Below are 69,737 nucleotides of genomic sequence, written 5' to 3'. Positions count from 1 at the left end.
TATATGGATATTAAGGAGATATTCTTAATTGTTCTTAATTTTTACAATGTTTTTTTTTTTCTCAATTTTTCAGCAGTGCAAGCTGAGATATTTTTTATTAAGATCTGAAATCAACATTCCATGTCAGTTTTCTGGAACTCCAGGGCCAACAGAACCTCTGCATTGTGCAGAACACTAACTGTGATACTTAAGATCATGCAGCATCTACAGCAATAAACACATTGTGTTTTAGTGTCTAAGCAAGAAAAAGTTTTGCCTTGGGCATTCAGAATCAAACATTTTGGGCTTTGCCTTTTGAGAAAAAAAAAGAAATTAAAGTGGTGGTGCAAAGATAATTTGATTCCAAAATGAACCGCAGGATTTTTAATTAAGTGCACTAAAGTTACATTTCACCTGACAGCAATGCCATTTGATTCTTGGCGTGCGGGCAGAAGTAGCATCTCTTCATATTTAGGGGATGTTTACCCTGACCGCACACATAACATTTTTACAAGAAATATGTATCATCATCACAGCTGATGAATTTAAATTTACATCACAGCTGTCTCTCACCTCAATCCGCTGCTCTGCCAACCTGTTACCAGAAATGCCAGTATTTCTGCTTGCAGGATGTTTGGGTAGCAACCAAGTAACAGCAGTGTCTTAGAGACTTTCCCTGTAGTTATGGTTTAACTACACCCTGGACTAACCCAAACATCAGTCATGGTTTAAAATAGTACTTTCCAAAATATAGCAGTCTCATCCTTTTTCTCCTTAAAACCAAGAGGATGTATGTAATTCACCAGTTAACAGAACAGAACAGAACATCACCACAGCAAAGTCAGTGTCATCTCTGCATGAGCAGCTCTGTGAAATGCTGTTCCTCATTCCTGCACATCATTTCAGAGAATCACGGAATGGTCTCGGCTGGGAGGAACCTAAAAGCCCATCTTGTTCCAATCCCCTCACCACCTGCAGGAACACCTTCCACTATCCCAGGCTGCTCCAAGCCCCATCCAACCTGGCCTTGGACACTTCCAGGGATGGAGCAGCCACACCTTCTCTGAGCAACCTGTGCCAGTGCCTCCGCACCCCGGTGTCATTTCCCATCAAACTAAATCATTCCCCCCACACCACCCACACCCCGCTGTCACCCAACCGCTTCCGCAGCTATCCCTCTCTCCTCACCCCCAAACTCCACCGCAACTCCACGCCGGACCAGCCCAGCATGGCCCCGGCCCTCACACCCTCCGCCTCCCCTCAGCCCCGGCTCCCTGCGCCCGCCCAGCCCGGGGCCGCGCTGCCCGCGCCCTTACGGGGCATCCTGGTGAGGACATTGCGCGGTGCCCGCCGCCGCCGCGTCGCCGTTCCGCCTTCAGCCCCCTCCTGCTCGGGGCCCGCGTTGACCATGAGGCTGCGGAGGCGCTGGATGCGCTCGGGGTCGGGGGCGGGCGGGCCCCGGCGGGACGCGCGGGCGGCGGGGGCACCGCGGCTGGCGGGGGCACCGCGGCGGCCGTGCGGGCGGCGCAGGCCGCGCTGGAAGCTCTCGTACTCGGCGAGGTTGTTGAAGCAGGGCGCGGCGGGGAAGGGCAGCGGCGTGCGCGGCGAGTAGAGCGCCAGCAGCGGGTCGAAGCGGCTGGAGCTCACATCCAGGCGGCCAGGGCTGGGCGAGCGGCGGCGGGAGCCCCGCGGCTCCGCGCTCGCCGCGCCCGCCTCGTCCTCCTCCATGCCGGGCTGCGGCCGGCCGCACCGCCCAGGGCCGGAGCCAGGGGGCGCTGCCGCTCAACGCCCTGGGCCTGAGGGCGGAGCGGCCGCCATGGGCGGGGGGAGCCGCGGGGAGCCGGGAGGGAGCCGCGGGGAGCACGGACACCTCCCTGCTGCGTCCGGCACCGGAGAGCGTCCAGCAAAGGCCGCAATGATGGGGAAGGGTCTGGAGCATCTCTCTTTTATAAGAGACACTGCGGGAGCTGGGCCTGCTTAGCCGAAAAAACTCAAAAGGCTGGTGCCAAACTCTTCACCGTGACAGGACGAGGAGCAGTGCACACAAACTAAAACACGAGAAATTTCACCTCAAAATGAGGAAGAAGTTCTTTGTGTTGAGGGTGACACAGCGCTGGAACAGCGTGGAGTCCCCCTCTGGAGACATCCCAGACCCACCTGAACACGTCCCTGGATAACCTGCTCCAGGTGTCCCCGCCCTGGCAGGGCGGTTGGGCTGGATGATCTTCAGAAGTCTCTTCCAATCCTAACAAACCTGTGGTTATTTGCAGTTACCTCCCAGTGGTGCAACCCCCCTCCCCCTGCAGCCCACTCTGGGGACCATCCCTGGATGGGGGACCAAACCCCCAGCCCCAGGCCATGAAATCCATCTGGGCAACTGGCGGCTGCAATGTAATTTGCACTTTAATGCATAAAAGGATACACAGGGCAGAGTAATGTCACTGTGGAACAGCAAGGAAAGGCTTTTTAATAGGTTTTACTTTAATGATCCACCATATTCTTTAATGTTTCATAACAGGTTCCCAAACCTTTAATGCTTCTTGTTATGGCAATACATCAGCCACAGGTTGTTCACCAACTCCAGAGAAATACTTCTTTCCTCACTGGGTCACAGTACAGGACTCCTGCAGCTACAGAAATACCCATGTGTTGTGTGTGCCACCAACACCAGGCTGCTGCTTGAGCCTTGGGAATAGTTATTTTCCCCTACAGCTGCAGAGTTATATAAATGCACATATTACACATGAGGATACCACATGGAGTTTCTTTCTCCAGCATTTATCTTAATACAAATTAAAGGCCATGGTTGTACAGATAATTCTGATCTTGGTTCCAAAGTTTGCATCCATATGTGAACAGCTATGTTGACTTATTACATATTATTGCAAGAATGAGTTAATTGGAAAACACTATGACCTAATACAAACCTGTTTTTTATATACATACACAATGTACATACATAAAGATATGGCAGGATGTATCAGGCAGCCACAATCTATAAAATAAAAAACCTATATAATACTTTCCAAACATAAATCATGGCTGCCAAATTATTTTTTTAATCTTTCATTTGTTACCAAGCTGAGTAAATCCAGCTGTTACCAGTTCTGGAACAGCTGCTTCATATGTTATGTCCAAAGTCAGGCACCAAGCACTAACATGGAATTTCAAAGTCAAGTAAATTGCATTTATGTTAGAAGATAAAAAAACAGCTAAGTTCTTAGGAGTAAATAACTGGTGAAATGATTCATTCTGAATCATTCTTACCATCAAGCCACATCCTCTTCCTAGGAATCATGCAGCCCATTCTGCAAACTAAAAACAAAATACATTCCCTCATTGCATGTACTTTATCAGTACAGAGAAGTAGGGGGGGGAAGTCCTGTGCTATTATAAACTCACAGACTCACCTAATCTAAGAAAGAACTCACAAAATTGAAGTTTACATCAGCACCTGGTCAGAGTTCTTTTTGAAAAAAAACCACCAAAACCACATTGCCTTAAATGTGTAAGTTATTTTGCTAGAAGGGGAAACAGAGCAGGCTGATAAGAAAATTCACAGGAATCTAACTCAGTACTGTGACCAGTACACACTTGATCCTTTCTTTCTATTTTTTATAGCTAGTTCCAACTGCTGACCATGTCTTTGTTAGCAACAACTGGCCCAGTTACTGTTCTGGATGTTTTTGCAACCAGCTTGGTTAGAAGCAGTAATAGCCATATAAACGCCTATCATTATAACTGTATTTCTACACTAAAATAGGTTATTTCCCTCAAATCCCAGTTACACTGGGACAAACCCCTATCCTTAGCAGAAATATTTCTGCTCTGAGATGTCAATTTTGACAAGGGGTCTTAAGTGACAGTTAAACCAGAACAGAACTGTGCATGGAGCAGGCAACACACACTCCTCCCCTCCCTCTTAACAAATGTGGATTGGCAGCACTGCTCTGTGTCATTCCCAGGGAGATCAGAAAGCAGCAGCACAAATTGTGCAAATTGTTGTTGACTCCCCCTTTGCAGGCACCTGGAATGTTCTGCTATGTTGTGCTGTATTTTTTTTTAAATATGCTGTGTTGTGCACAATAGGAGACATGTAAATTCCAAGGCCATGGAATATGAGGGAAGCTATCTATCTATGTCCTAACAGAATTCCAGCCTGTGCAGTACCTTTATTATTAACTTCACTGCTTGGAACTGTCACCACTTCCTTGTTCAAGTCCCAGGAATGAGAAAGGCCACATAATAAAACACAGCAGGGAAGGTACTATTATTTATATTTTTTAAAAGTATAAAAATCCTGTACATTTGACAAATACTTTTAAAATCAAGCATAGAAAACTGCTGGGCTACTCCATTAGATTTCAGTAAGAATCAGACAGCTAAACAGTTTGTCACTCATCTGACAAAACACACCAGCCTTGAAATTTAATACTAAATCCCAAATGTAGTATTCTGGTCCATCTCAGTTAAAAAAAAAAAAATCAAACTAATAATTTTCTGTTCAACTATTCGGGCTTTTTTATAGTTCAGCAGTACAATAAAATACCTCATTGTAAATGCTATAGAAATACAGGAAATTTCTACATACTGTTTTTACAAATACACATGTACAAGGCAGGAACAGTCTTAATTCATGATGAGTTCTTAACATTCAAAATATAGTATGATTTTAGCATTCCATATGGGCATATCCTTGTATGTCAGACAGCACCAGTGTCTTCTTTTTAGGCAGCAACAGTGCTAAACCCAATGCAGCTGCTGAAAAGGGTTCCAGGTCAAACTCTGCCAGCCACCATTCGTATTCCTCACCTGCCAACAACCCAAGCAGAGCAGAATGTAAACTACCAGTTATGCTCATCAGAGATATCAACTATCCTCAGCCAGAATCTCAGGATATTCCTCCCAGAACTGGTCCCCAATGATGTCACAGTGCAGGGGAACAACTTTAGTCTTAGTCCGGGTTACTTCCACTTCTTTTTCTTCTTCTTCCTTTGGCAGTTTTATTTTCTTAGTGACGACTTCGTTAATCTGAAAATACAGTTGACACATTAGCAGATATAAAAGGCTACAGAGTGGATTCAAAAATTCTGATAAAAAAGAATTTAAAAAAAAACCATAGGACAGGAATTTCTCCCACTAAATCAATGATGCAATCGTAGAGTAATGAACATTTCCAAGTTACCTTAAAGCAGAAAAGAACCGAGCCAACTATGAGCTGAGCCCCCTTATTGAACAGAGGTTTGTAATTCCTTTGCCATGGATATTCTTGGGACCTAATCCTGGGAGGGGCCTGGCCCCAGTGATACACACATTGTCATCTACTGATACATGTTTCATCTCAATGGTCATAATTTGTATCTAAGCCAGACTCCAGAGACTGGTTTTTATATTATGCTCAGAGAAACAGCTCTCAAAAACATCTCCAAAACAATGAGTCATCTTACACACCATTACATGGCAAATATAGTTAATTTTAAGATATACTTATTCCTAGACATACACTAGAGATACATGTGGTGCTCTAACAGTGCAGTCTGTCTGCCACAGTGTAACTATTTAAAATATCAGTCCAAAGCAAGTGGCAATAGGTTTTGTTTACCTTCTGCCATATTAGCACAGTTCCTTTTCTATACATCAAAGGTTCATTGTTGTAGTTGATGTTGAATTCAGAAAATAAGATTTCATTCTTATCTCCAGCCAAAGTGCCCTGAGAGGAAAGGAAAAGAAAAATACTCTTAGAGAAAACAGACCAGTTGTATCTCTAGGATAGAGGAGGGGGGAATACTGAAAGCAAGACAGACATTTGTAAAGGTTTTTCACCTTTAAGTCACAAGGTTGAATTCCTTCTCTTAACAGAGGAATTAATTCCAACTGCCAAATGATTATTAAAACTCAGAGTGTTTTTATTATATTTTCAAGACAAATGGAAGACAGTTAACAGATTCCAGGAAAAAACAGGAATAATCTGCTAAAGTCTGTACAAGACAAACACAAAAGAAGGGACTGCCAATGAACAGGACCTGAAATCTGCCACTGTTTCTCATGGGTTTGGATGCTGAACATTTTATGCCATTTCTAAAATTTCTAAAATTGCCAACTATGAACCTAAACCCTGCTAATACTTGGCCAAAATTATATTATTTGCTAGTGGTATTAATATCTGCACAACTGAAGAAGTTGTTGATTACACCCACAAAATTATTACAGTAAGAACAGACAAGCTAGGGCTGCTGGGCAGGCAAGACATTTTGCAAATCTTATTTAATTTTTTGCTGTAAAAACCCATGACTTCAGCAGACTCTTACCCGGAGCCTCTCCTGTGCTTGCACTGGTGTCAAACCACCTCTCTGCACAAGCATCCAGAACACTGTATTATAAAGGTTATTAATATGGCCTAGAGAAAACAGAGAAATGAGTGTGAGGACAGTTATTTACCAAACCTGAGTGACTACTTCGGAAAAACCAGCTTTACTTCCAGAGCTGTAGCCAAGAAATAGCCAAGAGTAATGGGGAATTAATATAATCAGTTTCTAAAGAAGATACAATGTTTATAATACATTTTTAAGGTACTGCATATCATGACTAGAAGACAGATTTCATAAATGAAAAAGGCACAGCAGAGGCCAAAGGTGTTTCTGTATAATGTAAATTATTTTCATTTGACAATAGGGACTAGGTACTGACAAAGGTCTAGAGAAAAATCCAGTGGTCTGTTCTAACATGGAATATTCAGCACTTTTGATTACTACCTGCTGTGAACTTGTGTAATATTATTGAAAACTACCACCCTACCTGCTGTTCTTTCACTGACAACTGTATATACAAATACACAGAAAAGACATTTCTGTTCAGAGAAATGAATTCAACTGCACAAATCTCTCTTTTCTAGGAACACTTACAATCTGCTTGCCTCCAACTGAGGTAGTCCTTCAAATTCTGGTTGCTGGGATACAACACAATCCGTCCATCAAATCCTGGTGGGTACAGAAGCTGCTGGTCCTTAAAGTAATCCTTCCAATAGAACACGTAACTTGAGGAAAACTGGGAGACCACATGAGTCATGAACTTACTTGCAAACACATAACAAGAGAAAAAAAGAAAGAAATACATGAGTGTGATTATATATTTGTGTTTATCTGAGGTAGCAGTAGTGATAACTCTAGTGGAAAGCAGCATTTCTTAAATAATGGCCAAACAGATGAGGAAGGGCACAGAAACTTTTGAACAACAGAGGTACTGAGAATTGTAACATTTTCTTAAAATAATGGCTGTTTATAATGTTTTGATAGTTTATATAACAATACAGAGCTTTTTTACAAGCTCTGTATTATTGAACATATTTTCCTGAAAGATCACATGTAAAGAATCAACATTAAAAACTTGAACTAACTGCAGTGTAAGCACCAGCCCTCCTCCTAACCTCTGTGTGTCAGGAAAGGCAAATCTGAAGAATTATAAACAGATATGAAAAACCAGTTCACTTCAGTATCAAAGCAGCTGTTACCTTGCTCTTCTTTTAAACCATCTGCTCTTCTTCTTGAAAACAAAACTATATTCGTCACTCTGTCCATAAGCAATAGCAATATCCTCCAGTTCTTGCATCACTGTCTGGGCACACTTGGTCATCAGGTGCAGCGCACGGTCATCATTTGGCTTTTTGAATTCATGCTGTTCACTAAACCTTCAAATCAAAAATGGCTGCATAAGAATCCCTTAAAAAGCTACTAAAAATGTGAACCTATTCATTTTCCTCATATTTGCTTTATATGAATATTGATTTCCAGTGTCCTGTCAATACTGACAAAATAATTCTCTCCAGGTCTGAAAAGTAAGAAAAAAAATCTTCATTATCCACTCTGGATAAGCCATTCTCTTTCCCACCAGTATCTGACCCTAACCAGTCTTTTAAAGCAGCTGGTTTAAGTATTTTAATTGGAAATAGACAACAAGTACTACTTTCTGTAAACTCCCCTTCTCACGGGGTGTCTTTAATATTCAGCCCAATAATGGCAACATTATCAATAAACTTGTTAAAACTCAAGAGTTTTATCAAAACCAGAGATAATATCCCAGCAAGAACCTGAGTTATCTACCAAGCGAGGGAACTACACCCCATTTATGCCGAGGGAAGACAAATGCCACACAGCCACTGACTCCAAACACCAGTACACATCCCTGGATAGCAGCTGCTGTCCCTCCCCAGCACACCTAAGGCACTGGAACCACTTCCCTACTCGGACCATTCCCTACCACCCGGCTCTGCAGCCGCCTGTGAAAACAAAACCCCGGTGGAATTCCGTGCCCTGGAGAAGCCGAGTGGGGGACACGAGCATCTCTAACCCGCACCTGCAGGACTCACACAGGCGGACAGGAACAGCGCCACCCGGACACCACGCAGGACGCTGCCCTCGGCACGGCGCTCTCAGCCCGCACCCGCGGGGTCCCCGCAGCCCCCGCCCGGCCCTGCCCGCACCTGTGGAAGTTGCGGCCGTCCAGCCGCACCACGATCCAGCAGTTGGGCAGGACCGTGTCGTCCGCCTCGAAGTCCCGCACGTACTCGAACTTGCTCTTGGCCATGGCGAGGCCGCGGCGGCCGCGCGGGGAGCCCGGAGCGCAGCCGGCAGCGATGGCCGCGGCCGCCCGGCAGCAGCGCAGCATGACCGGCGCGGAAGCGGAAAGAGCGGCGCCCAGCCCTTGTGGGCGGCCCGGAGCAGCGCTCGGCGGTGCCGGCGGAGGGCGGGGCGGCTCCGGCAACGGCGCCCATGGCGGCTGCGGGGCGCGGAGCCGGGGCCGGGGACCCGTGCGCCCCGGTCCGAGCGCGCCGAGCCACGAGCACGGGATGGGCGGTCGGGGCGGCCCCACCGGTGGGCGCGGGACGGGGGGACAGCGCGACCGAGCCGGCGGGGCTGGGGCTCGGTGCGCGCCCCGCGGTTGGTGCGGGATGCGGGTTCGGTGCGCGCCGGCGGCGCGGGGCCGCGGGGAGCGTTGGCGCAACGGTGGCGGCGGCCGAGGAGCGGCAGCGGAACGATGGAGCGCAGGGTCAGGCACTGCCGCTTCCGCGCCCGGGCGAGCCCCGCCTCGCCCCCCAGGCACAGGGAGGTCATGGGCCCCCTCGGAGGGCTGCGCGTCCAAGTGCAGGAGCACCAGAGCCGGCCCGGGCACAGCGAAGGAGCGGCGAAGAAGAGCAGGTGCATCACGGCTCCGGCGGCGGTTGAGAAAGAGGCCCGGGGTGCTATCAGGAGAGAAAGGGACCAGGAGAGGGGCAGCGGTGACCGCCAGAACGAGGAGAAGGTCCTGGAGCAAACTGGGAGTAAGTCCTGGAGAAGAGCTGCCGTCCAAACGGAGCGACCCAGCGTGACCTATGAGACCCGCCCAATGAAAGTGGAGAAGAACGATGCCCCGGCTGCTGCATCCCTGTGCGAGCTTGGGAACACTCCTCAAGATCAGAATATCCCGGTTTTGTTTCAGTCCTTACCTCCCAGGTCCCATGTACAGCTCCAAGGCCCTCTTTCCTCGCAGCTGATGCATGTGACTCCAGTGCCGGTAAAACAAATGCCAGTTCAATTGCAGCCTCTACTGCAGCGGCCAAAGATTGAAACAAAAAACGTTCCCCTCACAGTCCTGCCCTCGGATTCAGGTATTATAGTCAGAGAGCTTGCAGGGTGACTTGTTGTCAGGCAGGAGAACACGAGGGGAAAGGTCATGTTAGAAAACCATCCCTTTGCAAAGGCTGGGTTTAGCACAACTCTTGAACAGCGCAAGACGCAAAAGCACGGGAGCAGAGAGTTCTGTAGTGGTTTGTTACAATCAAGGCAGTTTTGTCACATTCCTCCCTGTCTGAGTGAAACCCCTTAGGGCAGCGTTCAGAATTACACTGAGTTGTGATTGCAGTTTTAAGGTCAGGAATCTGCTTGATTTTTAAAGCTATACAGTAGTCATATATCTCTGAAAAACTCTGGACCTGTTAAATGAAGAGCATTTTGAAACATCTATATTAGACGCTTTTTTAAAAATTATTATCTAGACATTCAAAATTAATTACTTAAGTAAGGTCTTAAAGACTTCTTCCCTTTATCAATGATGTGAAAGAGTTAATTTTTAAACCTTTTCCAGGAGGAAATTGCTTGCTCAGGGATCAGTTTTAAGGGGCCTGTGGATTCATCATCTTGCCAGCTCAATTTAAATGCTGCCTGTGTTTACAAAGAGCCAAAGGCAGGTATCATGTAACAATCATTTGGGAACACGCGTTCCTCCAACAAAATGAGTGTCCAAATCCAAAAAAAAGAGAAAAAAAATTAAAACAAAACCAAAAACCAAAACCCAAGCAGAAAATCAAACCAGTAACAACTGTGGTTGCGAAGGCAGGGACTGCACAGGTGTGGGACTAAGCAGCCTCCCCATCCTTAGTCCTAGTCCCTGCATCCTTAGGGCTTTGGTTACATAGTTCTGGTGGTGATAATAAATTGGTGGTGGTGTGGTCTGTGCTATACAACGATTAGTTTATAAATCCATAAGAAAACAAGCCAACTGAAATCCAACCTAGTGTGTTAGCAGGCACACTAGGTGTGTTTATTTCCTTTTTTAATTATACATAACAAAAGCCAGGTAACTGATTCCTTGTGCAGTGACTCAGCAAAGGGCAGTGGAGGATTTTGTAGGAACTGCTCTTCAAATATGCACTGAGTTTCATCTCTTGCAAAGCTCTGGTGATGCTGTTACCAAATACCCTGTGGGTGTGATATTGAGTGTGACCCGCTGTATCCCCTGGAAGGTGACAATCTTTCCCTCCCTTGTTGCACAGGGATGCCAGACACTCCCTTCAGCAAGACCAAAAGCGGCCGAGTGAAGCGTCCCATGAACGCATTCATGGTGTGGGCCCGCATCCACAGGGCTGCCGTGGCCAAAGCCAACCCCGGGGCCAACAACGCAGAGATCAGCGTCCAGCTCGGCCTGGAGTGGAGCAAACTCACTGAAGAGCAGAAGCAGCCCTATTATGAGGAAGCTAACAAAATAAAACTGAGGCACAGGGAGGAATTTCCTGGTAAACTTAGTTATTTACCTGAATGCTTTAGAAGTGCAGGGCTTTTTGGAAGATCGATCTCATGCATTATGGCAATCAACAGAGATAGGAAAAAAAATACAGATATTTCAAGTACATAATCCTTCTGTGTGCTTGAAACAATGAATTTTTTAAAGCATCCAAAATGCTGGTGCTTAGAGCACTGCAGCTAACAGCAGCTTTTTTGAATGCTTTAATAGTCTAATGGCCAGGGAGTGAGTTTGTGGCCTGCTGCATCAGTTTCCTTGCTCTAGAAACAGCTGCCCAGGTGGCCTGTGGTGACACATATGTCAATTTCTTAAAAGCAGGAAAGGGAAATGTCACAGGAAGCACAAACAGCATTGTATTTTCTGGTATTCTTCAACATGTAGACTTGAGTTTCCCACATAATGGTGTGGAAAATGTTTCACAGCCTTTTGTCAAGTGTTTAAGTTTGTACCCTTAACATTTCATTTATCCAGAAGATCAGAGAATGTAAAACACTTTTAAAAAGCTGTTGAGATACCAGGTGTTGTGATCCTTTCTCTCTCTGTTGTCATAATGCTGCTTGTTGATGATTCTGCCTAATCTGTCATAAACAAAGAAAAGAACATCACTCTCCCTCTCTCCTTGAATCTTTCAAAAAAAGAAGAAAAAAAAGTGTTTCTTTAAAGTTGCATTAAGAGTTAACCTGTGCAAGAAACCAAACAGCTCTGTAAATTCATGATATATTCTTATGTCTATTAGTGTTTGGTTAATATTGTCAGGCAAAGGCAAACCTGCTCTTCCACAGTGTATCCAGGGTTAGTTCCCAATGGATCATATTTCCTATTATGTCTTGCAACCTGCAGATATGTGCAGATATGTGTGAAAAGACCACATTTTGAGTAGCTGTGGTTTTCCTCCACACTGAATGCTCCTTAATGTGGTTTCCTCTGGGGCTGGGCCACATCTCTCCCCAGTGTTTGGTAGATTTTTGTCTTACAAGCAGTAACTACTTGGTAACTTCTAAACAATACCCAAATATTTCTATTTCATTTCCATCTCCAATAAAATCCCCCATTTCTAACTCAACAAAACAAGTGGAACATTGCCATTGCCTAAAGGTGCAGCTTTTGCACTTGTCTTATCAGATCCTTCAGATTTATAGCATAGCTTTAGATAAATAATGAAACCATCCAAAATAATGGATGTATGCATCTTTTTTTCATCTCTGACAGGTTGGGTTTATCAGCCAAACAAAAAGAAGTGTTCTCCACCACCTGGCTCTGCTGCATTTTCGAGCACTTCCCAGAGTACCATCACTACAAATCCAGCTGGCACCCTTCCCTTCTCATCACCTACTTACTCATTTGTCAACTCCAGTGTTAAGAACAGTATTGGACGTCCAGTCTGTGAGTTTTCAGTAGTGAATTATTTTAAAAATTGAGATTTTATCTGTTCCAGTAGTGACAGGGCAAGGGGAAATGGCTTCAAACCGGAAGAGAGTAGGCTTAGATTAGATATTGGGAAGAAACTTTGCTGTGAGTGTGGTGAGGCCCTGGCTCATGTTGCGCAGAGGAGGTGTGATAATTCACCAACATTTCTTTCTACTTAAGATGTTAAGCTACAGCTGCTGCTTTCCCTCATTAGGTCTCCACCTCACAGCCTGGAAGGATCCTTCTTTTTTACAAAAAGTCCACAATGGCAGTGAAATAGTGTGAGAGCCCCCAGAGCAGTGTAAGAGCTGATCTGCATATTCCTTAGAGAAAGAGCTCTGGCTCTGTCAGTGCATGGAAAGTGGATTTCAACAGCAAATAGCTCAGATCCAGGCAATGGCATTTTCCTCTAAATGTCCTGGAAAGGGCTGCTTTCTTTGCAATGAGACAGGAAAATGAAATGCCTGATTATGCTGTGTGGTAATACTTGGAGATATTAAAACAAAAAAATACTCAGCTTTGTTCTGATGAAGTTCTGAGTTAGTGATGTATGAAAATTGCTATGCAATGTGTTTTGAAATCTTTCCCTATAAAGGCAGCCCTGTTGATGAGGTGTGATTTGAAAGGTTTGTGCTCTGCAAAACATTTCAAAGTAAAATTGTCTAGTGTGTACATTCATTGATGAAATAAGGAAACATATTGGGGATTAGGGTGTTTTAGACTCCTCAGCACACAGATTTGTTATAAATTTGACTCACTTCACATCAGTAGATTTGTGAGGTCTTCTGAGCTGCAGGCACACTCCAACCCATTGTGGGGCCTTACTAGGAAAGACAGAGCCTTGCCAGAGCAATGGACCTGCATCAGCCAGTTCCTTCCTCCTGTGGGTTTCTGTACAATGACGTTTTAACGTGTGGGCTCCAAACCCATCTCTCAGAATGGTGTCACATTAGATCTTTGACATGAGTTGCTGGGAAATTTCAGGGGGAATTATTCTGACTGTACCCAGAAATACTGTGGTTGCTATTTATGCTGTTTATCAGAACTCACTGTTCATGTCTCATAAGTCACTGTTTTGTTCCCTGAAGGTGAATCTCCCGCCATCTGTCTGCCAGCTTCTTCCATCCAGCACGCTGTGCCCATGACCCTTTTCCAGACCACGGCTGCAAGCACCACATCAGTGGCTGTTGCAGTTCCAGCCCTGCCCCTGCGCCCTGTAGTTTCATCACAGCACTTTGCTGAGCCTGCTCAGACAGAAGCTTTTGTATCACCTGGGCTCAATTTCTCCCTGAAGAGACCAGCACCCGTTTTCGCTGAGAGCTTCAGCAACAGAAACCCAAGTAACATCAGCAGCACCAGTGGCAGGTTTTCTGTCTCTAACAGTGAGATCCCAGGGATTTCTGTTTTTCCTAGAGGCATAGCTCTTCCCCAGGCTACCCCTTTTATTCCTTCACCTGCCTATGTGTCTGCTCCCATTGGACAACCAGCCAGTTTGTTTGGAGGAACTCCTCAGTTTCCGTTTTGCCACCCTTCCTTTATACCTGGACCTCGCTGTTTCCCCTCAAGGTAATGAAACCATTTCAATACCACTAAGAAAAAAATGCTGAAAGGCAGAGAATGTTTTGACTTGCAGACAGCAGGTGGAGCATTGAGAGGAAAGGAGCTCTTACCTTCCTGTAGCTGCTGCGTGCTGGGACCCCCTGGCCGCAGCCTGCTCGTAATACGTTCCCAGTTACTGAAGGCTCCGTAGAATTACTGCAATTGTAATTGGCACTCCCAAGGTCATGGAAAACAAGTATCTTCTTTCCACTTCATGGGTCTAAGTGCAGTTGATTTCAGCAGAAGAGCATTAGGTAATGTAAATATAGTTCGAAAATGGTGAGATAGAATTAGAGTGGGTGTGTCCTGGAGGTGTCTCCTGGGTATGCTATGATTGCCATAACTGTTCATATTTCTGAAACCCAGCCTGGTGGGAAGTGTCTGCAGAATTCCTGTGTAAGTAGTAATTCCTGGCTCTTCCTTTTCAGTCAATCAGAAGTTCCCTAATCAAAGAATTACCAAGCTAACACATGTAGTGTGCCCTGGGTGTTTGTGAGCTGAGCATGCACAGAAAGCACCAGTGTCCTGGTGCAGGTGGGCAGCTCAAACACCAGGCATCTGATGCTTATTCTTTACAGGGCATCATTTTGCTTTCATGACTGTGCAGGAACAAACCTAACAAATTATTATGATTATCAGACTTTAATTTTGCCTGTTTATGCACTGTTATTCTCACTAGTAGCAGCAACCAGGATGTTCCTGTGGCAATGAGACCACCTGGTCTTTAGTTAGGGCGAATGATGGCCCATCAAATTCAGAACAACCTCATGAGCTGACAAGTGCAATATAAGACATTTCTATTTTTGAGGTCCTTCAAGGAAACACAGAACACATATTCTCAAAATTGCTAAAAATGATCTTTGCTCAGCCCTTGGTGTCTGAAATGAGACAGTCTTGTGAGGCCTCTGAGACAGAAGAGTTCTTGTAGCATAAAAGACAGTTCTGATTTCACACATTATTGGACTTCTGAAGTCCATTAAGGCCAGCTGAATGCCAGCTTTGCTAATGCCAGGGTCTTTTTAATTATGAGTTCTCTGTCCTATAAACTTATTTCTTGCCTGCAAGAGTCATGATTTCTGAACTGAAATTTAAATATTAGATTGCAATGATGATTAGTCCCCTTGAAACCTCAATAGACATTGTATCAATGTCTTTACAATGCCTGCACTGTGGAGCTCTCTTACTTCTTTACATATTTTTGTTTTCTTCACAATGTTGCGAATTTCTCTAAAACACTGTAAATTACAATCCCTGTGTCTTTCTGCATCAGAATAAAAATTCAGGCATCTGCCACTGGAGAAATATAGTTCCATTTGACATAGTAACTTCCTGCAATTTACTATGTGGTTGCTTTTTAAAAATTTATTACTGTGCATTCTTTAAATATTAACATTGACAACCACATATTGGGCACAAGGACTCCCTGTCCTGTTTGATAACAGTGTAACAGATGTAATATCTCACTAAAAATTACAAATAAGAGCGTTTTACCCCTGGTCTGTCACAAAATTTGGCATACAGAAATTACACAAAACTGACTTTTGATGCTTTTTTAAATTATTCTGAGTATGTTAGTTAACTTACTGCATGCTGGTTTATCTATGGTATTATTTGATTAATAAATACTTTGGGGTTTGTTTGTTCTCAGAGCAACCTCGTGTGTGCTGAACTACTGAACTACTCTTATGATGGTCCTAGTGCTGAAATTTGGCACAGTTTTAAATTTGTATGTTTTAAAAACCAGGATAAGCTGAGTAGCACAGAACATCAGTGTTATTGTGCCAGCCCTGCATTTCTGAACGCCAACCTTGAATCTCTTCCCTTGCAGCACATTCCCACTCAGAGCTCCGTTTGGCTACGGGAATTTCTCCAGCTCAGTGCCTCAGTGCTTTGGCTTTTATGAGGAGAGGAACCAGAGGCAGGAGGTGATATTTTCCACTGTGGATGAAGACTATCGTTTCAGGGCATACTCAGAAGAGAGGCTCTGTGAGAACCAGCGTGTCTGTGGGAGCCCTGAGGTCGTGTCCTGTCAGAGCACCTGCAGCGAGGAGCGAGTTCTGAGCCCCCTGCCGCAGCTGGACGTGGAAGTGGTAGAGGAGGTTTTGCCATCCCCCCCATCTACTCCCTCCAGCACTTACATTGTCAATGTAACTGACAGTGATGAGGAAGAGGAAGTAAAGTTTTTTCAAGTATTGTAATTTTTAAAACTTATTATAATCCAGAGAAATATTATAGAATGGGAAATAAATGTTTTCCTCAACACCACCTTTTCAGTCAGTGTGTTCAATGGGAAACCCAGGTGGCTTTAGTAAGTCATTTTGAAGAGTCTGATGAGCTGTTTGTATAAGAGGAAAGTCTTATAAATAGCAGAAAATGCCTGTTCATTTCTAAATACTCACTGAAAGCTGATCTGGCCTCCAGGAATGCATGTGGCCAAATGCACAAATTCCTCCTCAAATATGTTTCGGGGTATAAAACAGCTGTTTGTGAGATTATTCTCTAGGTCTAACTTCCCTCTTCTCCCATCTTTCTTTTTATACCCTGTGGAGTAGGATATCAGACATATTTCAATGCACCAGAATCTAGAATGGTACACAACTGTTGGGATTTATTCTATCAAGCTCAGAGAAAGGGAAGAGTGGTTTAACATATCCTAGGCTTGCTAATGGGAAACTACACATGAGAGTGATCCCTTCTTCCCTCCCAGCTAGAGCTGATGTCCTGGAGTGGTTGTTAGGGATCTGTGTCTGCAGGTCTGCAGCCAGCCCTCAGCTGAGCTCTCTTGAAGGCTCTCCTGTCTTGTCTATAAGAGAATTGAAAGTTGCACAACCAACCACTCAAACCTACCTTCCTCTGCATCATCCCCCAGCATGTCTGGCAGCTCTGCAGCCGGGAAAATGTGGTAGAAGATGTTTTTAGTTCCCATGTCTAGGTGATTTTCAGCTCACTCACAAACTTTCCGGTAATGCCGATTCCTGAAACCCCAGTTTTCTGTGCCAAGTTAATTCTCCTGAAATGTGGAAGTGGCCAGTGTTGGCAGGGCCAGTGCCTTGGAGGCTGTGTGCCCTCCTGCAAGCCTTCATGGCAGTGCAGAGGGTTACTGGGACATGAGGGACATGTTCTACTCTCTTATAATTATTTTCCTCCTTATTGTTTACCTTAATCTAAACAAAAAACCACCTTGCGTTCTTGAAAAAGAGATGAAGATTTTCTGTACAAAGTTTGTTTTGTCCTACCACTGTAAAAGTCTAAAGACACTTGGTGCTTCCCAGTGCATCACTGCTATCCATTTACAGAGACAACTTTCTTCTCCAAAATTACTGGACAGTTTTATGGACTGGATGTTATTAAAAGTGCTTGTGCTGTTATGCCTGTTTCCCTTTTCTTATTAGAATTAACTATTTCAGTATAGTCACTGTTGTGTTAGAGAAGGTTCAGGCATCACAGAGAGGATTATGAGTGTTTCACATATAGAAGTAGAGTTAACATGTGTCTGCAAATACAATCACCTTCAAGTTCACTTGCCTGTAGGAATGAAGCAAAAGTCATAGCAGAAAGTGGTAGCAGTGACCCACCCTTTAAAAGAAGCACAGGGAGTGCTTTGATACCCTTTTGCTATCAGCACATCAGGACAAGCCCTTGTTTAGCTCGTGATCATCTTACAGCACTTCTCCCTCTATGGCAGGACAGCTGCTCCAGGGCCCTTCCAAATATTCCTGCTGTCCTACATGGGTGGTGGAAAAGCAGAGCTGAACAGAATATTCTGGGTCAGCTGAAGCTGCTCTCAACTGTCAAGACACTGGATAAAGGAGTTAATTCTTGAATCTCCAGTTTCCTTCAGAAATCCACAGCCTCCTTCCTTTGATCGTTTCAAATGATCTGAACCAGAAGAATGTTCTGTAAAATGGGAGATTTCACATTCCACTCGAGTCAGCCAAAGTTGTAACATTTCTCTCATCAGTGAGAGTGTCTGTAATGCAGAGGTTAGGCAGGACAGTCCTCTCCCTTCTCCCTTCTCCTGCTAAGACTTTGATTCTGGGTAAAGTTTCCTTCAGTGTCAGCAGGAATCATCTCAGAGCACTTTGTTCCACAGCCTTTCCTAAGAGAGAGTTCACATGAAATATTGCTGAGCTGTGGTACACCTCAGTCATTTCTCTGCTCAAGTCTGCTTCTGGAACAGGCATTTTCCTCTCCCTGGGTCCATTTCTTTCTAGGTGCCTAATTCCTGATTTACTATGAACATAAAGGGAAAATCCTCATCTTTTGCACTCCAGCTAACAACAATAGCATTAAATCATCTCGAAAATTGTCAAGCAAGCGCAGAACCCTCTCTGCAAAAGCTCTGGCATCAGCTTGGCCCTGGGGAGGCTGAAACACCTCACCCGTGCTCTGGGTGCTGCACAGAGGCTGCTGCTCCATGCCTTGGCCGCGGGGATGTGACGGATGAGGGAACAAAGCAGATTTGAAATTCCCAGCTGATACTCTTTATCAGACAGTTTGGATCCTGGAGGAAATGAGTCTGAGCCTGTGTAATTCTTAGATAACCAGAAGTCTGACCTTGTTCTGTGAAATGCAAAAATGTCCCACTGACTTTGGGGAAGAGATTTTGAACAGGTGGGCACAGGCAGGATTTGACTCACCCTGTGCAGGAAACACCATTACAGCACTTGAGCACTGTTAATAAGGCTAAAATACCCTGGATTTTTTCCATACAACAATGTCTCAGTAATGTAAATTATATGTTTTATTTATTTTTATATATTTTTTTCATATATATATTAACCTATATATAACCACTGCACAGCCTGTCAATATATTTTTATACAGGAAGTTTCTGGTGGTTTTCAAGTGAGATATCTATTCTCATATTACCAAGATCCAAAGGTAAAAATATCACTATATAACAAATGCAAATATTACACATATTTTATTTTTATGATACTTGAGTGCTGGAAACAATCACAGGCAGAGAATTGTTGGCCTAAATATTTTAATAATCTTTACATAAGGCTCATTTTATTCCATTTTGTGCTTTTTTGAGCTGATCTTCTTTTAGAAAAATATATGGAGCAGTCTCTGTGAAGATTTGTGGTACTGAGATTTGTGACAATCTTTTAGTACAAGCATACATGTTCCTCATCAAAGTGGGTTTTTTTCCTTTGGGTGGGCAGAAGTTTTATGTAGGGATGAAAGCAGGGTAGCTAAATTTGTGTCTAAATTTGGCTTGCATTTTTACTTATTTATAATATAGGCATGCACAATAGTGCCCTTGTTTTCTTCTATATTACAGGCAGCTATAAATAAGTAGGGGAATTCACAGGAAAAAAAAAATCAAGATTTCCCTTCAGGATATTCCATATGATTAGAAAAGAGCTGAAATTTTGCCCATGTATTTTTTGCTCTTTGAAACAAGAGGATTTAGTTGTGCCATGAAAATTCATGACCTCTCTATGGGTCAGCTAAAATGTCACTTATAGCCTCTCACCCTGATTATTCCCTCTAGGTGTCCCTACAGTGCCTGAGTTTCATCTGCCAGGAATAAACTGACCTTCACAAGGTGGGAAAGATTCAGTTTGTGAAGTGCTGGGGGATAAAGGGGACATCTGTGAGATATAAACCAAAATGGTATCAGCAAAAGGGAACAGTCACCTTTCATTTGGGCAGCCCTGGCAGGAGCCTGCAAAAAGCTTCAGTATAAAAGGTATTAGATTTTTCAATAGCATAAATAATATTCTGGACAAGAGAATAATATTCTGGACAAGATCATTACTGTTATCTGGCAAACCTTTATTTTGAAGGGAGTATTCACTTCCTACCAGCCTGATTTACTTATACACTCTACACTTATAACCTCTCCTCATGCAAATTGTCCCCATTTCTCATTTCCCTGGTGGTTCACCTACACAGACACTTGAAGCATGGAGATGAATTGAAAGGGTTGAATGGGAAATGCAGATCAATGTCTGTCTGAAGAGTGTGGCTAAGAGGCAATGGCTCTTCCTGCCACTAAGAGCTGACCCCATAAAAATGGTGGCAGCCAACCCTGCAGCCTTGAGTGGGGCTGCAGCTGAGCTGAGAGCCACACACTGACTCAGGGAAGGCAGCTGGTCTCTGTAGGCTCAGCGTGTGCAAGGAGCTCCTACAGCACCATGGAGTCCCCCAGTGTTTGCAGCTGGTAACCTCAGCGTGGCCCCACTAACCTGAGCTCTCCTGTCCTGCTGTGACCCCGACCCCATGGGCTAACTCAGCCATCGTGCAGCCCCCCAAGTGCTCAGCAACCTGAAGGGCAGAGGCCCAGCAAAGAGATGATGTGTGGACTTCAAGCCTTGGCTCAGCCCTGAAGGATGCAGGAGAAGGCAGGGATGCTCCTTTGGGAGCCTCATGGCAGTGGCTGGATATCCCTGAAGGGCAACACCGGGAATACGAGCTCTGGATATTCCTTCCTCAAGCCTGGCCCTCCCATCGATCATAAGGGGAGGGAGGCAGAGAACATCCTTTTGCTTTTGCCCTTTTATAAAAACACATAAAACTCTATCCTGTATCCCTTCAGCTGTCCAGGAGTAATGTATTTCCCAGGAATGGAGAAATTTAGGATGTCTCTGGAACCACGGGATCAGTTATGATAAGATTGCACATAAATACAGCAAACGATTAAATAAACAGCTCTTGAGCTCCTTCCTTCCCGCAGCTCTCCCCTTTTTCCTAGCTTTGGAGGCACAATGGATTTCCGTGCTGGCGAAGGCGCTGGAGGGGAGGTTTTGCAGACTGAACCCCAGGGAGGCGATCAGGTTTCCCCCTGCCCCGGAGCGGGGACAGAGCCCAGCGCAGCCGCGCCCCAGAGCCGCTGGACCACCGGGAGTATCCCGGGCTGTGAGGAGGGACAGCAAGAGAGGAGGGGGCTGCGGGGCGGACCCGGAGCCCTGGAGCGGTGGGAGGGAAGAGGCGGCGCGGGGCGGGTTTATAGGGCGGCGGCGGCGGCGGCGGAGAGCGGTCCCTGCCCGGAGCCATGCGGGGCCGGGGGCTGCTCTGCGGCATCGCCCTCTCGCTGCTGCTGCGGCCGCCGCCCCGTGAGTGCGGGGTGCCCGATCCAAATGCGGGGTGCCCGATCTAAATGCGGGGTGCCCGGTCCGAGTGCGGGATGCCCGGCCGAAGCTGTGCGGCAGAGCTCCGGCTGCGGAGAGCCCTGGGATGGATGGATGGATGGATGGATGGATGGATGGATGGATGGATGGATGGATGGATGGATGGATGGATGGATGGATGGATGGATGGATGGATGGGTTGGGGGATGCTCCTGCTTTTCCTACAAGCAGCGCAGAGCTCCCTCTCCTCTCCCGCCCCGGCTTGGTGCTGCCCGGCCCCGCGGTGCGGAGGGGCCGGGATGCTGAGCCGCTCCTCTTGTCTCCGCAGCCGCGGCCGCCGAGGTGCGGCCCCAGGCCGAGGTGGTGGTGCCGCGCTGGGCAGCCCCGGGTGGCCCCGGCAGCCCCAAGGTAGGTCGCGCCCGGCGCTTGGTGCCCGTTTTGTTTGCAGGGGACAGGGGGGGTGACGCGGGTAGCGCAGCACCTGGGGATGCGCGTTTGGGGTTTGCTAAGCTGTGCGGATGAGCGAGGAGCTGCCACAGCTCCTGCAGATCGCAGCAAAGGCTGTGTGATCTGGCTGGTGCGTCTGGGAACTGCATTTCCCCTGCTCTCCGCCGTGCCTTAAAGCCTCGGTCTGTGTCTGTGGAAGGGGAGAGGGGCCGCACCATCGGCGGCGTTTAGGGAACGGCTGGGTAGAAGAATCTGCTGTAGGGGAAGATAAGCCCAGAAAGCCATCTGAGTCCTGGACTGCACCAAAATCAGTGTGACCGCCAGGTCAAGGGGGAGGGTTCTGACCCTGTACTGTGGTCAGGTGAGACCCCACCTGCAGTGCTGTGTCTGGGATCCCCAGCACAGGAACCATATCAACCTGTGGGAGCCAGGCCAGGGCTGGGCAGTGAAGATGCTCCAAGGGCTGTATCACCTCTCCTGTGAAGACAGACTGAGGGAGTTGGGGTTCTTCATCCTGGAGAACTCTCTGGAAAGACCTTGTAGCATCTTTCAGTACCTAAAAGAGCTACAAGAGAGCTGGAGAGGGACTTTTTGCAAGGGTGTGGAGTGACAGAAGCTGACAAAGGGCTGGTTTAGATTGGATATTTGGCAGAAATTTTTAACTGTGAGGCGATGAGGCACTGGGAGAGGTGGCCCAGAGGAGCTGTGGATGCACCATCCCTGGATGTGTGCAAGGCCAGGTTGGATGGGGCATGGAGCCATCTTTCCTAGTGGAAGGTGTTCCAGCCTAATGGCATGGGGATGGAACAAGATGGTCTTTAAGATTCCTTCCTGCCCAAACCACTCTCTGGTTTTGTGAATCCCAGCTGTGAGGGTGCTTCACTAGGCAAGAAAAGCCAGCCAGCCTCTCGGGTGGGTTTGGCTGTGTCTCAGACAGATCTGTGTTAATACAGATCTCACTCCTGCTGCTGTTCCATGGGTGGATGAAGGAATGTTTTAACAGCCTCCACACTGACAATCACTGAGGTCCAGATAACATGAAACACAAAACACAGTTTCCCTTCCCAAGCTTGTTGCAATGAAGAAGTGATTGCAGTTGTGGGATTGAGAGAAAGAGGAAAGTCCACAGGGTGTTTTTACACCGTGAACCAGAAAAAAACAGAAGCTCAGCATTATGGACATGGGCAATTTTTCTTGAATATAGTGGTGTTATTTGGGAATTTATTGTTGGGTCTTTTCCATAATATGAGACTTTCTAAAACTTATCATTGTGTCCTATTACACACAAAAAACCCTACAATGACTCTCTCATGATCTTAGTTCTTTTTAAAATGCCCTTGTGATACTGCCTGCAGGTTTTGGTTCTGTTATTGATAGTGATGCAAATACATCTGGAGAGCATTTCCCCTCATATAAATTTGCTGGGTCTCAGGGGTCACACTTGGTTTGTTTCAGGCAAGTTCCCATTGGCTCTGAAATGAGTGTTAGCAAAGCTTATATACAGCTGGGATGTTTCATTTACACAGCAATTGATGGACTGAGGCAGTGGGATTACTGAAGGAGGAGGGAGGGTGATATTAGTAATAATGATGTTAGCAGAACCTTTGTGAAGAGATTTGATGGTGGTGGAGACCCTCAGCTATGAGCAAGGCAGCCTTGCAGTGCTTTATGTTAGTGAGTGAAGCACAGACCTACCCTCAGATGAACCGTGCACCTGTGATTTAGTGAAAGAAGCTCTGCCTGTTGCAATTATCCCTTTTTTGTATATCCTAAATGTATTAATTTGCTTTGCATCATCTGCGTGGGCCTGATGCCATGTCCTGGAAACTGAAGGAACGATGAGCAAAACCCAGAATATGAGCAGGGAGCTGATGAAAAGAGATATTTGTATTTGCTGAAATGGCAAGTGGGCATGTCTCTGGGCTGAGAGAACATCCCATTCAGTCAGCCTTGCCTTCTTTCACTTTCAATCTTCTGTTCTTCAAAGTCTCCTCCAACACTGATTTAGAAAATACTCTGGCATAATAATTTCACCAGTCCTCATGATTTCTCTTTTCTTTCAGCTGAATAAAGTGCATTGTTGTATTAATATGAGCTGTTTCTCTTCTGGGAAATTTGTTCATCCATTTTCTCTACAAGAAAGCATTCAGACTTGGAAACCCCAAGCTGTCTTTATGTAGTGGTTTTGCTTTGAGGGAGGTATAAAACTGCAGACCCCAGAGCCTCTAAAAATCTCATTTTATGCTTTAAGTCTCTGGAATTTTTTTTTTGGGGGGGGGTTAGTGTATGCATTTGCCAATGCACTAAGAAATTGGGGAGCATTCTGTTCAAACCAGCAAGCTCTGGGAAGGCCTGAAATTCTGTCTGTGCAATGGTTGGAGTCTGGAAGCATCCAAGGGTCCCTGTTCCCTGCCTTTCACTGGCACTTTCTGTGAGTAAAGGAACAAAGTGAGAATCTCTGGAAGAGGCATGATTCCTCTCGTCCTGAAATAGGCTCCTAAAAATGCCTTTCTGCTGGGACAACAAAGGAAGCTTTGGTTAGCTAGCTCAGATATTTGACTCCTCAATCTCTGGGGCGAGCTGGGATGTCCTGTGATGCTGTGCTGAGCACAATCTACAGCAGAGGGACGTGCAGGGAGCTCTTCCCATCCCACTGCACCTCCAAGCACTCCAGCACCAGGACCTGTTGCCTTCCCTGAGCACTTTTCTCCTCCTGAGACACCAGGTGATGTCTCCAGCTCAGGTACAGCATCCCAGCAGCTGGCTGCACTGCTCCCTGCCTCTGCATGGCTGTGCTGTGGGATGCAGCAGCGTGCCTGGAGCTGGGAGCCGCCTTGGCGCATCCCTTCCCTTCCCCATCGCTCCAGGTCTGAAGCAGGAGGAAGGGAAGGGGTGGTTTAAGGTCAGCTGCCATTTCAGTTTGTATTTGTGGATGTGTTCATAAGGATGATGTATGAGTAACAGGCACCCTCTCCCCTGCACACAGCACCCACTCCGAGCTGAAGTTACAGTGGAGGCAGAAGGCCAGGAGCTCGTCTTGGAACTGGAGAAGAATAGGTAAGTGTGCTTGTGCCCTGCATTGTGATCCCACTTAAATAGAGAATAAGGATTACAGTGAGGTCAACAGGAAAACCTCCTCTGACTTCAGCAGGGTTCTGATAAAGACAGGATGTGGAAGTCCTTCACTGGATTTCAAGGTTATTCCGAGTCCCCTCAGATGTTAATCTGCCAAGGAGCACATTATAGCAGAGCTTTGTCAGCAAAAAAACAGATGGTGACCCGGCCCTCAGTGTGTAAACTTATTTTTGCATCATAATTCTTCCTACATTAACTGGAAAATGTTGTTGATATGAAGCTCCCTATTTACTAAATGGCTCAGTGCTTTGGAGTCAGTGTGACTCTAATGAGGATTTCATTTGCTGTGCTCCAAAGAGGTCCTTCTCTGCTTCCTAGGAGAAGTGATCTGACAGTTTCAATTCCATTAGTGCCCTTCATGCTAAAGCAGACTGAAAAATTGTTTTTGCATTAACTGAAATGCAGCCTCCTCTCAGGCATGTGAGAGCAATGCTGTGTGCTATCATAGGGTGTGATGCATATTGAATTCAGCTGAAGCTGCAGGAGATTGAGGTGGGGAGAAGGATTCTGGTCTGGAGGCCACCCCAGAGCCCTTCTGCCCTGTGAGTACATTAGTTTCCAGCAGTGGAATAGCAGCTGGGAATTTAGCTGCAAGAAGCTTGTCTTTGCTCAGCAGTCCACTTGCCCTGTTGGTGTTTTATTTATATATTTTTAAATGGGTTTGAAGATTTATCTATGGAAATACAACCAAATGTTTGTCTATTAGAATCAGTAGGAATAATAGCATCAGAATAATGACACTGTTTATATTTTAAATGTATTTTATGGGCATCCCAACCACAGAGACTGAGGGCTCAGCTTTCCTCCCTAAAGAGTGAAGTGTCAGAAGATTTTACTAGTTCTGATGGCAGTTCCTAAACCTAAGTGATAGTCAGGGTGTTCTGGAGGAAAACTGGGGTTTTTTGTCACCTTCTGCAGTAAAGCTTGAAATGTGATGGCTGATGGAAGATGAGTATGAGGTGTTTTCTGTAAAAAGTTACAAAACCTACTGAGAGTTCCTGTGCTGCCAAAACAGGAAGCTTTTCACAGGCAGTCATGCACCTGTGTAGAGGTAAACAGAATCAGCTTTCAATTCTGCATCTTTTAGTGTGTTTCAGCTGGGAAAACAAGACCAGGCACCATGAGCACTGCTAAGCCAGTTCTGTCTGGTGGAATAGCTGCTGCTGATGGCAGTGGCACCATCCCAGGTCTGAACTGAGCCTGGAAGCAGCACAACCTCTGATGCTGCTGGGGGTCTCCAGCCAGGACTGCCAGGCCCTGCTGATTCTGCAGTTGCTGTGCAAAGGTGAATATTTCTGGCACAGAAAGCTGGCCAGAGAAAGGATCCTTGCTGAGCTGATCTGTTTGAGCTCCAAGCTCAGTGATGTAAGCTGCAGGTGCTTGCAGGAGCGGTGCTGTGCTATTTCCAGCGCAGAAAAACCCTTTGCTGGTGTTAGTAAACAGAGTTATAATAATAGAAGGTTCCCATTGTGTTTATTTCCTGAAGTGCCTTTTCATTCATTGAGATGTATACACACAGGCTTGGAAGTGTGTGCACACACTTGCACTGCAGGATGGGTCTCCTTTACAAGTGCTGATAAAATAGTACTGGGTTGAAAACCAACTGGTTTGGAGCTTTTAATTTTTATTTTCAGTGGATAGCAGTGTTTCATGTGGGAGTCTTGCTAGGTCTCAAGTCCTTACTCAAAAAGGTGATGGTACAATCACAAAATGCAATTAATGGAAGGGCTCCACTTCTCAGAGACTTGTGAAAGTGCTGAAGTAGTTTAGAGACTTAAACTGAAAGAGGAATGATGAAGCCCTGTGTATTTACCAGCATCCACAGAGCACTTTTAAGAGGAGACAAACCTCTTCTCCTTGTTGAAGAGTGTGTGGCAAGGCAGAGCCCAGCCTGGGCTTGCTGCACAGCCCCCAGGAGCTCATCACTGCTCGTGCTTGTCTCCCAGGGGAAGCTAAGGTTTTGGGTCAGGTTTGGGGTGCTGAGTTGCTGCAGCATCCAGGACTTCTTCTGGGAAGAGTTTGTTGCCCAAGTTTGTTGCCCCAGGAGAGAAAGTGAAATTCCCCAAGTGGGAAGTGTCCCTTCAAAGCTGTGCAAAACCTGTAAGCTCCAGGCTGCAAATTCACATGAAGTTGGGCATAAGAGAACTGCAACTTCAAGGCAGGTACTTGAGGCTTTTTTAACTAAAATAAGCCTCAGAGAAATGGCCCATTTAATTTTTCCAATTTAGAGGAATGTTTGGAAATCAGCTTTGCTGCTGAGGTTGGTGCTGTGCTCTGTCTCCCTCTGTCCCTGGGTTCATTCAGGTGATGTTCTTGGTGGGTTAGGCAGCCTTATTGCACATTCCCCACTCTCCTTCTGGAGAGACAATTGATAACATTGCTTTAAAAAGTGAGGGAAGTGTCATAATCTGTACTTTGGTAGGGATGCCAGCTTTGGCAGAAACATTCTAGTTTCAATATGTGGAAGAAATATTCACACCATCCAATTTCCTATTCCATATGAAAAGCACATCATGTTCATCCACAGAGGTGAAACACAGAAATTATTGCATATCTTGCTTCAGAGCTGTGCCCAACCCAGTGTTTTGTAATAAGCTCATCACACATCTGCATTTGGGCTTCATATATCTGTGAATACAATTATTGCATTAGCAGTAAACATTGCATTATTTCCTGTCCAGGAATTTGATAAGAAGTCAGAAACACACTGGAGTTTCAAGCAGAGTTCATGGCACACTTACATTTCAGGCTAATGACAAAATATATCACTCAAATGACTCTGGCTTGTTTTAAATGACTCAAATCCATGTCCTGCAGCTGTGGGATTGGAAAGCTCAAAGCTGCACAAACAACAAATATATGGAGAGTTGCCTATAAAGCAGCTTTAAATTTGGCTGGGGCTTAGGAGCGGAAGAATCAGAGTTGCAAACTTTGGATGAAAAGTGACTTTTTAAAAAAGGCATTTGCATTTGTTAATAAAAAGCAGCTTTGAGCCAAGCAGGGACAGGCTGAGAGCCTCTCAATGTGTGTGGCAGCACTGCCTGGGGTGAGCCTTTTCTTAGAAGGGGTGAGCCTTCCTCCTTAGAAGAGGAGAGCTCCCATTTGCACGGCAGAAACCTGCATGGAATTTGGCTTCTCACCTTAGTGAAGGAAAGGGAGCAAAAAGTCTCTCTCCTCTCTCTCATGGGAAGAACAGATTGGGAAAGGCTCTCTCACCTGCCAAGGGTACTGTAAGTTTCTCCAGGGGTTATCCCTGCCTGGTGCTGTTTGTTTCAGCTCCTTATTCTGGCCACTGCACTGGGTGGCAAAGCCCCGGTGGAGATGTGCAGGAACTGCCTGAGGACACAGCAAAGGAGGTCCAGAGCTCACCTGGTCTGACCTTAGGAGCCAACAGAAAGTTGTTTTGTTGTTTATTTCCACTCTGATCGGAAGCAGCATCATTTCCAAGCGCTGCTGGCCCACCCTGGATAGGTGACAAGAGCTCCCACCCAGCCTGGTGCTCTCAGTGCTGCAGTAAAAAAATCTGTCTGTCACTTGTATTCCAGTGTTTCCTGCTTTTCCACATTTCCAGGGCCTCTCTACCAACTAAGTGAGGAAGTTGCTGCCCATTTCTGAGCAGGAAGGATATATGAGATTCTTCCACTGATGGGCTACACATCATCCATGTCTAATGGGCTTCCTTCATGGGCAGGGGTTAAGGGTTATGCAAAGGGAAAATTGAGTTTATCCTGCTCTACTGTCTCTTGGAACCATCAGAAAAACAGGGGTGGGATCTGGAAAGCCACAGCTGCTTTTTAGCTTCCTGATTCCCTCAGGATATTCAGTGATTCCTCTGTGTGAGGCAGAGAGGAAGAGACCTGGAAATTAAACCTTTTAAATCTTTTGTGCGCACTGACTCATTATCAGCCAGTTTTCCATTTATTTCATTTCCTTTTTCCTTTATGGTTCCTATTGGTAAGTCAAGGGTCTATGTGATAAATCTTTCTTGGGTCCTGTAACACAATTTACACAGTGAATGCCACAGATGATGTGGGTGGGAGAAGGGGATGGAGACTCTTTAGTCTGTGATGCTTTCCCAAGCCTTAAAAATGGCTTGTTTAGTTCCACCTCAACAGTTGGAAAGCCACTTTTTCCTTCCAAACTGCTCTGTTTACACAATAAACATGTTCTTAGCAAAAGCTCTAGAGGAAGGGAGCTTAAGAGCTCCAGGATTCATCTGGATGGAACTCACCAAGAAAAAAAAAAAAGGATTTCATTGGTTTTATGAAGTGCCAGGTTTTGACTGCAATATTCCAGAGGATTGAAATCTCCCATTTCCCACTAGTGGTGGATATGGAAAGCAGGCCTGCCTGCTTGTGTTGTCATGAGTCATGTGTTGGTGGTGTTCAAGATGGGGCCACTTCAGGTTTTGATAATAAATTCTGGCTTTAGGGACCATTTAAGTAACTGAGAGGCAAGAGTTCACATTCCCCTTCTTACCCTACTTGGATCCTGTTGAGAGATAATGGACTGGGACCACAAACTGTAGATGGAAATCTCATGTCTAAAGTTTCTTGGGAAAATCAATTCCCTCCACCCCCAGATGCTGTCAGCATGGCTGGACAGATTTCTTGTGATTTGAGAAAAGGGACAGGGAAAGAGATGTAAGAGACTGCAGGCTCCGCTTTTCTTGGTCCATGACTGAAAAATCAATGTCAATGTTTCTCATGAGAGCCTCATGGACCATTTGGCTTTTGTTTCTTGTGAGGAAATAAAAACCATGTCCATCTCCTAGATACTGCTGGGTGTTTCTAAGCTGGCAGCTGTCCATGCAGACCAGCCCCTCTGTGAAATCAATCCAAACAAGGTTGCTGATGGGACCAAATTATTAAAAGTCCTTCTTGCTCTAATTAGTAAGAATATCAGAGTGCTGCTGAGGCACTCTGGGTGCCTGTGGATGATCTCAGGCTGGTGCAACTGAGTGTGTTCATGGCAGCCCTGAGATCCTCTTAGGCTTGTGCTGACAAGTGATGTTTTATAGGCAAAACTGCTCCCATTTATCAGGAAAAAAAGGGTGAGGTTCTCTCCAGCAGCTGGGAAAGGTGCACTCCCTCAAGAGGACGTGGCCATGCAGGGAGGGCTCCAGCTTTGCTTCTGCTGTTTTTGGGAGTGTTTGGGTGTGCCGCGCAGCCCCTCTTCCTCCAGCTGCTTCTCTGCTCCTCAGCAGCAGCAGCAGAGGAGCTGAAAGCCATGTCCTCTCCCTGTCCCCAAGTGCCACAGGGACAGCTGCCTGCCAAGAGAGCTGCCCTCAGCCCGCCTCTCCTGCTGAGAACCATCTCAGTTCAGGAGTGCAGTGTGTGACCCCCGGTCCCAGCAGAGCCAGGCTGCCCCGTGTGCCAGCTCTGCGTGCAGGGAGCAGCACAGGGAGGAGGGCTTTGTGTCAAACAATGATATCATTGACAGGCTGGAGCGGGACCAGGACGTGGCTCCAGGACAGCCATCAGCAGGAACTGCTCAGCCATCTGTACATGATGGCACTGAGCCACTCTCCCTTCTTTTGGCTTCCTCACTTGCATTCAACCTGGCTCCCAGGGCTTCCCAGGGAACACTCCCTGCCAAGAACAGCCCATCCCACCCTGAGCTTGGAGGCAGAGCTGGATGCTGGGGATTGACTGACCTTGCTGAAAGCTGGTCCCTGTTGGAAAGGTGTGAGGCTCCTCTAGAACATCCCAAGCTCTCCTGTGCAGCTTCCCCTGGCCCCAAACCAGCTGCAGCTGCATCAGCTTTAGCAAAGGAGAGTGCTCCCATCCCAAACCAGCTTTTTCTCTGACTTCATCCATTCTTCATGCTGATAACTCCTCTAATGAGAGACTCAGCGCTGCCTTTTAGGAAGATGATGTGTGCTAGTGATCTGCCAGCTGCCTGACTGGATCTCAGAAGCCTTTAAGTGATGTTATTTTGCATCCAGACTTTTGCAGCTTCAGCGTGAGCTGCTGGAGAAGCAGTCACTACAGAGGCATGTAATGTAACTAAGAAGAAAAAAACAAATTATGCCATTTTTTCCAAACTTTCCCTCCCTAGCAAGGAGGTAAACTCTGTGTTTTTCTAGAAACATTCATCAGTGCTTTGCAGGGCTGAGCTCCCCTGGAATTAGCTGTTCAGCCTGGCAGGGATGGTGTCTTTCTCTTGTCAGAGAAGGTTTTGGGGTATGGGTGTCTCTGCTATTTATCAAGCAACTGGTACATGTGGAAAAGAGAGTCAAGAGTGGCTGATAACTCTGGTGCTCTCTTGGTGACAGGAAGGTTTGTTTGCTGTTTATTTACAGTTTGGTGTAAAGCTTGGTGCTTGCTAAAGAAGTGAGGCAGGCTGGGAATGAAATTTTATGGGCTCAAATAAGGCACCGAGGGTGTTGCAAGATGTTCTGTTGTTTTTCCTCTTTCCTCACTGCCCTCCCCACCACACCTTGTGCAATCAATCCCCTGTGACAGCCCTTTCTGGCAGTGCTGCAAGAGCCCCAGGGTCCTCCTGCATTAAGGCTGGGAACTGTCTTCAAAACAGGACTGTTTCAAGGTCAGAATAAGAAACTGGACTTTTCTTAGGGACCCTAAGAAAAGGAAGCAGGAGTCAATTGGTGCAGGCTTGCAAGTTGCACCGTGGAGATGACACAGGCTTTCAGCTGAGCAGCTGCCTAAGTGTCCCTAAAAATTCAGGCAAAGCTCCTTAATCCACCCCAGGAGGGGCTGGAGCCTGAGTGGGAAGGGATGTGCACACCCTTTGTGGCCTCATCCCGTGCCCTCCCTGGGCAGTCACGGCTCCGAGGAGCCTCCCGGGGATGCTGAAGGGGAGATCAAGTGGCTATTCATGGCTAATGCTTTCCAAGAATAAAGGAGCAGGAGGAAAACACAAGAGTGTTTGTTTGGGAATGAAGCAAGCAGGCTGTGCAAAGCCTCAGCTACTGGAAATCCATGGGCTGGTGTCTGGCTTTAATAGCACAGGGCAGATCACACTGCTTTACTGTCTGCCCCTGACACACACCAGATACCTGCCAGAGCACTGCTCAAGGCAATTTCCTGCCAGTTAATGCAATCTGTTGATTAAATATTTGTTTCTTGCACTCTTGCTGAGCAAGCTGCTGCAGTCAGGGAGTTATGCTCTGTGGGATGTTGCTTATCTTGGATTTACAGACCTGGGACAGCTGAACACAGCAACCTTGCCTTCTGATCACTGACAGCATCTGGTGATAAGAATTAACCCATCAGAAAGACTCAAAATGAGCTTTTCTGGGCTATGCTGAACTTTCAAAGTTCAGATAAAAGCTGGTGTTTTCCTGACATCAGATGCTATCAGACACAGTTGTTTGTTGTTAAGCTGTGGGTACTTGTTCAGCTGTCTGAGCCTCTGGAGGCCAGGTGAGTGAAGCACTTTCAAACACGGATAAAAGGTTTTGTTTCCTGTTGTTCTGGGGTAATTTAATTAGATATCACAGGCACCCAGTCCCTTTTATAAACAGAGATGTTTTCAAGGTTGATAAGATCTGACTGACAGGTACCAAAAGCTAAGATGGAAAAATCTTTGTGTTTGCTTGTGATGCAGCTTTCTTCATCCGGCTTAAAGAAACCAGGCAAAAAAAGAAGAAAACTTTTTTCCCCTACTTTCTAGCAGTTTAGTTCTAAAATCTGCTGCATGACATGCTTTAATCAGGGATGCAAAGGGATTGAGCTGCAGCTGCATCTGACAGCACATTGCCCAGGGTGCATGTGGCATCCTCATGGGTGGCAAATGTGGCACTTTGGTGGCCTGACAGCACCGTGGGGCTGCTGCAGGAGTGCTTCATCAATAGGGCATGTCTGTGATCCTTCTCCAAATTTTTGCAAGACAAACTACTGTTTTAAAAAACTGCTTTAAACCTACATTTTATGGCTGCTGAGATGGACACAGGATATGACCTTCTTGGTTTGGCCCAGATTTTGACTTGCTGTACTTTTTACATCACTGTTTAGCAAATGCAGATGTTTAAAAAGAAGGGGAAGGCTGTTTCCTCTGGAACAAAATCAAAATGCTTTCTTTCTAAAGGAGCACAGGAGCTCCTTTTATAGACTTTTGGTCTGATCCTGGGTTGAAGACAGGGAGAATATTGTGTACATGGGGATGACATGAACAAATTCAAATTGGGGAATCAGCATTTTCCCATAACAAAGATGTGAACCAGCTTCTGGGCAGCAGTTGAAATGCAGATACAGATTAATTTATGACTGTACTCAGATTTGGGCAGTGGACACAGTCTGGGTTTGAGCTGAGGACACACACTAGCACCCAGATGTTGCCTGTGATGTGCTTGCTATGCAGGACTTGGTGCTTTGAATTTAATCCCAGTATAATTTGGGGCATAATTTGGCAATAGAAAGAAAACTCTGTGCAGAGACTGACCCCCATTAGGGTCAGTGATTAGGTTGGGATGCTGGGTCTTTAAAAGTCCTCATGTAAAAATGGAATTGTTTACTTGCAGCTGTTGGAATTGGATCTTGGTGTCTAATTGAACTCAGGGACAGGCTCTCTGTTATTGTTTTAATTTAATAAATGGCTTGAAAGAGCACTTGGATGGCTTGTGGGGCCCTTCCAGGAGTGGATGTGCTCCGTGAGAGGTGCTCAGCTCCTGCCAGGGCAGTGGAGAGATGGAAATGGCCAGGTCAGCTGTGCCCCCCCCTTCTGACCCTCTGCCATCACACTGTGCTCTGCACAGGTCCCACAGCCATGGTGATGGTCCTGCCATGGATCCCATGGCTCCTGGGCCACCAGGAGCTGCTCCCTGGACAAGTCCTGGCAGGAGGGACAGGCTGAGAGCAGAGCACAGCTGGTGTCCTGTGAATCCCTGTCTCTCACCTGCCCTCTCAGGGTGTTGCAGCTGGTTTCACACAATGGGTAGAAAACAGTGACTGCCCCAAATCCACAGCAGTGGTTCACAGCAGCAGGAATATTTACACTGGCTCCAGAAAGAGCTGGCTCCAGCTGATTTTCCAGCACCCCTAAGAAGCAGAAATCCAAGTCAAAAGAAAGGTTTTACCATCTTGATTTTTAACTTTGCCTTCCTTTCACCCCCTCCACTGTGTCTGCAGAAACCTCTTTGCACCAGGCTACACTGAGACCCACTACAGCCACCCTGGCCAAGCCCAGAGCACCCCCCTGAGCCACACGGTGAGTGCAGAGATCCTTCCCCCCTGTGCCTGCACGGGACACCAGGCTGGGCTTGGAGAAGCAGGTGAACCTCTCCCTCCTGAGCCTTTTTTTTTGTTGTTGTTAAGAGCACAGATCCCCACAGCTTAGAGCTAAAGGGGAGGGCAGTCCAGCTTTCTGATCTGGGAGGTTCCAGTGGGAAAGCTGCTCCATCCCCCAAAAATGGTAAAAACATCTTTCTGTTTTGCCTGAGCTCTGTTATGAGAGCCAAGGTCAGCAGCCAGCATTGCTCCCCTCTCTCTGGGTGCTGGGGAATTGTTTATTCCTCACACTGCTCGCCCTCTTGCTTTTAGTTTTGCCACCAAGTTCCCCCCACACTGGGGACCTTCCCAGCCTTTGGGGAAAGCAGCCCCCATAAGCCAGCTGCCGTTCAATAAAAACCCCATAAATTACTGATCTCACCCAGGCTTGGCTGCCCCTGCTGCAGCAGCACAAAGATGTGCATTGGTCACAAAGCAAAAATAAGAGATAAAATCCCCATGAGATCATCTTTCCTACTGCTGCCCCGGGGTGAGGGGAAGGCATAGAATGAATATGTTGGCGTTTCTGCCCCAAAGCCTCCTTGTCCCTTCCAGAGCCTGCCTTTGTCCCACCAGCAGCCCTGAGACGGGGCTGCAGCCCCACTGCCCACGGTGTCACCCTCCCTGGGGCTGCAGCCACATCCCTGGGGGCACGACCCGGGCCAGCTGCCATCGACGGGCAGCTCCTGCTCCAGGCAGAGAGCTTTGGGTCGTGCAGCCATCCCGGGGCTCTCCATTTCTGCTGCCAACAAGGAGCTGCTCGATGCCGTTGGATGCTGTTTGATGCTGGGGCGCAGGCGGCGCTTGGCAGCCCAAAGGCCAAATTTCGCAGCGGAGTCACGGAGATTTAGCGCTGATAATCAGCTGCCAAAGGCAGTGGAAAGGGAACGGCGACCGGGGAGTGTCTGCAGCGCTCGCACGGGACTCGGCGACGCCGAAATGTGTCCCTAAATGTGTGCCGTGTCCGTCCCACCGGGCAGCGCCAACCCTGCCTCTCTGCCTTGCAGGAGCACTGCTTCTACCACGGCGCCGTGCGCGGCTGGGAGCGCTCCAGCGTCACCCTCAGCACCTGCCGAGGGCTGCGGTGAGTCCTGCCGGCGCTGGAATCCGGTAATACCCCGGGAATGCCCCGGGAATGCCCCCGGTCAGGTGTTGCTGCCCGGCTCCCAGCAGCCCTGCCTGCCCTGTTTCTTTCCGGGTGGATGGAGAACTCTCAAAGGCCACCCAAGCTGTGTACAAAAAGGGGAAAATGCAGAATTTGGGGTGTCATTAGTAGCCATGGCCTCCTCAGCAGCTCCAGGACCCTTCCCCTTGTGTGCTGCCACTGTGGCTGAGTTTGAGTCCACTGCAGCAGAAGACTCTTGGTGGTGGCTCAGGGCTGTGACTGTCACAGGCAGGGACAGGACTCACCCCGTCCCAGCCCAGTGCTCCACACTTGTGCAGAAACCTTCTCCCACTCTCTCACAGCTGGCAAATTTCTGTGTGTTTTGGGGCAAAGTCTTCAAGTCTGAGCTCCTTCCTGGCTTAGGAGCTTTCTGCTTTCTCCCCAGGTGGTGCCAGGGCTGTGTGTGTGAAACCTTTATTTTGGGAGTTATGGAGTCTTTGGCTGGAAAAGGGGGTCTGTATCCTCAGCCAGGAGTAACCAAGGAGCTGCATTCATTTACACCAGCTCAGAGTTTGTTTCCAAAACATCACACGGGCTTTATTGACATTAGTGGTCATCTGCTCTGGAGCCCTGCTGGAAGCTGTGCTGGTGGGACTGGCTCCAGCCAGGAAACAGCCCCTGCCAAAGCAAACCTGAGACATCTCAGTGAGTGTAGCACAGGCCAAAGGGCCCAGTGAGATAACCAGGACAGTGCAGCCACCTGTGGCTTGCAATAAACACTCCAAAAGCAAAAGCAGGCGCAGGTGGGCCGTGCTTCTGTCAGCCTGTGTTTTCTAGGCTCTGCTTTCCAGAGGGACAGAGATGTTCAGTGTGCCTGTGCAGAGGCTTCCTGCACCCCTGAGCTCTCAGTGTCTGCTGGCAGCTCCTTGATATCTTTTTCTTACTGCTAGGGAGGCACAGGAGTGGAGCACACGTGGCTGTTCTCACTCTGAGCCTGCACAGCGTGGGTAGTGCCCATCAGGCCACACTTTTTCTAGAGGGCATCACGCACACATTTTCAGCTCTCCTGGCTGTAAGGTACTCATTGTGAAATCTAGAACCATCTGGATATATGCATGACCCAGGGAGAACTTTGCTTTTCCTGTTGACAAACAATGTCTTCACATTTTTCAGGTCAGGTCTGTTAAAGGCAAATTTCTTCTATTGGTAGAAAAGCTTCCACTTTTTCTTTCCCTAAAGTAAAAGCTGTAAATTAAACTTTTCAGATTGCAGCACATGCTCCAATAACCTCTCAATGTTTGGGGCCCACTGAATGGATTTTAATATATGGAAGGTCAGGGATTTCCCCCTCTGAACTCAAAATATTCCCACCCTTTTTATTAATGAACTGCCTGGCCTGGTAAGGATAAGTGTCTTGCCAGAGTCAGAAGGGAGCTCAGCAGCAGCAGAAGGATTTGTCTCCAGTTGCTGTGATTGTAATCAACTTTCCCTTTTATTGCTTCCTGTTTCAACAGGGGGCTTATCATATTGAGCAGCAATTCCAGCTATATCTTGGAGCCAGCTCCTGACAGCCCAAACCAGCACTTGATTTACAGGGTGGACAACCTGAGGTTGCAGGGAGGAGCTTGTGGCTACCAGGGCACTGTGGATGCAGCTGAAGACTGGCTCAGGAGCTTCACAGCTGGGATGAAATCACCGGGCCAGAGGGTGAGCAGGGCTCAGCCTGAGTCCATGCACGATGCTCCAAATATCCCACCTGTTCCCAGCCCTGCTGTTCCCTAGGAGCATAGCTGGGAAAGTGAAATGAAGAGCATTTAGGAGGGGTTTTCAGCAAGCTGGTTGGGAAATAGTGGCTCCAGCAGAGAAGTCAATGAGTGTTGAGGGCTGTGGTGGGCTGTAGCTGTTCCTACATCCCACACAGGAACAAAAGGTGGGGCTGAGGACAGGCTTGGGGCCACTTGCTGTGGGTATACTGACCTTGGTTGCCCTAAATCAATCACATTTGAAGGGCCCTGTGCATGATGGGGTGGGGTGAACAGCCAGTGAGAAACAAACTGGGAAAAATGACCTCTACATATATTTTGTGAAGAGTTTCTTGGGGAATATTGGGGGAGTAACCCAGTAACCCAGTGTTGCTGCTGCTGCAGGTGAAACGGGACACTCTGCAGGCTACAAAGTATGTGGAGCTCCTGCTCGTGGCTGATTATGCAGAGGTAAGAAATGAGATTTTTATCCCCAAGGAGCACTGGGCAGAGAGCATCCCACCTGCAGCATCCCCTGGGGCAGGGAGGGCTGCTGGGGCTCAGCGAGTTTTCTTTTGCAATCCCAGTGGTTCTCAGTGGACAGGGAGAGCTGTGTCTTGGTCACTTTTGTCCTGGCAGCCACCATTGCCCAGGGAGAGATGCAGATTTGGAGGAGGGCTGAGGGTCAGTTCTGGTCTCCCAGGGTAGCAGTGGTCAGTCCTAGTTATGCCTGGGAGAGTCTGCCTTCAGAATAGAGAAATTTGGGGGTTTCCAGGAGTGATGTGCTTCTAACTGCAGTACACTTAATCTCTAGAGAAGATAACCATGATTATGCTCCGCTCTGAGCTGCTAGCAGATATATAAATAGACATTTTTAAGGCTCCAGATCACAGAATAGATCTGGGAGAAGGAGAGTGAAGTCAGCAATCCCTCCCCCATCCCCAGCCTGGACAGGCCAGACACACTGACAGTGCAAACCACACAGTGTTTTACTGATTGTTTAATCTCCAGCACAGACGGGAGCCAGGCTGGTCCTATCCATAATTTACAACTCGAAACTCCAGCAGGGAAAACCACACAGTGCTCTGGGCTATAATTTATTCTGAGCAAAGCTAAAGAGGCAGAACCTATTTTGGTTTCTTTGTTAGGCAGCAGGACACCAGGGAAACTGAGAAAACACAAAATACCCAGGAACTGCCATGTGTTGATCACCATTTGATCAGAGAAACTGGGACAGAGGCTCACGGTGTTGTTGTTAAATGTCATTTCTTTGCTGGGTCCCTGACTAAAAGAAAAGTCCAGGGTTTTGTCATTTGTTAAACAAAAATCTCAACATTTTGCCACTTTAACTCTTTGAGCCAAACAGTTTGCTAAAATTAACTCATTCACTGCCAGGTGATTGAAGTAGGAAAATTGGTTGGATGAGTGAGATGTGATGAGAGGTCCAGCAGCCTTGACCTCAGACGTGAAGTCCTGTTATCACACACTTTACCTGGCACATTTGCCTGTTCTTTTTCATCCCCCAGCTCTGGGGGCACTGATAAGTTTGGGTGTGCCACCATGAGTAGCATCACTGCCATGGTGTGCAGGGCTAAATTCTGAATATACCTCTACAGGTGGGCCTAAAGTCAGATGTGCAGGGCAGGGAGACTTCACTTCATAGTTCCCTTCTTATTTCCAGAATAATGGGGCTCATTTTACACGTTTCAGCTCTTTGTAGTGGTCTTTGTGCTGTCTGACGCATTAATTTTGTTCAGTTTCAGAAACATCACTTCAGCATCGAAGCAACAAGGCAGAAATTAGTGGAGGCTGCTAATTACGTAGATAAGGTGAGACTGTGTGTGTGAAAGGAGGAAAGCAAGGCCCAGATCATAAAATATGAGAATTAATTGGGCCAGGGGAAGCCTGGCTTTTTGGGAGAGGGAATAATGTTTTGGCAGTGGCTTGGGGAGAGTGCCTGCCAAACAATTGTGTTGTTGCAAATCCAGAACAGCGTGGGGGGATCTCCAATCCTTGGAGCCAGCATGAGCACCTTGTGTTTTACTGCATTTCTGTAAAAACTGTTACCTAAGTAGTGCTTTTTGAAAAGGGACTGAGGTATTCACTTGAAATGGTAGAAAACCTGGGAAGCAGAGCTGGAAGGAGCTTTCAGAAGTGATCCCTGCAGTGGTGTCTAGTGCTGCTGAAGTAAAACTTCCTTACTTTTCAGATCTACTTCCTTTCTGCTCCCCTTAAACTCCTTCCACCACTCCCTTCACCCCACTACTCATGAATGCTTCCCCTGTTTGCACTTGGCATGGCAGAAGATAATTTCCTTACTCTTTTCAGGAATTTTGACTGTTGGAATATGAAACATGATGTCAGTCTTTGTTTCTTCAGATTATGTCTTTGCCAATCATTCAAAAATGAAAGCTCAATGTCTCTGTTTCAGTTTGAGTTTAGGTAGTTGCACATTTCTGTCTGCAGAGCTCAGCACTAAGCTGAAATCCAGAGCAAGCATCTTTGCTGGGCATGTGGATCTCTAGTAGCAATTGGCAGTATATATTTGAGTTTTAAAACACAGTAAAATAAATTTGTGGTCCTCATTTTGTCATCTCTTTTCTTTTCTGTATCTTAGTTTTACAGGGCCTTGAATATCCGGATTGCCTTGGTGGGGCTGGAGATCTGGAATTATGGGGATAAATGTGATGTAACAGAGAATCCCTACTCCACCCTCAAGTCCTTTCTGGCCTGGAGTAGCAAAGAGAGGCTGCACAGAAAACACGATAATGCCCAGCTAATCACGTGAGCTCATTCCCCCTGTTTCTGACGAGTGGGTTGGGTGGGTGGGAAATCCACGATATCCTACCAGGATTCAAGGTGGCTTTGGGGACAGCATTCATTCCTAGCCCACCCCACTGACACACAGAGCCCTGGTGCTGGGAGCCAGCTGATGATGGGAGCCACTGATCCATCAGGGCCAGCAGCCTGGCCAGCAGTGCAGATGGCATTGGAAGAAAAAGCTGCAGCAGCTCTCAGATCTCCTTTACCTCCTCCATGGAAATTCATCCACCAGGATGAGTCAGAGGACCTGTGGGGTTGAAATGTGGAGATAGAATGCCTTTTTCCTTGTTTTCTTTGGTTGGGTTTTTTTCGCTTTAACATTACTGTACTTCCTCTCCATCTGGTCATGTCCTGAGCACAATTTCCAGGGCTCCCACTTCAAAGATTTCAGGGTGGTGCAGAATTCCAGCTCAGAGGCAGGAGCAGAGCGTGGCTGCACCTCAGAGGTGTTACCTACTACTCCCTCAAATCCCCAACCCCCAGGCTGGCAAATATCAGGCTTATGGTAAATTAATTATCCACAAACAGTACTCAGCTAAGGATCCAGAACTAGTCTTTTCTGTGCTTGTTGCAGAGCTCAGCAGGAGCACTTTTTGGAACCAAACCATTATGAAAAATAGGGTTGTCTGGCTGGCCCACAAAACAGAGTAGCAGTCCAAGATAAACAGCCCTAAAGGCTTTGTAGCTCTGCTATGATGTCCTGCTCTGGCAGACACTATAAGGACAATGTGTCCCCCTGACACTGTGTGGGGAGCTGTGCACTGCATTTCTCTGCCTGCTCCTCCAGTGCCTCAGGGCCATTTCATGCTCTTTCTGGTTGATTTCAGGGGTGTGCCCTTCAAAGGTACCACAGTAGGCTTGGCTCCCGTGATGGCCATGTGCTCTGATTTCCAGTCAGGAGGAGTAAACATGGTGAGTAATTGCCAGTCCCCAATATAAAACTTCCTGCCAGCAGTGAATACACGGGAGAGATGCTCCTAAAGCCCAGGGATAAAATATTTCCTGTGAAGTTCTCCACTCACCTGCTTTTAGGCAGGAATACTTCCAGGAGATATTTTCTACATGTACAAATGAGAAATTCCCCCCACCCCATCGACCCAGAGGTGCCCAGGACAGGCACAGGTAAAATGCTGAGGTGCCTCTTTGGCCTTGCACAGGACCACTCTGATAATGCCATTGGTGTTGCTGCTACCATTGCCCACGAGATGGGACACAATTTGGGCATGAATCACGATTCTGATGGCTGCTGTACCACCCTTCCAGCAGATGGGGGCTGCATCATGGCCTCTGCAACCGGGTGAGTTCATCCTCGTGGGCTCAGGGAGGAAGGGAAAGGGCTTTGTTACAAGGGCCTTGGTGGAGTAAGAACTAGAGATGTAGAGTGAAATGGGTTTCTTGCTGCCTGCTGGAGTGAGTGTTTCTAGATAAATATTGCTGCACATACCCTGGGGCATGGAGCAGTAGCAGTTTGCTGATTCCCAAGGAACTGATTCCTGCCTGGCCTTAGGTGATGGCAGCATTTGAAAGTGGAGCTCTGAGCTGTTGGGCAAAAGGAAAATTTTCCTGTTCCCTTTTCTTAAGAATACTCCTTGGTTTCTGAGAGTTTGTGTTTAACAGGAAAGAAGTTGGGGAGAGAAAGGGGAAGCAAGAGTGGCTCTAGAAGCCCATAGGAATTCAGAATTTGACTTTGGATGAGGAAACATAAAAATTTCTACAATTCAGTCACGAAACATGCCAGATGAACCCATACACTTAAAGCCACATTCACCATTTTCTCAAGCCTTCCTCTGTTTGAACAGATTTTCTTTTCATAGCCATCTTCTTTTGTGTGCATCATTTCCTCCAAAACCATTTGGGGGAGAAGTGAAAGCACAGTGGCATGCAAGTAGAGCCCACAACATCCACACACCTGCACAGCCACACATGGAGTGCACAGGCATTGTAGAACAGAAATTAATAATTTGTGTCAAAAACAATATTCACGTTCTTCAAAATGAGGTGGTAGATAGGAAAAATTAAATATTATTTTTAGCAGTTAGGCTCACAGGCAGCTATTCACAGGCTGAGGGCTGGATTCTCAGGCTTGTTCAAGCAGTTGGGAATAAACCACAGCTCCAGTATTGAGGAGGAGAGGACAGCCTTTCTTGTCAGCAAGAACAGTCAAATATAACTCGTTTTGGTTCTACAAAGTTATTTTGTAAGGCCATCATGTTATTAAACAGGGAATCACAACCTGCTTTAGCACAGCTCCAGGAATTTCAGGGAGGGACCTGTGTCCTTTGGCACTTGTCAGGATTTGCATGTGCTCCTTTTTGCTTCTCTAAACCATTGCCCAGACCTGGCTTCACGTTTTTTACCCTGTCTCTGCTCAGGCACCCATTCCCCAAAGTGTTCAACCAGTGCAACAGACAAGAGCTGGAGAAGTATCTGCATTCTGGTGGAGGGATGTGTCTCTCCAACATGCCAGACACCAAAAGAATGTATGGTGGAGGGAAATGTGGAAATGGCTACTTGGAAGAGGGGGAGGAGTGTGACTGTGGAGAGGTGGAGGTAAGATCCAGATCCAACCATTTGGGGTTCGGTGGGATGCTTTTTTTTTTTAATGTATTTTTCAAATCCAGTTTTGTGATCTCTAATCGGCTTTTCTTTGTGCAGGAGACAAAAATATCTTCCCTGTGTGTAAATGTGAATCAAGGTTCTAAAATATTACACCTGATTTCATAATGTGTGGTACAATCCCCCCAGAACTCAGGGATGGTGTGGTCCAGGGCTGAACTGATGTGATTAAAACTTCATTTAAAAAGGAGATGAAAAGGTGATTTTAGGTCACAGAATCACAGATTCATTTAGGTTGGAAGAGACTTCCAAGATCATCAAGTCCAACCTGTGACCCATCACCACCTTGGGCTGAGTGCCACTTCCAGTCATTTCCTGAACACCTCCAGGGACAGTGACTCCACCACCTCCCTGGGCAGCCCATCCCAATGTTTAACAACCCTTTCAGTGAAAAAATTCTTCCAGATGTTGCAGTTTGATATATAAATTCACTTTATGTATGGCTCCACTCCTCTTAAGGATGGGGCTTCTCTCAGCACTGCCCCTCACTTCTGCAAATCCATCCTTTGCCTCACCAGAGAGCAGGGAGCTGGAACCAGCAGCCCAGCCTCTCCAGGTGTGATGAGCACAAGCAGCTGTGTCCCATCAGAGGGGGTTGTGCAGTGCTGGCTCTCAGCTCGTGCTGGGTACCCTCAGACACCCTGGAAGGGAGGGCTTTGCTTTGTGTGTGATCCACGGTGAGTGAGAGCGCATCAGTGCCAGCTCAGATCTGCCCTGGGGACTCTGCTGCTCCTCTCTGTCTTCCAGGACTGCAGGAACCCCTGCTGTGACCCCAGGACCTGCTCCCTGAAGCCTGGTGCTGAATGTGCCCATGGCAGCTGCTGCCATCAGTGCAAGGTGGGGTCTCTGGGTTCTCCTGAGAGGAAAGGGAGGAACGGGGGGGCAAGTGTGAGGCTGGAAACTAGAGGGGGAAGGGGAGAAAACAGAGCCAAATATGGAGTTTAAATCCTTTCCTGGTTTGATTTTTCTTTGGGTGCAACAGCCATGAGTGTAATCAAACTAGTGGGGTCCTTTCTTCTGACTGATTGAATTGGCTCTTGTGATATCTTGAGATGAGCTGTGAATGCTGCTGGAGTGAAGTCACACTGCCTCTCTTAAACACTGAGGCATAAATCAGAGCTGATATTTCTCTCCATTGGCTCTAGAAGAAATCCAGACAGAGCTCTTGGAGCAAACACTTCCTCCAGGGATTAAGGCTGGATGCTGTGTTTGCTCTGAACACTCTTTTCTGGGGTGCAGCTGAATCCCTTTAGCTCTGGTGTTTGCTGAAGAGCTGCTGGCAAAAAGTATCATTTTAAATCTCAGCTTTCCTTATAGTGACTGGTTAAAATGTGTTTCTGGTTTTGGAGCCAAAGATCTCAAATTTGACAACAAATTAACTCAAAAACATGGGCAAACATTTCTCTTAAGCTCATCTTTATGTTTGCACATTGACTGCATGCTCTTACTGACTTATCCTGAGCATGGGGAAAACAATTTCCAGAAATCCACCTGGACTCACTTGGAGCAACCTCCCAGATGTGACTGAATGTCCTTTGTTCTCCACATGTGTGGTGGACAAGAGCAGAATGAACTGAGCAAACTCATAAGCAAGGGAGACATAAGTTATGCATCAGGAAAATGTCTCCAGCAGAAATGACAGAAACAAAGTTCCCAGACCAGGGAGGGTTTTGAGAACAGATTACACAAACATCTGTCAGAAATGGTTCAGGTAAATTGGATCCTACCCTAGGGTAGAGTGAGATGGATCAGTGTCCCCATGAGGTCTGGCAGCATGCATGATCTCATCACTGTCTGGGGAAGGGATCCAGTCATTAATTGCATTCTGCACAGTTCACCCAGCTAATGAAGTTCCAGAGGCACGAGTCACTGCTGACCTCAAAAACCCTTAGACAAGGAGGACAAAGTGACACACACAAGATTCTGCCTTATCCACAGACATGAAACCACAGAGGAGCCAAGCAATAATTCTGGGTTTTTCCCACTGTCTCTCTTTAGCTGATGTCCCCAGGAACTCCCTGCAGGAAGAGGTCAGGGCTCTGTGACCTCCCAGAATTTTGCACTGGCGAGTCCCCGTTCTGCCCCCCCAACTCCTACCAGATGGATGGGGCTGCCTGTGATGGAGGAAGGGCTTACTGCTACAGTGGCATGTGCCTCACCTACAGGGACCAGTGTGTGCAGCTCTGGGGGCCTGGTAAGGACACTGCCTGCAGCACAACCTGCTGCCCTTTGAACCAGCAAATGCTCTGCTCCTGCTGCTCCTCACCCTGAGCAAGGCAGGAGTGCCTTCCATACGTGCTGTCAGCAGCAGAGTCGGAGGAGCCTTTTCTCCTGCCTTACTCATGTGGAGGAGGCAGCAAAAAATTTCCCGTGCTCCAACCACTCCAGAAAAAAGACAAGTGAGTGGGTTTGGCATGGGGTGAGGTGAAGTAGCCACTTGAGTCTCTCCCATGCAGGGGCACAGCCAGCACCTGATGCCTGCTTTGAGAAGGTCAACGCTGCTGGAGACATCTACGGGAACTGTGGGAAGGACATCTACGGGAATTACAGGAAGTGTGACATGAGGTACAAAGCAGGGGGGCAGCCCAGGGTTGCTCACTGGAGAAGATGTTTTTAGATGCTATAAAATTATGGGCCAGGAGATAAAACTGATCCATGCATCGGTTCACTCCCTCCCTCTGCCTCCTGGGAAACCAGCTGCATCCTTGTGGGACTTGGAGCCTTTACAGCTGAAGCTTTCAGCTCACCATTTTCAAGCATCTAGTTGGTATTCTTCCAAAGCAACAGGAGAGGGGGGATTTTTAAAATCCATAAGATAAATGGAGCTTTCTAATCAAGTCAAAATTTCTTAGTCTTAATTCTGATTTTGCCATCCATGGGGACATCCCCCATCCGTGGGGACTGTGGGGTGGTACCATCAGTATCCATCAGATAATTCTTGGGGGGGTTCATGATCTCATCACTGATATTTCTCTCCATTGGCTCTAAAAGAAATCTAGGCAGAGCTCTTGGAGCAAACACTTCCTCCAGGGATTAGGCTGGATGCTGTTTGCTCTGAATGCTCTTTTCGGGGGTGCAGCTGAATCCCTCGTTTAACAATGACTCAGCACTGCTGCTTTAATTTACATTTAGAGCTCATGTCTGCAAAACATTCAGCAAGCCAGGAATAATGACTTTAGCCTTTCCTTTGACATCAGAGATGCTAAATGTGGGAAGATCCAGTGCCAGAGCTCAGCTTTCAAACCCCTGCAGCCCAACGCGGTGCCCATCGACACCACGGTGAACACGCAGCGCTGCCGGGGCACCCACGTCTACAGATCCGACAGCGAGGAGAAGGAGATGCTGGACCCTGGCCTGGTGTTGACAGGGACAAAGTGTGGGAGCCATCATGTAGGTACAGTCCTGCCTGGAGTGGCTTGGGGGAGGCTCAGAGAATCACTTTTCCACCCAGAATGTGCTTTGTGGTCGTCAAGCTATTAATTTTTTATGTCTAAGGCTCTTCTGGGAGATTTCTGTATTTGTTAGAGAAATAATTCCTTAGAGGTTTTGGAGAAGGGCACACACCAAAGGCTTTATGTCTCTGCCAGATGAAGTTCAGGGCCAGAGCTAAATCTGGGATTTGCTAATTGGTTGAAGTTATCTTGCTTAAAGATGAGACACAGAGCAAGGCCATGTGAGAGCTCCTTCAGGGACTTGCCCCGTGGGCATGGCCAGGCTGTGGCCAGCAGAGCTCCCACTTCTCTCTGATTCCCAGGGACTGGGATTTGGGGTAGTGGTTAACTGTTTGCTTGGGAACCAGGTTAACTTCATTTGCTGTCACTCTGCCCAGGGAGTTAATTAGTTGTATTTCCAAGTCACAAGCCACAAGATAGCACAAGGCAGGGGCATGGTAGATAGCCCAGAGAGCTAACACTGAACTTTTGGATGCTTTCTGTGCAGGTTTGCTTTGAGGGGCGCTGCCAGAACATGTCCATCATCTTTGATTCCGAGAGCTGTAGCAAGAAGTGCCATGGGCATGGAGTAAGTGTCTTCTTCTTCATCTCCATTCCAGGCTGAAGCAGGATGGATTTCAATTCTTCTGTGGCTGCTTGTTCAGCTCAGTTGTGATACCTTCCTTAGGTTTGCAATGGACTTTGGCTTCTTGGCTATCAATTTGCATATTTCTTTCCTGTTCGATGCATTTTCTGGCCCATGACTGTCCCTTTGACATGGGATTTAAAGAGGTCTGATGGAGGGATATGAATTGCAATAAATGAAAAACAAAGAGTAATCTTAAAGAAAAATATCCTGGGCCCAGTTTAGATTGAATAAAAAGTATTACACATACTGAAGAAAAAAACATAGCAAAAAGTAACATTTAGGGCAGTTTATCCCAAATTGCTTCCACTCCCTGAAGAAAAGAGTTTCCAGGCACTCAGCTCCCGCTGGAGTGTCTCCTGTAGTGTTTAATTCAGCAAGGGCATAGTTTGTTTTCACTTGCAGTTTCTTAGAGCTTCCACTTGAATCTCTGAATCTTCCCACTCCAGGTGTGCAACAACAACAAGAACTGCCACTGTGACCAGGGCTGGGCCCCCCCGTTCTGCAACAAGGAGGGGACAGGAGGCAGCTTGGACAGTGGTCCCCCTCTGCCTGAAGGTGAGAGGGACCAGCTCTGCTGTGGGGTCACTTCAGAAGGACTTGAGTTGGTTGGGAGCAGAGAGTTTTCCATTTAACAAACTCCATTTTCTTGTTCTCAGGCTCTTCAGCAGTGGTGATAGCTCTGGTGATCCTGGCTCCCATTCTCATTGTCACAGGAATCTTGTTCTCATTCTATTATCTGAAATGCTGGAGTAAATTTAGCATCTGTTCTCTAAAGAAGACACCTCAGTTCAGGTAAGCTGTCAGTGCTGTGCCTTGTCTCCTTGGCCCCCCTCCTGCCAGGACAGAATTGCAAATGCTGTGAGGGATGTCACTAAATTGATTTGTTGGTATAGTCACTATTGGCTTCTCATTTTTTCACTCCAGTGAAGATAAAATAGTAAATACAGGAAAATAAAGGAGAAAACATATCAAGACATTAACACCCTTCTTTTTCTTTCTCTCATTGTCAGTGACACCTCTGGAACTGGGCATGCAAACCCTGCCTTCAAGCTGAGAACCCCCCAGCAGCAGAGGAAGGTAGGGACAGGGTCCTTCCACCTGCAGGGCAGAGATGCAGCTGCCCCAAGGTGTGGGATGGGATTTCCCTGGAATTGGGGAGTGTTTTTATCAAAGGATGGGAAAAGGAGACAGGCATCACCCCTGGCTGAAAGTCAGTGGTAGCTGAGTGTAGCTCCTGTTCCTGGCGATTTCCTCCAAGGCAGGAGCTGGGATTTGACCAGGCTTGTGTGGCTGCTTGTCTCTCCTGCTGGATTCTCTTTTGTCACACCCCCCATCTCAAAACCAGAGAAATGGCAAACCCTGGGTTTATTTGCAAGTGTCACACTGATGCCTGGACTGCTCTGATCTCTTGATTTCCATTTCTGCCTCGTGATCCTGAGTTATCCCAGTCCATCTAATCAACACACACACATATACTGGTGTTACACACACACACACACATCCTGGTGTTACACACTCACATCCTGGTGCTGCAGGCAATATTTTCCACTCTGTGCCTCAGAGACCTCACGTAGATCCTCAGAAGTGTCGCAGCGGGTACAAAGGGTGGTTTGAAGAGGAAATACATGAGGATTTGTGGTTTTTCTGCACAGGTGATTGGCTTCCCTGAAATCCCCCCCAAGCCTCCTTCTCAGCCAGCTCCAGGGCTCCAGATGAGCAGGCAGCAGCCGCCCCCCTTCCCTGGCAGCCCCCCCGTGGGGCCAGCGCTTCCCAAGGACATTCCCCGGAGGACACCCCCGAGCAGGCCAGCACCTCCTGCTCCCAAACCTCCAACCTCTCAGGTATGGAATCGTGCTGCTGTCCTGTAGATGCTGCTTGATGGCAGGTTTGTTCTGGTGAGGCCTCTCACCCTGGGGGAGCTGTTAGTCTTGACCCAAACTGACCCCATCTTATGTGAGCTTCCTCTCCATGGGGTTATTCTGAAGTTTAAAAGGAAATATTTATTTATTTTGCTGGCAGCTCTAAACTTACTGTGGACCCCACATTCTTATTGGAAAGATGGTAAATCACTCCAACTGACTTCAACCCATTTTGCAAAATAATATTATTATATTGGGGCCCTCAAAGAAGCAAAGGTAGCAGGAGGGTGGCTCCCAGGCAGTCTCTTTCTGAAGGACATGGAGGAAAACAAACCCTGTTGAGCAAAATCTTAGGGAATGGGGTTTGTTTCTAGTCCATTGTTCCTGTGAACAGCTGGCACTTCAGCAGGAAAGAAAACTAAAACAAAAGCAGGAAGCTGAGTGCTGTCAATAAGGAATAGGTATCCTTCCCAGCTGCTTGTTGACAAGTTCCCCATGATCTCCTTTGTGTTCCCTCCCCAACACATCCAGTCTCTTTATCTCAGTCAGCCTTATGGGATGGAACACTTTTCCTAGGATTTCCACAAGAAACCTGGCTGTTTCTGGGTTGGTGATTAGCCATGAGTTAGGGAAGACAAAGGGGAAATAATTAATGTCACTTTTTGCTAGTTGCATTGGCCTTCCTGGATGTTTGCAGCATCTGCCAGATTTGCTCTCTTGCTATTCCTATAGGAGCTCTTCAGATCTGGCAGGCAGTGGAATTTAGTCTGCCTTGTCCTTCCTGGAGTCACAGGGCAAGATCCTTGGAGAGCAGTAGATCCCCAAGCCATCAAGCCTTGCATTTATGCATAGTCTGAGGAGACTGCAGGGGTTTTGGGTACCCTCCAAGTCATGAGTGCAGCTGTGTTTGTTAAATCAACACCTGTAAGGCAGCAGCTTAGCACAGACCCTGAGCAACAACAGGCAATTGGCTCTTGTGGGGGTAATTTCTCCCCCTGGGACATGCTTTCCACTGAAATTCATTAGATGAATAGAAAATAGAATGCTCTGAGCATCCTATTAGGGACAGCTGTGTGCACAAACAAATAATAACTGCTTGTGGGTCTGTGTGTGTTTGTATGGACACAAGAACATGCACATACATAGTGTTTACAGGCATTGTGTAGCAGACAAACACTGAGTGTATGTGTGTGGAACTTGCTTCCAGCCATGAAGTGCATCAGTTAAAGTGACTAATTAAAAAGGCTCTGGAGCACAGGTCACCTATTTCTTCCCAAAGTTAAGGCTTAAATTCAAAACTATTTCTTTCTTCTGCAGGACATTTCAAGGCCCCGGCCACCCCAGAGGGCTCTGCCAGCAAATCCCATCCCATCCAGGAGCAGAGGCTGGCAGGGCAGCAGCCCTGCTGTCCCACTGCCCCCTGGGCACAGCAGAGCCCCTGGGCACCTCCAGCCTGGGGCAGAGGTAGGCACTGGGAGGGGGGGTGGGAATTCACCCCTGGGGAATAAAAACACTCTGAGGGGAATTTCAGCCTGCAGAACACCTTAGTGCACAGCCCAGGTGGGTGGGTGGACACAGAGGGGCTGTGGGTTGGTCACCTTCATTGCAGGGGTCTCTGTTTTTACCTGTTTCTTATTAAGAATTCAGGGAGTTGAGCAAAGCAGTGAATTCATTCCTCCACAGCCCTGAGCACTTCCTCAGGCAAGGCATTTGTGGGAGTGGGGCAGAGCAGTGGGGTCAGGGGCTGTGGGACCCAGAAGTGTTAGTGAGGAGCAGCAAAGCAGGAAGATTCACACAAGACTTGAAAATCCCAGTAAAGAACAAAAATTCTTTCCAGCCTCTCTAGCAATGGCTAAGGAGAATCTTTCCCTGCAGGGAGTTTAACAAAAATCATCCTGAATACAGGACTTAATAAGGGACTTCTGGGCACTGAGTTCAGTGCTCTGCAAACTGGGCCCTTCAACACAAAACATCTCCACACAGCACAGTTACATGTCTCCAGCCTGCAGTACACTGGAAAATGGAGAAACTGCAGGAATTTCCTCGTGTGAGATGCATTCCCATGGGATGCACTGGGTTGTGAATGCAGGCAGCCTAACCTCAGCTCCAGGAGAGGGCGAGGATGGTGCTTGTTCTTCCAGCAGTGCTCACTCCTCTTCTTTCCCCTTTTCCCATCCCACCCAGGGTGCTGGTGCCTGGAGAGCTGGAGCAGTGAGCAGCTTGCACGTGGGACAGCCAGGCTGCCGTGGGCATTCCTGAGGCAGCCTGTTCCTGGCTGGCTCTGGCCCTCATCACCCAAAAACGCTCTGACACCCTCACTGCCACGGACAGTGTCTCAGTTCCTCTCCTCCTGCCCCAGCCCTGCTCCCTCTGTGCCTCCCCAGGCATGGCAGGGGTGCCCCAGGTACACTCCAGGCTCACCTGGACCCTCTCTGCCTTTTCCACGTAGGGATGACTCGTTTGTACGGTATTTAAATGTTGTTGTGCAATATCCCGTGCAGGGATGGGGCGATGGGGGTTTCCACGTGTTTTTAATCAGTTATTTAAGTATTACCAGGGAGAACAAGCTGTGAGTGCAGGTGCTGGCCTTGATGGGCTTTCATGTGAGCCCTGTTGGCTTCCTCAGCCCCCCAGGCAGCTGCAGGAGCAGATTGGTGCTATACAGAACCCACTGCCTCTGGGGAGAGCAGCTGCTGATAACGTTCTTCAGTTTATTCTCTGTTTACAGGAGGTGCCAAGAGGGGCCCCAGCAGGGAGCCAACCGTGGAAATAGAATTTGTGGGGCCACTGTGGATTTTGGTCAGCTCTAGCAGAGGGGATTATTTTTTATTTCGTTATTTTCCCCACAAACCCTCTTTAACAGGAACACTGTGACCCTTCTGCCCTCCAGCACTCGCTTGTCTTGCCCTGGTGCTGTAGATCCCAAAATCAGCTCCAGCACAGCCCACGAGCTCCAGTCCAGGTGATAGGGACACACTCAAGGTACGATGGGCAGCTCTGGCCCAGATGCAGAGCAGAAGGCCAGCAGGAAGCTCAGGCAGCTGTGCAGCAGGAGTGTTCCTGCATGTCTGTGCTGAGCTGTAACTCAGCATGGGCTGCCTGCTCCCCAAACCACTGAGAAACCTACCTGGAAAATGCCCAGGTGGTGAAACAGCTGAACTATTAACACAACACATGGTGCTTTTGTAGGGCAGCTCTCTCACTCCAGGTTTCTTCTCCAGGCCATGGATGGAGAGAGCTGTGTGCACTTTAAGCAGCTGGTTCTGACCCTGAGGACCCTCCCTTATGAATTTAGTTTTTTCTTCTCATAATAGTTTGGCTTTTGTATGTGGGTTTTTTTTTTTTTCCTCAGGATTTTAAAATAAGACCTTCTGTTATGCCAGATTTTTTTTTTCCTAGAAATTATTTCCTAGGAGAACACAGGGAAATCTGGAGCTGCAGTTACAACAGTTCTCTTCTGTCTGATTTATTATGGACAAATCCTCAAAGAGCATGACTGCTGCTCCACACGTGAGAAACTGTATTATTGGCATAAAGAAAATGAGTCTTGTTTGCTGGTTCTCTTTCCCTAAGATCTACTCATTAAAGAAATCCCAGATAAACCCCAAGAACTCATTAAATTTGTAGTTATATGTAGTAGTGTATCTGTAGGATGACTTAAGTCACAATAGTTTTCACAACTTTACTACCTCTTTCTCCACAAGGAAACAGTTCACATGGTGTGTCTTGAAATTCTCACAGATTGTTCCTCATCTTACTAATCTGAGACCTTTTCTTACCTTCTATGTGCCTGGAAAACAAACCAATCTAAAAAACTTCTTTCTGAAATAAGGGAGGGCAAGTAAAAGACAACAGCTCTCTAATCTTTGTCTTTTTCAATAGTTGGGTATATTACATATAAAAATGTGTATTCAAACAACCCCCAAATTTGTTCCTTGGTATGTAATGCCAGGTTTGGCTGCTCACAGTGCAGCAGGACTGGACATATACTGTAATTGATGATTCAACCACAAGAACTTGATCTCATAGCTGAGCCCTCACTGAGGGCAGCAGCACTTCTGCTCCAACCCCTGATCTTCAGCAATGGTCACTAAAAGTCACTAATTTTCACTGCTTTTCATGTGAGCATGGGTTCAAGGTTTCAAAAAATGCCCCCGGACACACAGTGCTCAGAGAACAACTGGACATGCCCAAACTCTAATAGAAAACTTTATTGCTGGAATATCACAAAAATCTCCAAAAGGGAGTTTTAGTAAGTCCTTTTAAATATTCAGATGTGTGCAAGTTGAGTGATTGAGAGCAGGGGAACTGCAGGAAGAATAAAAGATGTTAAACCTGATTCTTTGAAAGATAATATTACTTGGGAGAACTTATAACAAATACATCTCACTTTCTCCTATGCCCACATGTTAATGGTTTACAACAATGCTCTCTATGCATCTATGCAAATACTTGAAGAATGCAATTTATTGTGCCTTTTGCCTAGTTTTAATAAAATTTGTTGGTTGTCATTAACAAATACTCTTTCACTGTCTATTATTTCATTACCTCAGTTCAAATCTTCATTTTCTACACGGCATTTCTCCGGGGATGCTTTAATGAAATGCACTTCTAGAGTGAAAAAAGATGAGTCCCATTTACAGCCATTTTCTAAAATAAAATGCACCAAGCATCACACTGATTAGGATGCCAAAACCGAAGCTGGAGTGAGTGACTTGGATTATTTTCTGCCACCAAAGGAGGTCGCTGCAGTTTTATTCTGCTCCAGATGCTCTTTCTGTTGTTCTCAGCTGTCCCTCAGCCTCTTAATCCTTTGGGCTACACTTGTAACATGAAATAATGAAAAAATTTCAGATCCACCTGCAACATTTTGTTTATTTTGAAAAAACCTTTTATTTCCCTTTCCACATTCCAAAAAGATAGCACTGAAATGTTATTAAAATAGGAGATTGGATTGTCCTCTCTCCCAAAGCCCCACAATATATTTACTCAGTGATGCTCACACCCAGGTATAATCAGGTGAGCATCTCAGAGGACATCTCATGGGGTCAAAGAATTTGGGGGTCAAGATATTTCCTGAGTCAAAAAAATACTTTATATTTACAGCCACTTGGTCATTCAGACTGAAAAAAATCATCACAAGAAGTCTTGGAGACAGTGGTAGATTTTCTTTTGACATGGGATTTACCCTGCCAGAGCTCCCCAGCCTGAGGAGGGATTAGGGATTGCCCTTCCTCAGGTGGGGTCTGGGTCAGTCCCAGCAACTTCACCAAGGCCTGGGCACCAGAGCTGCTCTGGAGAAAAAAAAGCCAAAACCCAAACAAATGAAACTCCCATAAAAATAATTACCACTGCTTCAGGGAAACTCCTGCATCTTGCAAAAAAAGAAAAGCTGAAAAAGCTCTCTCTGTGAAAACACTTCATGGCTTGAGTCCTGCCCCTGAGCCTGAGTGAGCAGCTTTTGCAAAATTCACCACGTTTTGCCCATATTCACCAATATACCTTTCCCCTTATTTGCAGAGCAAGTGATTAAACATGGGTGAGCAGAGTCTGAGTGGCACCGTTCAGTCCTTGTCCTCACCTCCTCTCCAGATGCTGGTGTGTATTTTAGAGTTCATGCAAGTGTCTAGAAAAGAAACAAAAAAAGACAAAAACCACTAATCAATGATCCATCAAGGCCTGGAAACAAAGACATCAATGGCCACCCGGGGGAAGGAGTGAAGGGTAAACATCGGCCCTGCCAAGAATAAGAGAGGGAAGGGGCCCCAGAGAGGAGCTTTGTTACAGCACTATCATATTTCTAGAGGATTTTTGTTTCCAGTGGCTGCATGTATTAGGGCCCAGAGAGGATTAAACACACCCCTTGCTCCCACACCATGACAGAGATCCTGTCCAAAAGCCCAGAGAAAGACTTGACTTTGGAAAATACACTGTTTGCTTTATTTTCTGCTTTTCCTTTTTGAAATTTTCCCCTGGCACTTGGAATATTGACATCACCCACCCAACCTCCAGTCCCCTGCATGTAACACCCTAAGTGCAGAGCATGAATACTTTGGGTTTGTCCTCTGGGGCAATGCTGGAGTTGTCCACCTCTATCAGGATGTTCTTGTCATCTCTGGTGACCGGCGCCGGCTGTTCGTTCTGAAGGACTTGGGGTAAATTCCCAAAACTGACGTCCATGTCTTTGAAAGCATGCAGTAAAAACACCCCCAAAATGATGGTGAGGAAGCCACAGACTGTCCCAATGATGTCAATCACAGTCATGGTGACCCACTCCTTAAAGAGGATGATGGAAGTGGTGATGACGATGGTGGTGAACAGCACGTAGTAGATGGGGAACACCAGAGAGGTATTGAAAATGTCCAGAGACTTGTTGAGGTAGTTGATCTGTGTGGTGATGGATGCCACCAGCGTGATGACCAGGATCCAGGTCAGTGGGTTCTGCAGCACAGGCTGGCCAGCAAAGAAGCCCTTGATGGCAATTCCCAAGCCCTTGACGGAGGACACGGAGAAGGCGCCGATAACGGAGCAGATGGCGAGGTAGATGAGGATGTTGCTCTGGCCAAAACGGGGGGCGAGGTAGAAGATCAGGAGGAAGCAGAGAGCCAGGAGGATTGCAGCATAAGCCAGGAAACCTGCAGCAGGGAGAGAGGAACTCAGAACTCCAGCAGTGGGCATGGGGTTTGCAGTGCCCGGACCCGAGAGGGAAGGCACGGCTTTCCGTGCTTGCGGCTTGCGTACCCGGCTCCTTCAGCTTGGAAGTCATTTCCTCCAGAGTGGTGACCTCCTCGTCCTCTGGGGCGTGTATGACCATCACAGTGCTGCCCACCAGGCTCAGCAGGCAGCCCAGCTTTCCCAGCAGGTTGAGCCGTTCTCCAAGCAAGTATGAGGACAGAATGGCACTGCACGGGACAGAAAAACATCAGCCGGACAGAAAAACATCAGCCGGTGCTCTGCACTACTTTAAAGAAGGAGCAGCAGCTCTAGGAAAGTTAAGAATGCTTCCATGTGATACAAGGACCCAATTTTGGTGTCAATTAGTTGGATTCCAGTGGGTTAATACACAGTCACAGCTGAACCTGCAGGTGTGACCTGTGGATCACAGCTCCTGTGTCAGCAAGGTGCAGAAATGCTGAATGTTTTAGCACGTCCTCAGAAATATTTTTTCAGGGTTGGCAGAATCATTCAGGAGCTGCTGAGCATGATGAAGATTTTAGTGCTCAAGAAAATTACTTCAAGGGCCAGTTTAACAGAGAAAAAATCTGAACCTAACAACAAAAAAGCTATGTCAATTTTAACTAAATCATCAAAACTCTTAGAAAGATAAACAGAGGAACTCCAAAAGTATTGGGGCTACAGATTTAGCTACAAAAATATCTAGTCATTGTCCAAAAAAATCTGGGGCAAGACACCAGAGCAGTCCTAACTCTCAGTTGGCTTATGCATTTTACTATACAGTCTTTCCATAAAACCTTAAGTAGCTTAATGTATTTTGGTAGGAATCTCCTATTTAAAAATAAAGAAATTAAATAGGGTTTCAGCCCTTTTGGGAACAGCCAGAAATATGAAACCCTACAACATGAGAGGATCCTAAAAGCTTATAAAATAAAAGGCAGGTGAAAGGCAGTTTGAAAACAAGCCTGGTATTTTTGACCCTTTTAAATTTTTAGTACTCTTGATTACAAAAACAAAATGAAACAAAACAAACAAACATTTAAACCCCACCAATCCTGAGTGGGTAAACAGCTGGGATAAGGAATGAAGTAATGCAGATATTTGCAATAATTTAACCTGCAGTGTATGTGGTTGCTCTACACATCCAGCATTTCCAGAAGGGCAAGGTGCTTAATTCAATGGTTCCCAAGTGATCCCTCAAAAAGGACAACAACTGTTAAAGTATTGTTTAGAAAACACTGAGACTTTTTTTTTTACTCTGGGCAGAATAAATCATATTAGTATCCCTTCAAGTCTATTTTTACAAGTCAAACAGGCAAACAAGAAAAAAAAAGAGGCAAATTTCAATTTATAGACACAAAAATCACCTTATGAGCACGCTCAGAGCCCCCAGAGGCGTGACAATAGTCGCAGGAGCAAAGGCATAGGCAGCAAAGTTGGCAGCTTCCCCTCCACCCACTAAACAAACACAAGAAAAATAAATACCAGTGAGTTACAGAGCACTTTCTGCACTTTCTCTTGGGGGCTTGCAAACCAGCAAGATGTCACTTGGAGAGTGGGTTTTATGCTGGGGGTTTTATCCTGCTGCTAAACAGGGACAGACAGTGGGTGAAAATCTATTTCAAAGTAAAAGAGGCTCCCCTGGAGAAGGGAATCCCTCCACGGGAAGGGCTGGGGGTGCCAGGGCTTGGCCAGGTCAGGGCTCAGGAACCCCCAGCCCAGCCAGGGAGGGGGTGGCTGGGGGAGCCCCAGGGCTGGGAGGCTCCTTGTCCCCTCCAGGCCTGTCCTTGGGGCTGTGGTGTCCCCTCTGGCTGGGCTGTCCCTGTCCCTGAGCAGCGAGGACAGAGCCAGGTTGGGGCACCTTGAGCTGCAGCTGCCAGGGTGAGTGAGAGGCAGCAAAGAGGGCTCTGAAACAGCCTGTTGTAAAATCTGCTGCTCTCCGTGCAGCTTTGAGCCCAGTTTTAGGAGATACTGCAAAGCTTTGAGTCCAATTTTAGGAGACACAAGCAGGAAATTAAGGTTTTAAGTCTTGTTTTAAGGGAAAGCAAGTTTTTTTCAAGGAAGGAGGTGCTACCAACACCTCTTTGTTATCTCCCTGTGCTGCAGCAGGAAATGTTCCCCAGGCACTCAGGGGAGGCTGTTTGCCCTGTGCCTGGTACACAGGCAGACCTGCCAGCTGCCCTATTAAAACCTGGCTTTTCATGCTTTTGATCAGGTAAAACTGAGCTAGCAGGTCCTGCCAGTCCTGCAGGAGGATGGAGAGGGAGATCCTGCAGGGATCACTGCCTCTCCTCTCCCTGAGGAACCTCTGCTGAGGACGGGGAACTCAGCAGAAAACAGGCTTTAAGCACCATAGTCAGTTTGTTCCACACCTCATTCACAGGGACAGAGCCTGGAAAAGCTGCAAGCCCAGGGAAACAGCTCCTACTTACTGGTTAACAAGCCAGCCCACCAGAGCCAGTCCTTCAGGTAGCCATGGCCTCCATCTCCTGGGGAAGAAAAGCACATGCAGGGGTTAACAACCATGTTCTTCAGAGCAAGAGATGAGAATGTCCCTTTGAAGAGGGATAAATTGCAAGGGGAAGAGTGTGACAAAGAACAGGGAAGAATGGACTGTGTTGGGAGCTAATCCAGCTCTGGTCCTTACCCACAGGCTGTTGAACATGAGGAGTTTGAGCCTGCTGACACGGTGAGCCCTGGTTTTGCTGGGTCAGGGAGTGCCCTGGTTTGGATAAATCTGACCCAGCTGGAGCTGTCAGTACCAGCAGTGTTTGACCTGCCTTGGAGAAAAGTGATGTGCTCACATAGCAGGGGTGACACACTGGGACTGCGATATTACAGGGCAAGATAGGACAAGGGGCAATGAAGAGTTGATCAGGAAGACTTCAGGACACAGGGAAAAATCTTTTGCTAGAGTTCAGCCTCTTCTGGTTCCTCAACAACTCCATAAATGCTGAAGTTCAAATGTTATGCTCTGGTATTCCTCAGAAATTGCCGGTTTATTTGTTTTAGGGTCTTTTTGCTTGGTCGGGGTTTTTCCCAAGAACTCTTTCTGTCAGCTGCAATTTTCTGTCATTAATCTCTAATTCCTTTCAGAATGTTAAACATTCTGAAAAATAGGGAGGGGTTTGCTCTTGTTTTACTTGCTTGGCTCTGCTGTGGGAAGAGTTCACGGAGGGAAGGAGGAGAGAGACATCAACAGTTGAAGCACTACTGACATTTCATTGTACAAGTATAATGTCAAAAAGCAAACCCATCTATGTTCAGCAGCTGCATGTGGCCAGCCCAGTGACAGAGGATGGAGATAGACCTGAGACTGCCCAGTGGCTCAGCTGCTGTTGGCAGCTTTGCTGGCTGTCTCTGGACAGTCACTTCATCATTCCATGCCTCTGTGTCCCCATATGGGCACAGGGTACAATGGGGATGGTGATATTTACTTCCTCCAAAAGATTATTTAAGAACTGTTCCCAGGCCAGAACTGGGAAGCAGCAGTATTTTAATTATCATTGCTCTGTTTTGCAGTTATGCAAGTAGGTCAGCTGCCAGGTAGGAGTTACCCTGCTGCTGGAGCATGTTTGCAATGCTGATGGGATGTGTCCAATTCCACAGTGCAATTCTGCTCTAGGCAGTGCTGCTCCACCATACATATATATATGTGTGTGTACACATAAACACACGCCTCACCCTGAGAGCCTGGTGCTAGAGGAAAGTTATCTGCAGGTTGTTGTGCAACAGAGCTCCAAAGGATCCCTTCTGCAGCCACAGAGCTCCCACAGAGCCTGTCTGTCCTGCACTCACACACTCTGCAATCCGAGCACGCAGGGCTGCGTCCTCGTCTCGGTGGCCTGGTGGCAAAGCTGCCTGGTGCTTCACTGAGAGCAAGAGTGGGGTCAGGGCTGTGCTGCTCTGCTCGGGGCTGGGGCATGGCTGGGAGCTGCAAAGGGACCCTTTTCAAAGAGCCTTGAGCACTCTGCTTGCTCCTGGCCTCACCTTCCTGAGCGATGGGCACTGCTCTGCTGCAGGGACACGGCTGATCTCACAGGACCCCCCCTTGCTATTTGTGGTGCCAGGCAGGGGAACGTTGCTTATAGCTGAGCTCCTCCAGTGCAGGGCTCTGTAAATTAGCTCCTTTCAATGCCAGGCCTGTAAATTAGCTCCTCAGCTCCCACATAGCACTGCTGTCTGGCTCTCACACACAAAGATGCACCCACAAAAGGATGCTATTTGCATTGCTGATGGAAGACTGACTGTACCCAGAGGTGTCCCCTTGCCTCAGGAGTGCTGAAATTTGGGCTGTGTGTGTAGTCCTAGGAACAGGTGGTCCCTCCCCCTCCTGCCCCCACGAAAGCCTTACCTGCCCTGGTGCCTCCCTTCTCCACCAGCCTTAGCAGTCCTTTTTTCTTGAGGATGACGCTGCTCCCGACGAGGAAGCTGGAGAAGACAGCCAGCCCCAGGCCGATGTAGAATCCATAATTGTTTTCCAGCCGAGTTATCCAGGAGCTGTCTGAAGTCCCATTCTCCAGCACAGAGTCAGCTGGGACAGCACTGCTGATCACTTGGCACACAACCCGGTGGGAAAGGCACGAAAGGGTGATCAGAGACCCTTGGAGATAAAACAGCAAATTACTGACATGACTGTCAACAGTGTCCCTGCTCCCCTAGGCTCATCCAGGTGTTCCCCTGCACAGCCACCCATGCTGTCACCCTAACAACACCCAAAGCTCAGGACACTTCTTTACTCACACGTGGAAATGGCAGGGGGTTGTCTGACAGATTTATGGCCTGCAGTTCAAGCATCTCTTTGACACTGAATGAGTTACATACCAAGCTGGCAGGCCACAAGGACCTCTAAAAATAATTTGAATTTCTAAATATATAAGCCAGAGTCTCTCCACCAAATCCCAATGTTATAGAGTTGAACTAGGCCTTATCAACACTTAACCTTGTTGATCCAAAGACTTTGGTGCTTTCCAGCCAGCTAATCCTCACACCTGCCAGCTCATCTGCAGCTGTAACTTTGGGTTTAATGTGGAGTGATGCCAACACTGTAACTGCATCTGTTCCTACTCTGTGTGCTGAGCTGTGTCATAAGACATCAGATTAATCTTGGACAATTCATTTCCTCTACTGTTCAATGGTTTTATTCTACCTATTTGCAGGTTCCCTGAGAGCTCCTAGTGCAAACCCAGTCCTGCCAGAGTGGAAGGACTGAGAGCAGGCAGGGTTCTGCTGTTAACACCAAAAGCACTGCAGCCCTGTGGCTCTGGCCAAGGTGTGTTGGTGTGTGGGGGTGGGAAATTGCTGAGTTTCTTCCTCCCCTGGCACTCCTACCACACCCAGCACATCTTTCTATCGCAATCTTTACTCCAAGTGTAGTAAAGATGGTGTGACTGTGACCATGAGGAACAGAGCAGCCAGGTGGAGTACAAAAGTCTCTTTGTAGTAAAAGACTTCATTTTTTTTTCCCTGAACTCATACAGGAATTAGAGAGCAAGTGTTTGTGTCTCTGCAGGCAGGAGTGTGGAATGGCTAAACTGCTCCCAGCAGTGTCAGGAGCCTGGGCATGGGCCCCACATTTTTCCTGAACCAGGAGCCTGGCTTAGACCTTAAGCAGCTGCAATCCCTGGCCCCGGCACATACAGCTGAGGTTTTGGATCTAGCTATAAACGTTTTTCTAAAAGAAAAAACAGCAGTGACTTTCTAGGTGAGTTTCCAAGGGTTCCCTAATAATACTTTTTTTCCTACTAGGTAAAACATTTTTGATCGTGGAAATATTTTCTGGGCAATACGGGGGAAACTTGCCTCCTCGGCTGGGTGAAAATCTCCACAAGGTAACAAGCATAAGGCAGCGGGATGAGGTGATTACCGACTGGATTAAGTAATCCTTAAAGGAAAAAAACCCCAACTCCTGCCTTCTCCGTGCACTCTAGAGCTGGCAGAGCGTGGTGCCGGCTGCTCGAGTTTCCCCATTCCTATACGACCTCAAAAAAAAAAAAAAAGAAAAAAGGAGAAGAACCCCCCCGAAGCCAGGAAAGAACCCAAAGCAGAGCAGTGACAGAGGACAGCCCCAAAGCCGGGGGGATGATGCCGAGGGGTGCGGCGGGTTCGGAGCCGGAGCGGCCGCGCCGTCCCGGACATGGACCCGGACCCAGCCCGGTCCTGTCCCGGTCCCGGCGCTCCGAACGGGGCCGAGCTGGGCTGGTCCCGCTGCCCCGGGGCTGCACCCACCGTTGCTGCAGCTGCTGTTGGTCTCCAGCGGCTCCATTGCCTTCGTTCTCCGGGCGCTCGGCGCATCCCGGGCCGAGGGCAGGGCCGGGCACACCTGAGCCCGCCCCGCTCCGCCCCCGGCCCGGCCCGGCCCGGCCCCTCGCCGGGCTGGGAGCGCTCGCAGCGCCCTGCGGAGCCTGGCACGGTTCCCTGGGCCAGCCCCGCGTCCCCAGCCCTTGTCCCCATCCTCCCAGCCCCTCTCCCCAATCTCCTTGTCCCCATCCCCGTCCCCGCCTGCCCGGTCGGTGCGGTGGCATCTCTGGGAGGTTCTGTCCCTTGGCACAGAGCCGGGACCAGGCTCCTGCCGCCGGGTTTCTCCTCTGGAGGGTGTTTTCCTCGTTGCGGGGACTGGAGAAGGCGCTGGGGCAGCTGGAGGTGGCTCGGAGGTGTGTGAGCCCAGGTGCGGGGTTGGTGTGGGCTCAGGCGTTGTGCAAAGCCGGGGGCTGAACACAGGTGTGGTGGAAATAGAAATTAAAGGTAAACGAGAGAAATGTTGGTGGCAATGTCAGGTTAATAGCTGGACTCGAGCTTAGAGGTATTTTTCAGCCTTTTGGGCTGAACAATATATGAAGGATACAAAGTTGTTAGGGAACATCCAAAGGAGGGCCACGAAGATTGTGAAGGGTCTGGAGGAGAGGCCATGTGAAGAGCAACTGAGGTCGCTTGGTTTGTTCAGACTGGAGAACAGGAATCTCCATCAACTCCCCCTCCCAGGGCAGCCGAAGCCTCCCTTGCTGATTCTGGTGTGTGAATGCTTCAGAGTGTGTGGAACACCAGTTTTGCCTTCATCCCCATCCTCTCTGCTGACCTCCCTTGTTCTGCCTTCATCCCCATCCTCCTTTGCCGACCTCCCTGGCTGCATTTGTGCTCAGTGGCTGTGTGTACACAGAAATCTATTGCTGATAGAAAGTCCTTTCATTGCCCGGTTCTGCTGTAGGTCAACAGAGGTAAATAAAACCAATAGTGAAACAAGAACTTTGCTTCAGCAAGCCCACATTTATAGGTAGAAAGGGTCCCTGTCATAAGGCAATATAAAGATATAAAGTTTGCAGGACCTGAACATGTCTGAAAAATTGCCTTTTTCCCCCCCTAAAATAAATTGCCTGTTACTAGAGGGTTGCCCTCAGACCATCCGGCTGCAGCACTGCTAACACCTCATGACGCCTTCATTCAGAGCCTGATCCTATCTCTGAGCAACTGTTTTCTCCAGCAAAGAGAAATGTAATGCTCAAGTGCTTTGTGAGTCATTTGATTTTAATCAAGTCTGTTCATCCATCACAGTCCTGTGGGTCAATGGCTGGGAGAGACTGTGCCAGCCAAATCCCACGTCCTCCCCTTTATGACAGGGCACTTGATAATCAATCCAAATCATATGGCAGCAGGTTTTGAAGTAGGAAATGAAACTTGTGCTAATTTATCAGTGTTCCTGGAGCAACTGCTGCTGCTGTCATTTATTATGCAAGCAAAAGGGACAGGACCCTGGGCAAGACAATGATGGTGGGATTTGGCCTCTGTTGTGTAAATTTACTGGCTGGTGCTGGTTAGGAGCTATTCATGCAATGTGTGAGTACAGGGCTGGGTAGAAAACCAGTGTGATGGTGAAGTGGGACAAGTATTTGCTGTGTTTGCAGTGCTGGCTGGAGGAGTTCATGTCCCCTGTCCCCTCACAGGCTGCTCTGCCTGTTCACTCTGGTGTTTGGGGCTCTCCCCTTTGCTGGACCTTTTCCAACACCCTGAGATCTTGCTTGTAGCCAGGGAAGCCTAATTGTGGTGTGGTTATTGGCAGTTAAACTGTGTCCAAAATAATTTCCAAGCTTTTTCAGATGAGTGTTGTTGACATCTGTGCTCACTCTGCACAAAGAGATGTGAAGGAGGCAACAAATTTTTATGGAAGGGATCTGGGGTTAAAATAATCTTTTTGGTCATGGTGCAGCTTCACGCATTACTGCCACAGCATGGTGCAGGCAAAAGAAAAGGCACTTTGGGCCACATCTTTACCTTGCCCTGTCAGCTTGATTTCCTAAAGGAAAAGCTGATGTGACCACATACATCTATGTTTATGTACTCCTTTTCATCCCCAAAGATAAATTTGAGTCTCTGGGCCACTTCTGCCAGATTTGACAAGGGGTGAGACCTCCAAGAGAAGACATTCTAAGTCTTGGGAAGAGAGACATGATGAGCAAAATGTCCCCAAAAGGAGGGGACACTGCAGTGTGAGCTGGCTCTACCAGACCCTGGGGAGGGAGCGTGCCTGGGTGCCACCACTGAGGGGGGAGAAGCTTCAGTCAGATTTTGAAATCAGCCATGGATCCGAGTGTGTCACGTATTTCCTTCTTCCTGGCACAGGGACTGCGGGGGGTGCAGGCTATGAAATCACGAAGTCACAGGAATTGCATTTCAAGGATTTAGCAAGGCTGTGTACAGCAATATGGGAGTAAAGAGCCAGGTAGGGTTGGCATGGAGCCTTCTGTGCTTAGTCAAGGGCAAGTTGAGACTGATAACAATAAAGCAGGGATGCAGCCAATGCCTCTTTTATTGCTTCATATCCTAATTTTAATGGGAAGGCTGTAATTAAGGGAATTTAGCTCCAAGCTATGACCTCACGGGTTGATACATCAGATGCTACCTTAAAAATAACTCATCAAAAATCAGGGAGTCTTCCATAGCAGCTCATCTTTTAGCAATGCAGTTCCTCCTGAAATACTGGTTTCCAGGCCAAAACCTTGACTGGAATCTGGGGGGACAGAACAAGGCAGCTTTGCATGCAAATAACCTCTCCAGCAACATCATAAGGCTGCTCTTTGCTCTTGTCTGCTCATCTCTTCTGCTCTGGAAAAAGTGATGGAAAACTACTGAGTACCAACTGTCCTCTGTTAAAAATAATGGTGGAAGTATCCTGTTAACAGGTGATGGAAACTTTTGCCCTTGGATGTCTGCTAGGCATGGTTTCTGTGGAAAGTTTCTGAACAGCTTTGTAATATTCTGCTCTGGCTTTGTATCATTTTAGAGATCCAAGGAGCTGTTTGCTGCTTCAAAGAGAGGGTGAACCCTTTTTCTGGCAATGACTTGATAAGGTAGGGGTTAAGGGAATTGCCTGGTGTTGGATGATTGCAGCACTACATGAAAGGATGCCCAGAGTTTGAAAGATTGAACTTTGAAGAGCAGACAGCTTTTAATTCAGCCTATCTCAAGGTAGCCACGTCTGCAGTGGCTGAGGCTGTCAGTTGGTGCCACCAGAGTTTAGAGAGCACCCACAGAGCCAGTTCCCAAGCCTGTCCCAGCCATGGTGGGTTCCAACCCTTGCAGTTCTGCCCTCCCCACGCCAGTGCACGCACCTGTGGGTCCGAGCTGAGTGATCCAGGGTCATGAGGCCATAAAACACATCCCAGCTCCTTTCTCCCAGGGTTGCTAAATACTTTATCCAGGTCACTGTGGCCCCACAAAGCCACATGTTGGCAGAGCAGGAGTGGTGGGCTGGTGATGGACAGCGGTGGGTGAAGCCACACGGTGACACGTTATCAGCAGATCGTTTGTTTGCAGACTTCTTATCTGGAGGCGTTTGCATCAGAACTCTAAATCAGGCAAAGCTGCATGTGAAAGGCACTCCTGACTTGCAGAGGAGGTCACAGAAAGGGTAATTTTGTTAAGCTATTAAATGAATAAAGCAATCATTAATGAGCTGTCCTCTCCGCTGGTGAAGACTTTTATCTGGAGATGTAAACATATTTAGGAGCATTAGGAAGAAGAAAGATGGGGGCCTGTATCTTTGATACTGCTCCCTTAGGGCTGGTTGTTCAAAATTCAGAGCCTTGGACCCTGATACTCAAAGCAGGAATTGCTTCTGGCTCCAGTGAGACCATGTGAGCTCTCAGCACTTCATAGGGCTGGGTGAGAACTGGGGTGTCCGTGACGCAGCAGCTAAAATTACTTAAAAAAAAAAAAAAGGAGAAAAAAAATAGAGAAATCTTGATGGGAGAAAGGATAGAACCCAAACAACCTGCCCAATATCACTGGCTGATGCAGGAATAAAGTCCTGCTCTCCTCTCTGCCATTCCCTGCAGCAGAACCATGTTGAAATCAGTAAATATTGGGCAACTTTGAACAATCAAACAATCCTGCCCAGCAGGGTATCACCCAGAGAGCAGCAGCACAGCCTCAGAGCACATTGCAAAGATCAACAGAGCTGCCTGATTATGGTGTAAAGTTCACCTCCAATCCCATGCGAAGAATCATTGCATTTCTGCTCCTCTCAAGCTAGGAAGCTGTTCCCATGAGGAAATCTTGGGAAGAAGCTGTGAAAGGGAACACCAGTTGGTGTTTGGGCTGGAGCTGATGAGCACAGGAGTCCAGCTCCCATAGACCCATGTCAGTTGTTTCTCTCTCATTCCTCAGCTCCCAGATCTTGTCTCCTTGGCTCCCACTTCTCTTCTGCAGTCAACAACCATGGCTGCTCTTGGGTGCTTTCAACACAAAAGAATGGTTTCAAGTGGAAATTTGGGAAAATAATAGCAAGGAGAATCTCCTGGAATAAAAGAAGGCCCCTGTAGAGCTGACAAGGCTGCAGTAATGAGAGGAAATTAGCTCCTCAGTTTAGCTTTGGGTAGAGCCTGCTAAAATCTGTTAAAAATGATAATATGATTTTCCCTTCCCGGACCCTCTTATACTAGAACAAGTTTTAAAATGAAAAATGTGTTGTGCGAGGAAGTTCTTTTCAAAAATCATTAACTTTTTTATAGGAAAATATGTCCATTTTGGTGTTGGCCACAAAGCCTCGTATTTTTTCCTTTGCTTTTTACAAAAAGCTTAACATTTTTATCAAATTGGCTTTTCTTTTGTGCAAGGTACAACTGAAAGCTTTCCTCAGATAACAATTATCACAATGATGATGACACCATAAGGTAAATTCTGCCCATTTCATGAATGAGCCCAATTTTTATTTCTCTTCATCACAAAATTCATCCCACATTTGTTGTACACATTGTTGGTTGCTGTGTTACGGGACATATCACCAGGTATCAGATGCTTTACTCTTGCAGAAGCACTTCTAATGGAGATGGAAGCTTCTGTTGGCTGAATTTTAGAACAACAGCAAAAAATAATAATACAAAACAAAAATATCATCTTCAGCTGCATAGCAAATATGGATCAAAAATTTAACACTGTATCAGATCACAAGCGTAAATATACCTCACCATAAATAAAATTCATTGTACAAAATAACTCAAGCAGCTTTTCATACAAATATGGTACATTTGACAACAGTTTTTGAGAATATTTTCTTGGTTTTTACACCTTTGATTCTTTTCTCTTTTGTTCTCCAATGCACCTGAACCTACTGGACTGGAGTAATGCAGGAGGAAAAGGACTAATGTTGCTCAGTGCTACTAAGTGCTGTCAGAATTTAAAAGGAAAACCACTGAAGTGCTGAATTTAATCTAGTTTGCCTCCCCTTTCTATTGCAGCATTGCAAGTCAAGTGTAGCATCATCCCAGAAAAGCATGTGTGCTGCCAACAGTCACATTTTATAATGGCAAAGCCAGAGGGAACATTAAAATAGCCCAGTCTGACTTCATTCCTGACACAGGCCATCCTTTCTCCTCCCTGTAATCCCTGTATGGAGCCAACAACTTGTCTTTGGAGTAGACAACCCAAGTGGTGGCTGGTGAGTGCTGGGCAGTTTGCAGACTACTTGAGCATAAACAGGAAAATATAGGTAAAAAAGCAAGTCCATTGTCAGTGGACTTGGGAGGATTCAGACAGGGGTCAACATTTCCCTAAGAAAACAACATTAGAAGTCTGCAGATTATAAAAGACTGAAAAATACAGGACTGAAGCACAAATGCAAAGAAGACTCCCAAACTTGGCAGAAATTCTGAAAGTGTGGGTAATATCCCTGACCCCCTGGCAATCTGTTCCTACTTAGCCCTACTCTTACAAATTTGCTCCCTATTTCCATTAACAATTATGACATTTAAAAAAGCACGGGAGAAAAAAAAAATCCATTTTCACGGAGCTGTTTAAAGACCTAAGCCTGGACCTTTCTCATATACAGACAAAGAGGGTGAGAAAACTGAAGCTAAGGGAGTATCTTAATCCTTGAGATAATCAAAGGACAGCAACATTAAATCTCAGAAATTAAGACTGTGATTATGACTAGCTGATATCTCATACTACTTGAGCAACAAGGCAAAAGATCTGCATACACTCTACAGTCAAAACATTTTACATTTTGTTCATGCACTTTGACATTTTGCTCAAAACATTTAATCCCTTGGAATCTGGAGGGATTTTACATTTTTGCTAGCAAATCTGAGGGCAATGACTAGATTTCAACTACCTGTTCTTTCAAGTACAGCCTGTACAAGTACAACAACTTTCCAGTGCAGCTGTGTTTTGCAGGGTTGCAGGGAATTATGGCAAAACTACAGGAAAAGAATGCAAACAGATTTACAGATTATTAGGTGAAATATCTCATGACTCACCCCAGACCTAAACTGATGAAAAGAGGGATTTAAATTCACCTTACTATATCCCATTTTGTCTAGGTAGCTGAGACTGGGCTATTTGGTACAGTTCATTCTTTTGTAGCAACTTCTAGTTCATGCTGGTTTCTAAGAAGATTCCAGCATTCCACAGCTTGTCAGATGTAATAGGACACAATTTGTGCTGTGCCTAGGGGTAGCTCTGAAAGCCAGACAGGGACTTGTGCCAACTTTTCAGCAAGACTTTCATACCAAAATAACAAGCACTTGCTATTTAGGTCAGGAAAAATAGGATCTTGGTCGGATCTATCTTCCTCGCATCTTGTTTTCCACAAAAAATATTCTCTTCCTTTTAAAAATATGTAACTGTAGATTCCCTCACTCCAGTAGTGTGGAAGTGTTGGATCATGATGGAATGTCAGACCTGACATCCTTAGTGGAAGAGTAAGTGGAGAGCAAGCTCCAGAAGCTCTTCTGCTGCTCTTCCTCACCACACAGAGGAAAGAACTCGCCTTGCTGGGATGGATCCTTCCCTGCCACTCCAAGATTTCAGCCAGACCTCCTGAGATTTCATTTTACTTTCAGATTACTGTGCTGCACAATTTCCTCCCTGCAGCTGAAAAGGTCTGTCTTAGTAATAAAAGGAAGCTCAAGGTGCGAAAATGCCCAGCACTTGTCACGTGTGGGGTATTGATTATTGATTATCAAGGGAGTAGGTGATAGAGTCTGGGAGCACAAACTCGTGGCACACACCAAGATGTCCTCTTGTCAGCAGTAGTTTGCTGGGTGTCGTTTCTGAAGACAAAAACTCCAGCTCAGATGTTTCTACTAATTAATTATATGCTCCCTCTGAGAGAACAAATGCCCAGGCTCTGCCTTTTTAACCTCTGTAACAGCATGCAGTTTACAAGGCATGATGAAATGCATGGAACAAATATCTATTATCACATCTGGATACAGCAATTTTTGCTGTGGCCAGGCTAGAGCTGAAGAAACGCTGCCAGTGGTGAGGCAGGCATAATTTTCTCTTGGAGCACATGGTTTGATCTCCTTTCACATCAAGCACAGGCTTTTGTATCACTCCAATGACTCTGCTGAGGGTTAGAAGTGGGTTAGACCAGGAGTTATCAAATCTTCCTCGAAGTTCCACCTGAATTTGTTCTCAATATCCAGGGATCTTAGATTAGCTGAGTGGGAAAAGGCAACAGACTCCAGTGTCCTCTCTGAACATCTCTGAACTTGGAAAATTCTGGGTATTTTTTAAAGCTTATCCTCTGTTTTATCTTTCCTAAACAATCACATAATTTCTGAGTGAGGGGAAGTTTCCTAAGCTCTGCTAGTAGTCACCATTCTCTGGAGAAAGGTATCTGTTTGCTGTGCCACTAGAAATTTGTCTAAACCAAGGGAAAATAGCATCCCAGAACACACACAGATTACAGACCCTGGTTCTCACCCTTAGCTGAAGAACAAAGATCCCATATGTATCCCAAAGTAACTACACCTGCATCCTGTCAGCACCAGTGATTATTTCCACCCAAATTAATATGTTTGAGAGCACATTCACATGAATGCAGCCTCTTCTGTAGTCCACAAGAAATCTGGTTTATTGGAAGATAAACCAGACACATGGAAGATGCGTCTTCAGGGGAGAACCTCTGCATTAAAATAAGTGGACGTCCTGTAGCGTGGAAAAAGCCAGGCTGTTTTCTCTTTCCCCAGCTCTCTGAAGTGCTGAGGAGTGATCTGGTGACTGCATCATTGCTATCCTCAGGCCCACATGCCAAAGCTCATGAAAACAACAAAGGCCAAGGACACAGCAGAGAGCACAAAGCTGGGTGAGGCATCAATCCACGACCAGCCTGGCAGAGCTCCTCTGCACCCAGCACTCGCTCCTCAGGGCACTGCCACGAGTGACATCCTGCCTTCATCCCTTCTTCCCCTCTAAGAGTGGATCAGGGACTTGTCTCCAGGCCCTCCTGCTCCCTGGCTGGTGGCACACGTCACGGGGGCGTTGATTTGTCCCGCTGCTTCTGCGGTGGGAGCAGGTTCCCAGCGCCGCGGGAGCGTGGAGCTCTCCCACCTGAGGCTGCAGTATGGCTTCAGAGAGATGTGTGGACTGGGTGAACCACAGGGAAAACTGGACCACTTCATGGAAGA

At 47.0% G+C, this 69,737-nt stretch overlaps 5 protein-coding genes across 6 annotated transcripts in view; 2 read left to right on the top strand and 3 right to left on the bottom strand.

Moving 5' to 3' along the window:
* LSM11 (LSM11, U7 small nuclear RNA associated) overlaps positions 1-1,707 on the bottom strand; it is a gene marked incomplete at its 5' end in the record, with an annotated part of 7,502 nt that extends 5,795 nt beyond the window's left edge. The window contains one exon of the mRNA XM_084215537.1: positions 1,296-1,707. Within this exon, the coding sequence (XP_084071663.1) occupies positions 1,296-1,707 (412 nt within the window). The remainder of the gene's footprint in view (positions 1-1,295) is intronic.
* A 2,395-nt stretch (positions 1,708-4,102) lies between these two features.
* Positions 4,103-8,640, bottom strand: THG1L (tRNA-histidine guanylyltransferase 1 like; the record flags this gene model as incomplete). 2 transcript variants are annotated; one of them, XM_084215910.1, is made up of 6 exons in its annotated part: positions 4,103-5,010; positions 5,582-5,689; positions 6,288-6,376; positions 6,882-7,051; positions 7,487-7,663; positions 8,456-8,640. In XM_084215910.1, the coding sequence occupies 6 exons, from the start codon at positions 8,638-8,640 to the stop codon at positions 4,849-4,851; spliced, it is 891 nt and encodes a 296-aa protein (XP_084072036.1). In that variant the 3' UTR covers positions 4,103-4,848. The 2 variants fall into 2 exon arrangements, with proteins under 2 accessions (XP_084072036.1, XP_084072037.1); XM_084215911.1 differs by lacking the exon at positions 8,456-8,640 and having other exon boundaries at positions 6,882-7,047; positions 7,487-7,595.
* Positions 8,641-8,867: 227 nt separating this feature from the next.
* On the top strand, positions 8,868-16,235 carry SOX30 (SRY-box transcription factor 30; the record flags this gene model as incomplete). Its single annotated transcript, XM_084216127.1, has 5 exons — positions 8,868-9,619; positions 10,784-11,023; positions 12,241-12,414; positions 13,527-14,004; positions 15,866-16,235. The coding sequence occupies exons 1-5, from the start codon at positions 9,010-9,012 to the stop codon at positions 16,233-16,235; spliced, it is 1,872 nt and encodes a 623-aa protein (XP_084072253.1). The 5' UTR covers positions 8,868-9,009.
* Positions 16,236-21,037: 4,802 nt separating this feature from the next.
* Positions 21,038-50,601, top strand: ADAM19 (ADAM metallopeptidase domain 19). Its single transcript, XM_084215833.1, has 23 exons — positions 21,038-21,104; positions 21,448-21,527; positions 24,553-24,623; positions 33,794-33,872; positions 34,939-35,015; positions 36,551-36,743; positions 37,184-37,249; positions 38,536-38,607; positions 39,396-39,562; positions 40,429-40,513; positions 40,759-40,898; positions 41,974-42,151; positions 42,965-43,054; positions 44,216-44,411; positions 44,674-44,782; positions 45,415-45,607; positions 46,157-46,237; positions 46,744-46,852; positions 46,954-47,089; positions 47,308-47,374; positions 47,950-48,138; positions 49,474-49,620; positions 50,341-50,601. Exons 1-23 carry the CDS (start codon positions 21,044-21,046, stop codon positions 50,413-50,415), a joined length of 2,661 nt encoding a protein of 886 aa, XP_084071959.1. The 5' UTR covers positions 21,038-21,043; the 3' UTR covers positions 50,416-50,601.
* Positions 50,602-54,186: 3,585 nt separating this feature from the next.
* NIPAL4 (NIPA like domain containing 4) lies at positions 54,187-61,096 on the bottom strand (the record flags this gene model as incomplete). Its single annotated transcript, XM_084215770.1, has 6 exons — positions 54,187-54,791; positions 54,898-55,058; positions 56,199-56,289; positions 57,264-57,320; positions 59,186-59,434; positions 61,060-61,096. The coding sequence occupies 6 exons, from the start codon at positions 61,094-61,096 to the stop codon at positions 54,187-54,189; spliced, it is 1,200 nt and encodes a 399-aa protein (XP_084071896.1).
* Positions 61,097-69,737: the final 8,641 nt, after the last annotated feature.

This window comes from Fringilla coelebs (assembly GCF_963513975.1).
Source record: "Fringilla coelebs genome assembly, chromosome: 15".
NCBI lineage: Eukaryota > Metazoa > Chordata > Aves > Passeriformes > Fringillidae > Fringilla > Fringilla coelebs.
This window is presented reverse-complemented; position numbering and strand designations above follow the sequence as displayed.

Coding starts and splice junctions, on each gene's coding strand:
- ADAM19 (XM_084215833.1), top strand. CDS start 21,044: ATGCGGGGCCGGGGGCTGCTCTGCGGCATCGCCCTCTCGCTGCTGCTG. Junction 40,514..40,758: donor AGTCAGGAGGAGTAAACATG/GTGAGTAATTGC, acceptor GGCCTTGCACAG/GACCACTCTGATAATGCCAT. Junction 47,375..47,949: donor CCCCCCAGCAGCAGAGGAAG/GTAGGGACAGGG, acceptor TTTTCTGCACAG/GTGATTGGCTTCCCTGAAAT.